Source organism: Nelumbo nucifera, chromosome 3 (assembly GCF_055504915.1).
Source record: "Nelumbo nucifera cultivar China Antique chromosome 3, China Antique-T2T, whole genome shotgun sequence".
Lineage (NCBI taxonomy): Eukaryota > Viridiplantae > Streptophyta > Magnoliopsida > Proteales > Nelumbonaceae > Nelumbo > Nelumbo nucifera.
Window position 1 is genome coordinate 44,755,344 of NC_142651.1, and position 72,089 is coordinate 44,827,432.

At 36.1% G+C, this 72,089-nt stretch overlaps 3 protein-coding genes, 1 non-coding gene and 1 pseudogene across 5 annotated transcripts; 3 read left to right on the top strand and 2 right to left on the bottom strand.

Annotated features, from left to right (window-relative positions):
• The first annotated feature begins 1,727 nt into the window (after positions 1-1,727).
• Positions 1,728-3,497, top strand: LOC104612918 (multicopper oxidase LPR1 pseudogene; annotated as a pseudogene).
• Positions 2,947-3,682, top strand: LOC104612917 (multicopper oxidase LPR1 homolog 1-like). The gene is made up of 2 exons (XM_010280579.1): positions 2,947-3,513; positions 3,632-3,682. The coding sequence occupies exons 1-2, from the start codon at positions 2,947-2,949 to the stop codon at positions 3,680-3,682; spliced, it is 618 nt and encodes a 205-aa protein (XP_010278881.1).
• A 4,829-nt stretch (positions 3,683-8,511) lies between these two features.
• ELF9 (RNA binding (RRM/RBD/RNP motifs) family protein) lies at positions 8,512-38,058 on the bottom strand. 2 transcript variants are annotated; one of them, XM_010280432.3, is made up of 14 exons: positions 37,828-38,058; positions 31,322-31,426; positions 25,237-25,365; positions 24,923-25,167; positions 24,610-24,798; positions 24,197-24,289; positions 23,966-24,004; positions 15,824-15,913; positions 15,628-15,730; positions 15,362-15,442; positions 11,754-11,830; positions 11,517-11,597; positions 10,306-10,397; positions 8,512-8,781 (listed from the first exon to the last, which is right to left on the bottom strand). In XM_010280432.3, the coding sequence occupies exons 1-14, from the start codon at positions 37,871-37,873 to the stop codon at positions 8,658-8,660; spliced, it is 1,494 nt and encodes a 497-aa protein (XP_010278734.1). In that variant the 5' UTR covers positions 37,874-38,058; the 3' UTR covers positions 8,512-8,657. The 2 variants fall into 2 exon arrangements, with proteins under 2 accessions (XP_010278734.1, XP_010278733.1); XM_010280431.3 differs by having other exon boundaries at positions 31,322-31,432; positions 37,828-38,054.
• A 10,258-nt stretch (positions 38,059-48,316) lies between these two features.
• TRNAG-GCC (transfer RNA glycine (anticodon GCC)) lies at positions 48,317-48,387 on the bottom strand. The gene has a single exon. It is a non-coding gene; the product is annotated as a tRNA-Gly (tRNA).
• Positions 48,388-70,747: 22,360 nt separating this feature from the next.
• On the top strand, positions 70,748-71,620 carry LOC148801173 (uncharacterized). The gene has a single exon (XM_088900333.1). It carries the CDS (start codon positions 70,748-70,750, stop codon positions 71,618-71,620), a length of 873 nt encoding a protein of 290 aa, XP_088756459.1.
• The last annotated feature ends 469 nt before the right edge of the window (positions 71,621-72,089 follow it).

The following is a 72,089-nucleotide window of genomic DNA, read 5'->3' on the forward strand; positions in this document are numbered from 1 at the left end:
AAGACTAATAATTAAATGAGGCTATGTGCCATAGGCCTAAAGCCTAGCCAAGCCTAATTTAACTTTGGCTTGTGTAATTTTTTTGTGTGTATTACATTTACGTATTACTTAATTAAAAATTTTAAATAAATTAAATTGTATTATTTGATTTCATGGGCTTAAAGTCTTTATAGTTAGGCCTAGAAAGCCTATAAGCCTGACCCAGGCCTGTGTAGAGCTGGAATTGGACTTGCAATCTAGACCCGGGGTGCAGGCCGGGTCGAGCCCGGGCCTAACTTAAAGCCCTTAGAATTGGTGCTAAGCCTAGCCCGGGCCTGGCCCACGATCAGCCCTAGACTAAAGTAAATCCAGCCCATCTTGCAAAATTGCATCCGTGGCATGTTACATGTCTTTTACGGAGACCGATTCCAAAACTAACCATCATCAGCAAGAAAAGAAATGGTCTTTGTTCTGACGTGAGGTTTCCATAGCTCAAATCTGAATGCATGTCAGTTTTTATGTAGCTACCTGTTTATAGCCCTTAATAGTATTAGTATTAAATGGAGGCGTGATGTAATAGTCAAAACATCAATACGATCGATCGAGCATCTAATTTAATAAAAAAGAAATGGTCCAGCCGTTTTGGTTCTTACGTAAATAAAAGCTTCAACAGTTCCAAACTTGCAATCTCAAGGTTTGTTTAAGCCAATTAATGCAGCCATTACTCTGACGTCTTAATAATTAATTAGAAATGAATGATACTCCATAACTATTAATTATTGTTAAAACAAGGGAGTCGGATGATCCGATACATGCAGTTGTTTTCTTCCTTTTTAAAAACAAATCAAATAATTATTTTTAATTTCAACTCGGCTTTGACTAAACTGAGTCGCAGCAGGCTAATTTATTTGGATTAGCTTTGCAATGCTGATTTACCCATAATTTGAACAAATCAGATCTCTCTATTCTCAAACAGGGGGGAAGCAAATGCGGTAAACCAGTGGCCATGTTTGCCTATTTATAGGGCAGGTAATGGTGGCAGTCATTTATCATCAATCTCATTGATTGTCATACTTCTCTCCCAAAGATATGTAATTAAAGTAGGTATGCTACATCATCATCATATCAGTTTTCTGCTGGGGTTTAGCTAGGCTCCATTTGGCATTCCTCATTTTAAGGATTTCTTACTTTTGCAGATAAGATACTCTTTTGAACACAGTTTTTAACTGCAAAAAGGAGTTAAGTCCTTAAAATAAGAAATGCCAAATGCAGCCTTAATTAGGTTTATGAGCACAGTAATTCTATTGGGATCACTATCTCTCAATTTGATGAGTTTCATGCCTGTGCATCCCTGCTATCACTAATTCTTTATTCGTACATTTGGGGACTGAATCTGAATGAATCTGTAGGCACAACATCAGATGAGCATCTTATAAATATTCTGACAATTGTTAAAAGTTATCTTTAGGTTGGAAGTATTTCAAGAGATAGGTGTTAAAAAAATTTAAGAGTATTGATTTACCATGCTTTCTCCATTTCCTTCATCCAACCTCTTCACAATAACCTTTTATTGTTATTATTTTATTATTAAGTTTCCTGACAGGGTTAATGGGTCAATGAATTTTGGTTTTTGGTTTTATAACAAAGTGGGTGGTCAATGGATTTTTATTTATTTATTTTTTAATTTAAAATCCCAATAGTGAAGATGATGTTTTGATTTCAAAATCTGAAAATGGATCACAGACAGAATGGACAGCAAAAGAATAGTGAAGATGCAGAAGCTATTGGTGGCAGTTACCTTGCTCATAAGCACCATCACTTACCAGGCCAAAGCCTTGCAACAGTTCGTGGATGAACTCCCAAAACTGCCCACGGTCTACGGTTATTGGAACCCCAAAGCTAAATCCGGGTCGGATAGACTCACCATGGGCATGTTCCCGACGAAATGGGTATGAACCGCTCAAGTCTCAACATGGGTCCCATTGCTGATTTGGTAACAAATCATCAGCCACGTGGAACTCATCACACACTTTATTCCTGATTTACCGTGGAAGATGGAGGTGTATAGTTACATCTTACATGTTATCTGTGTTCTTTTTCTTGCAGAAATTCCACCGTGATTTACGTCCCACCAATGTGTTCGCGTATGGTGTATCCAAGGACAAAGCCAGCGTGCCCGGTCCAATAATTGAGGCCCGACCGGGAAAACCAACCCATGTGACGTGGGCCAATTACCTTGGCGACACTCACCTTTTCAGCTCCACTCCCAAGGGCCGTGCCATCCCAACCGTCGTCCATCTCCACGGTGGGGTTCAGGACCCACAGATCGACGGTCACCCCCTTGCCTGGTTCACCCAAAAATTCAATGACACCGGACCGGCATTCAAAACCAGAACCTACACCTACAACAACGAACCACCCGCCGGCCCAGGGAACCTCATTTACCACGATTTTGCTATCGGGTTAGCACGTGTCAACGTTCTCGCCGGCCTCTTTGGCGCTTACGTAGTCCGTGACCCGGACCAAGAAACCAGAATCTTCAACTTCTTACCGGAGTTCGAACGACACTTGGTCATTTTCGATCGGAGCTTCTCAGGCAACGGCGAATCTATGACCGTAGACCCGACCGGCGACAGGGATGTCATCATAGTTAACGGCAAGGCCTGGCCGTTCTTGAACGTTCAACCACGGAGGTATCGTTTCCGTATCACCAACGTCTCGAACAAACGTTATTTCCGGTTCCATCTCCAGCTGCCAAACCAAAACCAGGCACCCCCTTTCATCCAGTTAGGATCCGACTCGTCCTACCTCCCATCGCCGGTCAGGACAAGCCAGATACTCCTAGCACCGTTCGAGACTGCCGACGTGATAATCGACTTCGCCAACTTGCGCAATAACACCTGAATCCATTTAATCAACGACGCCCCGTACCCGTACCCGAAAGGCAAGAATCAGTTTCACAGGATCATGCAGTTTACAGTTGTGGTTCCCAAAGGTCAGAAGCCACCGACTGATAACTCCAGGGTTCCTGACTTTCAACCGAACTCCGTGAAGGCAACCAGACTTGGCGCGAAGACGACGAGATACATCACCATGTACGAGAAGCCGTCGACCAAAGGTGGCAAAAACCCATTTCTCTACATCAACGGGAGAAAGTTTCAGGATCCGGCGACGGAGAAACCCAAAGCAGGTAAGAGCGAGGTGTGGGAAGTGATTAATCTGACCAAGGAAAATCGTCCTCTGCACATACACTTGGCTACGTTTCAGGCAATTAAGGTTGTGAAGCTGGTGAGCAATGTGACTGATTTCAAGGCTTGCATGCTGAAGGGCAAGGACGGCAACGCCACCGCCTGCAAAGTGAATAAATTTGTAAGCAGGGAAGAGGTGGCGATACCCAACTACCAGAAAGCATGGAAGAACACGGTGAATATAGAAGCAGGATGCCAGACCACTGTCGTCGTCAAGTTCCCGGACGGCAATAAGCCTTCTCTTAAGAACATTAAAGCTGAACCCGGATATGTCTACCATTTCAACGTAAGAGTACTAATTATTACTCTCTGGATATTAATTCCTTCTTTGGCTTATTTGATGCGGGATAATGGTGATCTGACTTACGATTTTGTTTTCTTGTTCATTAACTTTTAATTTGCAGGTTTTGGATGGCGAAAACAATGCCATGATGCGACCATTGAAGCTGGTCTAAACTCTAAAGAAGATTTATATGCATGCAGGCCAGATGATGAAGAGAGAAGACAGAACAGAACTACCTCTAGCTATATATTTATAAGAACTTTTGTTCTTTTTATGTATTAATTCTACTGTTAAAATTAAAACTTGGTAATAAGCGCATGATAATGCCATGGTGTATGTGTGTGTGTGTGTGTCTGCTTTGATATATTTATAAATAGTTTTATTTTATGTATTAATATTCCAGAGTGTAAAACATGTAATAAGTGCATTATATATAAGGCCAAAAGGGATTTAAACAATGCACACTTGCATAAATGTGCAGCCTCACACAAATGGGAATTGGATCGTAGGTGTTGTATAAAAGCAATTAATGGTACCAAACTCAACCATAATATATCACCGAACTAGCTAGATTCTAGAGCATCTGCATCTACATGCTGCCTTCTGGTTAAAGAGATGTTTTTGATCAGTAAAAAGTAAGGTATCAACAGAATTGAAGTTGAGATGGAAGAACCACATGCATCCCCCAATTTTTGTGTTAGTTTAGAGGGAAAGGAAGAATTTATCAAATAATAATTGAACTACTGATGATACAAGACTAGAAGCTAGTCTGTGAAACATGACAAACAGCTTCAAATCCATTTTTATTAGCCATCATTATACGCCAGGAGAAGAGGAAGGTGATGATCAGAAGGGAATATGTCTTGCACCGGGTTATAAATAGGGCATGTTCCCAAGGATTGGAGGTTCCCACTAGTCACACTTCTGTTATACAAGCGACCAATATTGAAGACATATATATTCTGGGTAAAGAATGGAACTCATGACCAATCAAACTAGAAGATCTGGATGAAGTTGAGGTTTCCACAAGTCTCACATATATAATCAGAGCTGAGAACAGTCCCTCCTCAGACCCCGCATTGGGGGAGCCTCATTCATTGGGCTATTCTGTCATAATTGTCTTGATTGAAAACTATCCATTAGGAGACGGTCTCCACACCATAATGTCCTCTCTAGGAAAAGAGGGGATGGGAATATGGGCTGGATTTCTTGCACAAGCGTCCTGATGTGGTCATGATCAGTAACCTCACTCACCTTAAGGTTCCTACTCTTTTGATCACCTCACTGGAGGCAAGGATACCCCTCCAAGCCCACGATATCCCCTTCTTTGCTTTAGCCTTTAGCATTCCAAAAATTATTATTCTTTAAATATTTATTTATCACAACGTTAACCCATAGATTCTTTGGGTGAGTTAAGATGTGCCATAGCAACTTAACAACAGGTGAATAGGTTTTCTTTCATTAGATTTAGTCCAAATAAAATCTCTTTGCTTTCCATCAAGGTTATCAGTCACTGTGTTTGGAATCTTGAAGGACTCATAATAAATTGGGGAATCAACAAGGATTAGCTTACTAGAAAGAAAAAGAGAATTTTATTTTTCCATTTAGCAAGCTTGTTGGTCATTTTTTCTCTAAGACCCTTAAACATTTCTTTTGTGACTCTGCCCTCCAGAATAGAAGCACCCAAATACGAGGTCAATTTTCTCTCAAGAGAGATTTTAATAATTTTAGCCATGATTCTTTGTAATCTATTGGATATATTCTTAGAGAAGGTCAATACAGATTTTGAAAAGTTTGGATGCTGATTTGATGCCATAGCAAAATTATCCAGAATCTCTCTAATCTTTAGACAAGCATTAATGGAGGTTTTAGCAAAAATGAGGCAATCGCTGGCAAATTATAGAATGGGAATATTAAGCCCACCTCTTGAGATTTTACACCCAATTAGCTTTTCCTCCATAATAGATTCTCTTTAAGTCTTGAGGTCAGGGCTTCCATACATAACATAAAAATGTAGGGGGAAATAGGATATCTTTGTCTAATTCCCTTAGATAGAAAAGTTTCTCTTGTAGGAGTGTCATTGATGAGAATATGGAATGAAGCAGATTTAGTGAATTCCATAACCCGAACAATCCACTGATGATGGAAGTCAAATTTAACAAGCATTTTCTCTATAAGCTTTCTCCGCAAGTCATAATTCACTACTTTTTTTTTCCTGATATAGTGAAACATTTCATGAGCAATCATAATATTAACAGTAATTTGATGATTAGGAACAAAAGCGCTTTGATAAGGAGATATGATGCCATCCAAATAAGTCTTTATATGGTTGACCTAGATTTTGGAAATTATTTTATACACCACGTTACACAAACTAACTGGACAGTTATCATCATTGACTAAATTTGAGTTCTTATTTTTGGGAATGGCAATAATGATTAATGGCTCTATTCATTTTCTCTGAATGGAAAAAAGCCTTCACAACTTTGTAGACAGTCCCCAATCACTAACTAGAATTTAAAAACTAGTGCATTTAATCCATCGGGCTTTGAGGTCTTGGATTGATTGCAGAGTGGTAAATATCTCCTTATTAAACACCTCCATAGATATGTTCTGATTAATTTCACTCGAGACGCAAGGATTAATATCACTAGTAAACTCCTCAATGCCTCTAGTACCTTTGGTTTTAAATCTATCTTCAGAAAAGGTACAAAAATGATCAATAATATTATTTCATTCATAAATCTAGTTACCAATTTCATCTTTTACTCCAAGGATTCTATTTTTGTTCCTTCGGATTGTAGTGGCAGTATCAAAAAGTTTATTGTTTTTACCACCCAGTTTAAGCCACTCGCTCCATGATTTTTGGACCCAGAAAGAGACTATCACTCACACTTATAATAGTAGTAAAGATTAGATTTTCTTTGCTTACAAAGTCGGTTCATGATGACTTTGGCAATGTTTAAAATATAGAAATGTACACTTTGGTTTTTTTTCTATTTTTTGGCATATCGTGTAATTTAAAAGGTCAGAACTCTATTTTTTTTCATTTATTCTGCCTGAATTTTTCACAATATACATGTCGAGAGGGATTATGATTAAACATAAAGAACCCCCCAAAGTCCCTATATTTGGTATTTCAATGGGTTGAAAAACTAATACATATCAATATCGTACAATATACAGCAATATATATACATTGGGATTTTGAACCTTGATTTATGGATGCACACTAAGATGTTCAAGAGGTTCAATCTATAGTTACAATGTGCTATGACCTTCAAGTGATCCAGATTAATTAGTTCCAACTTCCAAACCAATTGATATTCAATTCAAACCTTTCATCCAATGGATCAAATCCATCACATGTTGGCATTGGATTTGCGACTGAAGTTGGAAGTAAATATGAGAAGAAATCCAAACTGCTTGTGATCGGCATCCTAAACTTTTCAATTTAACAATTCGCAGTCTGGATCAGGTAGGCATAGAATTGTAAACACATTTAATGATTACTTAAAAAATTTTGACACTTGTCGTTTAAAATACTCCCAGCTAGTGGTGGCCACGAGTCGGGTTTTTTACGAGCTATTTGAGTTCGGCTCGTGAAAAGCTCGGCTCAACTCAGTTTAAACTGAGCTTCGAATTAAGCTTAAGCCCGATATATAGACTCGTTTGCTAATCAGGCATAGTATAATAAATAAATAATTTTTAACACACACACAAATATATATATAATAAATAAATTTTATTATATATATAATAATATTTTTATTTTTTCTGTATAATAGTAAATAATTTTTATAATTCTTATTTTTATATATAAAATAAAAAATTATTTTTATATATATAATTTTTATTTTTTAGAAAAAGCTGGCTTGCAATCAATCTCAAGCTGAGTCATACCTGAACTTCGAGCTTTTGAACCAAACCAAGCTCGATCTCAAGTCTAGCTTGAATCGAACTTGAACCTAACACTATTTCTACGAGCCAAATTCAAATAACCAAATATTCGACTCAGCTCAGCTCAAATCCACCCCTACCCCCAGCCTACCCTTGAAAAGATTAAAAACAACTTTTGACAATTGTCAAATGTTAAGTACTCGTTCAACTTGCATACCATGTGCCTACTTAGATCCAGACCCTCGCAAGCGTGCCATGAGTTTGAAGATTTCCATCCTCTAAAACCACATCTTCAGCTAAACCACTTTCTTTGCTACTAAAAAACAACTGTTTCAGTAGCCATGTCGAACCACAATTAGAGGTTTCAAAGCTTTGAGAAAATTTTCCTTCATTATTTTTCAATATTTTTTAACATATATACAATACCTACTTTTAATTAGAAAACACAAATTATCAAACCCCAAATTTCTATGTTCAGGACAAATAATGGATGAAACCTCCTAAGAATGGTGGAATACGTTCAGCGAAATAGGGAAACAAAAGTATAAATACGACTAATTTTAAGTTCTGAAAACTGTTGCACAAGACTAGCCTGTTTTATCCCCACAGTGACACAGATCATCCTCACCAGTTGCTTTACCCGTGTCAGTCACACCAACCGTCTGCTAGTTTGATATACAAGCAGCTATCTCTGCTAGTGCCAGTAGAACTATATATATATATAGTATTGGCATGCACAATATATGAAAAATTGCTTATTAACACGAATCAAAGGAGCGATTCTCAGGAAAAAAAAAAAGTTTCAAAGATGAAATAATTTTCCATATTTTGAGAGAATTTAAAGAGAATTGCTATTTTCAATTAACATGCATCTAAATATAAAACTAGAAAACTTGACAAATTTCAGCATTTTATTTTATGAAATTCTTTACACCCAAGTGACCAGGTAACCCATTGTTTGCATCCCAAAATTGCCTGGATGCCTTGGCAACTATGTTTCCGATATGTTTCTTACCACATTAATAGTACTAGAGCCAGACGGCGATGGGGGGAACGGGTGAAGCGAAGCGAGGAAACAAGAATTCATGCATGCTATAGGGATTAGAGATGGCACTTTTTGCTTTTGATACATAAATTCAAAATTCATCTAGATCTTTACATCTAACGCTCTAACAAAGGGTGATTTCAATAGAAAATCATTTTTCAAACTGATTTAATTAGAAAGACATTAAACATTATGGCACAACTCAATCAACTTCAAGTTCGGCACCAAACTGCTCTAATCTAGCAGCATCTTCATCAAGATCACGGACCAAGGCATGGTTTACAGAACCATCATCTTCGCTGGCATGAATCTGCCTACCACCAAACCTGAAGGAAGCAAACAGAAAGAACAAGGAAAGAAGGCCATGAGTCATAAACAGAAAGAATATAACAAGGCAACTACAAGCTAATGTAAAGGAGATATATCCCTTTCAATGTACCCTGGCAACAGAACCCACTTGAAAGACTTGAATAAAATTTGATGCTGCTTAAATTAATATGAAGCACCAAACCACTAGTTATTTTGATTAATGGATTTCTAACAACTAATATGTTAGTGCGCCTCTAATGGCTAGCTTAGGAATTTTCAATAGCTAGTTTTCAGCCCCCCCTTAAGGATGCAATGATTGGAGAGGGATCTACAAGGCTATCCCTGTTTTGTTAATGGCATTAAATACATAATTGGAAATGGAATCGGGCTGAAATTTTGGATGTGGATTGCTGGTGTGAAGAAAGACCTCTATACGAATTGTTCCCTCAACTCCACTTAGCTAGTACCAGGAAAGCTTCGGTGGTGGATGGGGAATCTGTTACTTGGACTCCAGAATTCAGGAGGAACTCAAATGATTGGGAAATATCATAAGTTTCAGAACAAGGTTCAAAAAATCGATAGGATACGCCCCGTATCAGGCGTACCGTATCGTATCGTATCTTTTGGGTCCCGAGGTGTTTCAGGACCCCACCCTTTTTTAATAAAAAAAAAAAACCATTTTTAGTTCCCCAAAAACCACAGTTCGAAAAAAAAAAACTAAAAAAATGTATTTCCGTCTGTTTCTAAGTACCGATACGAGGCGTATCGATACTTTGAACCATCTGTTGGCTTTGCTTCAATCTAAATCTGTTAACCTTCACTCTTGAAAGGGTGTAATTTACTGGATTCCCTCTGCCCAATGTGCCCATTATGCAGGGAAGAGGAAGAGTCATCTAATTACTGTTTTGTTCATTGCAGTTTCACATATAAGATGTGGACGTGTTTCTTCAAGGCCATATCATATCAGGGGTGTTTCCCATGCTCTGTTCTGGCTCTGTTATAGGGGTGGAAGGTTGCTGGAATGGGCAGAAAGGGGAGTGACTTTTGGTCTACCATTCCTCTTTCAGTTTTGTGGATGGTGTGGCTGGAAGGGAACTCAAGGGTTTTTTATCAGAAGAGCAGCCCTTTGGAGAGAGTGGTTAATGGAACAGTTGAGGTTTTAAGGCATGGCTATCAGCATATTGCCTTTTCAGGGAGAAGATTTCTCCCCTTCTACCTTAGTCACTCTTAAGATAAGCCTAAGCTCCAGGCTGATGAAAGTATCAATTCACTAACATATTTCTCATAGCATTGCATGAATTGAATTCTAACCACATGACCTTTTGTGCTAACGCAGGCTTATGTGTTATAAGTTATATCCAAGAGAAATTTATTCTCTGTGTTTGTAAGCAACATATGCATGCCATTAAGAATTCTTCTATGATGGTACTCCCAAATTCTGTATGTTCTTACCAATTCTGATAACATCAAGTCATGCCAGATGAGCAAGAAGTTTCAAATGAAATGCATTTTATGTTCATGGCTAAAGGGCAAGCACATACCATCTCCCATTCATCAATTCTATGCACTTTTGAGCATCCTTTCTATCCTTAAATTTCACCAGAACAACACCCTGGGGATGGTTCTCGCATACCTGTAAAGAAACAAAAAGAGGAAATAAACAAAATAAATCTTATGCATAAAGTCATGAATTAGTGTTTCAGCATAATAGTACAAATAATTAATCAATGATGATACTAGTAGCCTTGATAAGAAAGCTGACAGTAATTAATACAATAGAATAGAAATGAACAGAAAGGGATACAGGTAGTGCCATTTTTTTTTCAATACAAGCTTCTTCAGTACAAGAACAACAGCAGAGGTCTACAATGCTAGAGTGTTAAAGATTGCAGCACATCACACTTCGGTTGTTTCGGGAAAGGTCAGAGAATATTGATTCCAACTAATGGTGAAATTTGAATTAATAGAACATTGAAGCTGATAGTACAAAATTCTCAAAGAAATTTGATGAAAATGCCACAACATAAAAAATGGTGCTTAAGCTAGGGAATTGCCAATTGATCCCAGTCAAAACCATCCAATGTTCTCTTATCCATTAGTGAGGAGGAATGGAGAAACAACAAATAATCTATTTCCACATTTCCCATTTTTATTTGGTACTTCAGAATCATTTACACAGTACATTTGGATTTGGTACTTTCTACAATCTACCATGCATGTTTTTTCAGCTTTTAAAATGAAGGGACATGACCAAAGGGACTTTGGGTCAATTTGAGGCAAAAGAAATGCTCATATGTAAGCTTCCCATTTTATTGTTGTTTGTACATAGGCCATTCATAAACACCACGGATATGACTTTATTAATACCACTTATTGTCTCAGTATGTTTGGAGCTGGATCCCTTATTGTATGTTTGGACAAAGTGGGGTGAAAAGGAACACTATATTATGTGAGTCAATCCACTCCAAAGGAGTAGTCCTGTGGATGGTGGTCGCTATTGTGCACTCTTGGCTCTCTATCCACAAAGAATACAAGGGAATAGATCTAGCCAATTTACTTTGCATTGAATTCATTTTGTGAAAAGCTGATAATTTTGTTATTGTTTTTTGCTTTTCAGGATTGTATGAAACTCCCCTGTATAGTTTCCTACCATACAGGCTTTCATACTTGTAAATGCTTTTAGATTTCAACTAAATCACTTTCATTCTAAAAACCATGTGAGAGAATATGAGACAATTCTTCTTTTACATACTCTGATCAAGTCCACTGGACCAAGTTTTACACATTCTTCTTTAACATCTGCCTCCAGTTCTGAACGAAGATCCGCATCACTCTGCACAGAGAAAGTTGATTTATAATACAACAAAAACAATGCATTACAGTCAAAGTTGTAGAAGTTTACTGAAACTGAGTAGGCATAATGAAGTCCAAGTTCATTATCAAATTCCTCAAGGTTATGAGACAATTCTTGCAAGGTTTGAATAGCTACCCTCATTTCAGCAGGTGTAAACATGTGACGAAGAACAACAGTAGCTGGAATTGACAGCTTTGCATCATCACGGCCACCTGAACAGAAGAGGAATTAGACAAATGAACTTAAAAATAACAGACCCCACAAACCAAATATAGATGCTAAAGACAGAGTAAGCAACAAGACCTGGCAAATTGGGACTGCATATACTTGATGTGAAAATAGGACAAACTGACGATAAATTATGCTCTTAAACTAGATGAATCAAAGAATACATTCAACATGGATTGTTAGCTCCTCAAATAATTAGCAACCAGTTTTCCTGTTTATTCTTCTTGTTACTACCTTTTTAATATGTACAGAGTCAACCTGCATTATATGCAATCAATAAAAACAAGATCACAAATGGAAACAAACTAACATTCAAAAATCACAACAAGTACGTAAATTGATTTATAGAAAAGCACGATGCAGAATGAGATCTCAATGTAGGCTGCATGTACCAAAACTTTTTCTAAAATGAAGTAGAAAAGGAGAGGGATTTAAAAGGGTTGTAAAGCCCATTTTTCAAGGAGAAAAAAAATTGCAATGGATGGACTGAACAATGAAAGGTATCAACAGTGACAGAAATGTGCAATTGGAAATTTAGGATTTAAAAGTAGAGATGCAACAAAAAAATTTAGGGGAACACCAAATAGTGATAAACAAGCTGGTTGAGAGTTTCATACATGTCCTACATAATCCTACATAAAGATTCATCTTACATAAAAACTTTTGTGGTTCCTTTCGTTGGACGAGATATCAATGCAGTACCGTATCTTCACTTACATTCTCTACTGCCTATAGAAAATGGGCCCATTTCTGTCAGCAGTGTTGGTATTTCTTGGATTAGTACAAGGACTATTTCATACATGATAAAAAGCCTAGCCCAAGCACAGCTTTAGCAGGAAGACCCATTTACTTTGGTCATCTGTTGAACATTGTCAAAAGGAATGCAACAGCTGTACCTTGGACAACAAGAGGATTGTAGAGAATCCATTAGAACCAATATATTATGATTGGCAGGCTTCAGATTTTGACACTATAGTTTCTAAAGGAAACTTCTAGGCACAATTTTGCTTTGTCTCCTATAGTGTCTCAAGGTAGGAAACTATACAGGGGAGAAAAGATAACCTTTTTAGTTTTATCTATGTCCATTTCATATAGGTATATGATGTTACAGAATATATGGACTTCTTTAATAGTAAATACTATTTTTTGGCTGTGTACTAAAGTCCGGGTGTTTTATCTTGTCAGGTCAAACTCCTAGACAGACATGGGACTCCAGTTTCCATGCCATTGCCATGCTTTGGTTCTATCACATCAAGTTGGCAATAACCATCATGCATTTTATGTTTATCATAAAGACAGATGCATATATGTAAGCCATACTTGTATATGTTTCATACAGCTTTCTACCCATTCCAACTTTACAATATTACCTTATTCATCAAAAAAAACTTAATAATATTACCTTTTACCTATCAAGAAAAGCAGGAAAAAAAGAAATTTATTAAAAAGGTAGATGTATTCATGAGAATTTAACAGGTATCACTTTACCAGTAGTGCACACCCCCATACACTAAAAACAGAAGGTCAATTTATAAACAAAATCCACCATCAAAACCCTTTAAAGCTTAACCCATAAGGAATGACACAGCATGCACAATAACTAAGGGAAACATCACTTATATCTCTCAGAGAGTCTATCTAGTTCTTCCTACCTGCTCCAACGTCTAGCTAAAGGCACAATATTTCAAAAGGTGGAAAGCCTACTAAATCAAAATGGAGGCCAAGAGGGTTAGAGGGAGAACTCCACAATTGATGAAAAGAATGTCAAAAAGACCCAAAAACAAAAAAAAAAGGAAAAATAATGGGACTGCAGAAAGATCCAAAAATCGCAGTCTGAAGTCAGCAGAGAAATAAGTTCAGAACAACTCAATACAGCTTGATGAATTGTAAAAAAGAGCAACTGCAGTTTAATGACTACTAGGGTGTTTAGAGATGCATCTTATCAGAACTGCTTCTCTGTTGAGAAGCTATGGAGATAATTCGGTGACTCTTCAAGAATGTATTTATTGTTTTGAAGAGTCTTATTCCTCTTTGTAATGCACAGCCTTTCCTTACCATATAGGGGATAGGGGCTATTCTTTCTTGCACCTATCCCATTTTTTATCTGGTTAATACAACGCCTTGCTTTTCTTTTTTAAGTCTCTCTCATTAGAAAATGATATTGGCATTTGGAATTGTTTAGATGTATTGTTTGGACTCAATTCATGACAAGATGGTAATAGACCAACAAGAAGAAGACTTTTACAATGATGAAAATGTAGATGATGGTGATTTCAGATTTGTTAGTTAAACTCCAGATCTGTAAATGCTTGATTATCTACTTTTCTCCCATAGCTCTTGTTAATTTTTCTTGTTATCTTTCAATTAGTTCATGTTTATTGTTTGGCATTCTGGGCTTTCAATCAGTAGTCCTGTTAGCTTGATCTCCGTACTCTTAATCTCATTTTCTCCTCTTGGGGTTCCTACTATCAAATTTTATTTTACCATAAATAGAAAGTAATGATTTCAAAAAGGGTAAAGAACAGACTGCCACCCTGTGACATAGTGATGGTGAATTTAGCCCCCTGAAATTTGTTTTGTGACAAAATCCCCCTGGATTCCAGCACTTTTCCCCTGCCACTAGCATTCTATCAGTTAACTTCATTCTCGTATGACTGTCACGTGTGGGTTTAAACATTTCTAAAATCCCAAACTACCCTTATGTTATTTTATAAGACCATTTGGCCCTTTTAACTTGGTTATTCTAGAACCCTAACCCTCAGATGCTTCTCTCAACTTTCACTCAGCAAAGTTCATTTTGAGAATGATCTGGTGTGTTGAGACTAGTGATGTAACAAGACCAAAAGAGATATTGTTCTTTAGCATACCATTTTTATTGTTTTGCTACTTTTTAGTGTCAATCCATCGAATTCCAAATTGGCAATTTAGTAATTTTACTTTCATCATCAACCCAAACAAGATGGGCAAAGTGGAGGGATGCATTAAGAGTTTTATCTGATAAGTGAACCACTTAGTTTAAAAAGAAAATTCTATAAAACAGTTGCAAGGTCAGCCAATGTTGGCATGGAGGTCTTGGGCAGTCAAGAAACAACATATCCACAAATGAGGGTGGCAGAAATGCATATGCTGAGGTGGTGGACTCCTAGCACGTCATATCTCTTTGCACCTTTTGTTTTCAGATGGCCAAAGAAGAGGGAAGAATCTTGTGGAAATGTACTAGAGCAGCAATATTATGGACAGGTTGGGAGGAAAGAAATGCTTGAATCTTCAAAAGGGAAAGAACTGCAGAAGTAGCAATGAGTGTATCACTATCAGAGTGGCTCATTGAGCTAAGCCCTTGGACAGTTTCCCAACTTTACGGTAGATGACATTATAAGAAAGTGTAGAGAGATGGCAAGAACTTCTACTGAAATGAATCTGACTTGCAGCTTATTTAAGCAGATTTGTTACAAGTCAAACAGTTAGCCAATATATTTATCAACATAAGATGTTAAATATGTAGGACAAGACCTTACCCCAGCCAAGTATCTTCTCTTCAGCCTTCTTCAATTTCTTTTTCTTTTTCTTGTCTACTTGTTTTGCTATAAATTTATCCCCTGTATAGGACATGTAAGAAAGCTGTTTGGTACAATGTTCCATGATCCCAGTCCTGAAAAACAATTGAAATAACTTTTCTTGCAGTAGAAGATGAACCTAATATTAGTAATACAAAAAAGTTTATGGAAATTATCCAAATCTAATCTAATTTAGCCTCACAGGAGCACTTTTAACAAGAAGCTACCTTTCTGCTCAAACTTAGCTTGGGTTACTGACATAGGAACCTTGCCACCAGGACGGAGAGGTGTCCCATCCAAAATTTGAATAGCAAGAACTACTGAAGGTTCCTAATCAATGGGAAAACAAAACATAAACAAATGTAATAATTTTATTTCCCACCCCCTTCTTTAAAACAAGAAGTTTTATTTAGAAGAAAATACCTTCAAGTATGACACAAGTGCATCCCCTTTTTTCCTTCCTGTTTCCTTGTCAACATAAATCTTCACCCGAGGCTTTCTTGTTTCAGGATCCTAGAAATTTTAATACACCAATCTGTCAGATAACACATGACAAGGTACAAAATTATAAAATCCACAATAATTCTAATAAACATGAAATACATATTGAACTATCCATTTTATGAAAGTAAGGTTTAACCCCACAAGCAGGGATAGCTCAGTTGGGAGAGCATCAGACTGAAGATTTGAAGGTTGCATGATCAATCCACACTCACCGCAATGTGAAATTTAAAATATTTTTCATCAAAGTAAGGTTGAACCCATCACTATATCATAATGAAATAAGAATTAGAGGCCTGAGTTGGGCTGTGTCACCCTCTTGGGGAGCCTCGAGAGGAATTATAATGTTGTGGAGAAACGAGGTAGTAGAAGGCAAAGAGGAATTGATAGGTCGATTTACAATCTCAATTAAATTCCGACAGGTGGAGGAAGATTTTGAATGGATCTTGACAAATGTTTATGGACCAGGCCCAGATGGTTTCACCATGGCTTTTTATTAAGACTGTTGGGATGTAATTAAAGATGATCCCGTTGAGGTTTTTAGAGAGTTTGAGGACAAGCATATAATCAGCCATGCAGTTAATGCAACTTTTTTAGCCCTAATTCCTAAAAATCAGGGGCTTGTCAACCTAGGGATTTCAGACCTATTAGCTTAGTGACTAGGTAGGAGAGATGAGTGTGTAGAGGAGACAAGCTCAAGGGCGATTAGGCAAGGCGAGCCTCAAAGGGTGCCGCATCGCGCCTAGGCATCGCCTTGACAACTATGCCACTTATCCACTTGCACCATCTATCTCCAAAACCACAATTGTTGAGCACCTTAAGAAGGAAATCCCAATCCACCAGATCATAGGCCTTTTCAATATCCAATTTGCATACAAACCCTTGATAGTCAGACCTCCTCATCTCCTCTCTCTCGTTAAACAAGCTCAAGGAGCCTTTGTGCAAGGTAGACAAATAAATAATCAGATTTTTAATAGCCAATGAGTGTGTAGAGGAGATGAGGAGGTCTTGCAATCAAGGGTTTGTATGCAAATTGGATATTGAAAAGGCCTATGATCCGGTGGATTGGGATTTCCTTCTTGAGGTGTTCAACAATTGTGGTTTTGGAGATAGATGGTGCAAGTGGATAGGTGGCATAGTTGTCAAGGCAACGCCTAGGCGACAAGGCACCCTTTGAGTCCCACCTTGACTAATCGCCAAACAGTTTTGTACTATGTATTATAAAATACTTTTTATTCTTTATTTTTTCACATTATAATTATACAATAGGCACTAGTAAACTAAAATATTCATTTTGTGTGTTTATATACTAATTTCTTTTTATTATTTTCTTATTTGTTAGGGTTTAATCAATATAAACATTGCTAAATGCTGTATTGAACCCCCAAAGACTTTAAAACCTAAACCAATAAGTAAGGAAGAACTTAAAATTTTGTCTAATCAACACATTTTCTTTTCTTCCTTTCCTATAACAAAAAATAAGGGTTGAGCCCCTATATTTTTTGAATTTTCTTTTCCTTCTTTTTCTTCTCGTGAATATGTTGATTTTCTATACTTCAACATGAACTCTATACTTTTCTTATGAAAATTATGAATAATTCTTAAGGAAATATGGTTATGGTACCTAGGTAACTACCCTAGGATCTATGTTTTCTACATAAAAATATCCATCGCCTAGGCGACAAGGCGCCCCCCTGTCGCCTAGCCTCGCCTTGGCGCCTTGAAAACTATGATAAGTGGATCTCCAAGTTCTTGTCACTACTTGGTTTTAGTTAACGGGGTAGTTAAGCATTTTTTTTTCCAGCTTGTAGAAGCCTTAGACAAAGTGATCCTCTCTCCCCCTTCTTATTCACCCGTGGCTGATGTCTTCAGCAGGTTGATTACAAAAGCCGATAGGATTGAGGCACTAAGTGGTTGGAGGAGATAGAAATGGTGTGTCAGTGACCCACTTCAGTTTGCTGACGATATCATAACTTTTTGTCAAAAATCTAATTTGCTACTTCCAAAACATTTCTAATTGAAGATTAATATGGACAAGAGTTGTGTGGTGGGTCTCAATTTGGGTTTTGCGGTTAAAGAGTCTATTGCAGATTGCCTAGGTTGTTCTGTTTCCTCCTGGCCACTTAAGTACTTAGGTTTTCCCCTGGGAGCCAACCCAAGGGAGAGTAGATTTCTTTTTTTATTGGAAACGGTAATTTTCATTAAAGATATCAATTAAACATCATACACTATCAACCACTCAAACAATGAGTATTGACCCCAAAACAACTTCAAGAATTACAGTACAGCCCAAAACAAGTTTTCCCTAAAGGTCCCCTGCTTTGCCAATCTATCTGTCAGAGAGTTGGTTGACCTCCTTACCCATTTGAAAGTTACTCCAGCTTCCCTTTCCAAGCAGATTATTTCCCTTATTTGCTGTCTAAAATTCCATACACCCAACCTCTTTGTTTGCACCCACCCTATTAACAGTTTAGAATCCCCTTCCACCTCCAATTTCTGAAATCCCCATTGCATTGGCAAATCTCAGGCCTTGTAGGAGAGTCAAAATTTCAGCTCTCAAAGAATCTCCCACTCCTATGGGGCCAGAGTATAGTGCCACCATTCTGCCCTCCCCATCCCTGAAGACTCCCCCATCTCCGAAGGGTCCTAGATTACCTATGGAGCTTCCATCAAAGTTTAATTTTACCCTTTGTTGTGCTGCAGGTGTCCAAAAAGGCTGAAGAACAAACTGTCTGGTTGAAGAGTTTGCCACTGTTGACCAACCCCTTTGTATATCATCCACTGAAAAGTCTTTAAATAAGTCACTAACTTTCAGCCAATGTATGACTTTATTGGCTACGCAGTCAATGATTTGTTCTTTTGATCTTTGTGCCCCTTCGAATAATCTGTTATTCCTTTCCTCCCATAAAGACCAAAGAATGGCTTCTCTTATTTCCCTCCACATCACTTTTCCCATTTTCTTTGGTAATAGGAAGAAACTTGGGTTGAAGAGACTTGTTACATTCGGGGGAGGGATCCACCTACAACCAAAATAAGGAAGAAAACCAACTCCACACACAAGAAGCAAAGGGACAAGAAAGTAAAAGACGTGTTATTGCCTCACCATTTCCCAAGCAAAGGCAACAAACATAAGGGGAGAGGCAGTGATTCAGCCTCCTTTTTTGTAAATTATCCAGAGTATTGATTTTCTGGAGCACCACCTCCCAACAAAAGGCTCATATCTTGGGGGTACAGGATTACACCAGACTTCCTTTGTAGGAAAGGAGCCTCCTGGGTGCAAGGATTGAAGGAGGGTGAAGAAAAAAGAGGCACAGGTAAAGGAGCTAGAAGGAGACACCGACCAAATCCTATTGTCTTGACAAGAAAGGTCCAGGAATGCAGTATTAAGAAGGGAGATAAGACCATCTACTAAGCCCAATTCAGATTCCCATAACCCTCTCCTTAATCCTAGATCCCAGGAATTTTCATTAACAAGCACTGAAGAAATCACTCTCCCTTTGTTGAGGGACAAGGAATAGATAGGTGGAAATCTGCCTTTGAGAGGAGTGTCCCCAAACCAGATATCCTCCTGGAAGCATACTTTGTTACCCACACAAGCATCATACCTGACCAGTGGAAGGAAAGAAGGTAGCAAACTGTGAATTGCTTTCCAAGGAGAACCCCGTGTTGCCCTAGGATTGAGACCAGCATCCCATCCGTTGTCTGCCATGCAGCCATGCCATGAATGCTTGCAATTACATTATGCCATAAGTTCTCCTGTTCCAAAGGAAACCTCCACAACCATTTACCCAAAAGTGCCTGGTTCCTAAGTTTGATGCTTCCTATCCCTACACCAGACTTGAGATCCAGTGGTTGAAAATTTTGAAAAGAGATTGGCTTCATGGAAAAAGAATTACATTTCTTAGAGTTCACATCTAGTAGAGTTCACATCTGCGCCCCACAATGTCCCACAGCGCATCCCCACCGTGTATTGGGAACATCTCCCGATGATAATACCAGACCCGATGATGTCATCATCGGGAGATGTTCTCAATACAAGGCAGGGATGCGATGTGGGACGTTGTGGGGCACAGATCTGAACTCCATCTAGTAAGCTAGGAAAGTGTCTCGGAGTAAGAAAGAAGGTGGTTTGGGTTTATTAGGGAATTTATGGAGTAGGAACTCTGCGTTGTTGGGGAAGTGGTTATGGAGATGGCCTTCAATAAGAGGCAAGTTGTGGCATGAGATAATTGTGAGTATTCACGAAGTCTTGGAAAATGGTTGGGGTGCTGGCGTCTCTCATCAGGCTACTATGGTAACACCCTGTAGAGCTATTCACAGTATCCTTCCTCTTTTTCTCAACTTTGCTTGGTATGACGTTTGTAGTGGTGACTCTGTACTCTTTTGGGAGGACATTTGGGTGGGTAATTAGTCTCTAAAGGATCTCTTCCCATCTCTTTAATCTATTTCTTTGGTTAGGAAAGAGGTTGTTTCCAACTTACTCTCCTCACCTATTCTTCCTTTGTCCTTGACTTGGGATTTCGGCTTCAAGAGGGGGTTGAGGGATGATGAGGCCCCTTGTGCTTCTAAACTTTTGCTTCTTCTTGATAGTTCTGTCAAGACCAATATTTTAAAATGCGGAAGCGTGACGCGACACATTCCACTAGTAGAGGCGTGAGGCATAGTTCAAAACATAAGAGGCGTAAGCTTCCTGAAAACAAGGAGGCATAAGCCTCCTTAAGAGGAGGGAGATGAGGAGGAAGAAGATGAATGAGAATCCCATTTTTCTTTATTTTTAATAAAAATATTTTATATTAAAAAGAATGATGCATAAAACTAGTGGAAAGGGGGAGGGGTCTTGTCCCCTTATCTATTTTTCCCTTCCCTTTCATTCTTAGAAAGAATGAAGTGTGCATGAGGTGGATGAAGTGTACACCTCTAGTATGCCTCATGAAAAATGCGTACGAGGCATACGCCTCTTGCACCTGAGTTGTATGCCTCAGAGATGTCAGTGCCTCTGGCCTACACCTTAGGGAATTTTAGGGGCGCCCCGCCTGGAGGCGTGTACACCTCCCACGCCTGTGAAAACAGTGATTTGGACCCTTCCAAGCTCATTAGAAGGCTTTGGTCACCCAGCCCAAAAGGTACCTTTTCTTGTGCCTCCTTTTTCAAGGCCCCTTGTTTCCACCCTATACCAAGGGTGTTTCCAATTAAGGAACTTTGGTTTAAGCAGGTGCCACCCAAAATTGCTATTTTTTGTTGGGAAGTGTTTCATGGAAAGATAACACTTTGGACAACCTACAAAAGAGAAGACCTTTCTTGTGTCTGTCCCCTAACTGGTGCTTTTTGTGCAAAGCTAGTGGGGAGACTTGCTCTCACTTGTTTCTATCTTGTCCTTTGGACGCAGCTTTTTGGAGTTGGATTTTCACTTTGTTTGAGTGCAGTGTGTAGGTGGAACCTACCAGTAGTAGTAAGCTTATTATTTTATTTGCTCTATTTGTTTGGCCCACAAAGAGGGGGGAAATTATGTGGAAGAGTATTAGAGCAGCTACCTTTTGGACAATTTGGGAAGAAAGGAACAGCAGAATCTTCCATGAGAAAGAAAAAGTCACTCAGAACTTAAGGAGTGCATTTTAACAAGGGCAAAACATTGGTTGAGAAACTAGTTGCTAGTGGCTAATAGCTCCATAAAAGGAGGTGTTCATCTTACAAAGGATGAACCAATTCCTAACTATAGAATTTGAGATCAAGGATCTTAGAATTCTTGGATACTTTCTAGGAATTGAAGCTGCTAGATCCATAAAAGGAGGTGTTCATCTCACAAAGGAAGCATGTTTTTGACTTGTTGAAATAGGAAGGAAAGATGGCTACCAAACTTACTGAAACACCCATTAAGCCCAATCATACGTTGAATGCTGGTAATAGTGATGTCCTTGTAAGGAGGCGAAAGTGGGGAGGGATACTAGGGTCAGATTTTGGAAGGACTGTTGGTGTGGAATGGATTCTTTAAAGAATGAATTCCCGGAGATCTTTGCTGATGCAGTAGATAAGGAGGCAAAAGAGGCTGAATATGTGCGGTTCCAAAATGGAGAACACATTTGGCACCTTCAGTTCAGGAGAGATCTGAATGATTGTGAGATTGAACCATTCGGAAGAGACCACTTCAGAAGCTGTATAGCATGCAAATTGATTGGAATTCAGATGATAGGAGGGTGTGACCAGAGGATAGTAAGGGTCGGTTTACAGTTAAATCTCTTTACAATAAGCTGACCTGAGAGGAAGAGCAGGATTTTCCCTTGAACATAATCTGATGCAAGCTTACCGTCTCAAAAGTAGCTTTTTTTTTGTCTGGTCAGCCTACCTGAACAAAATCCTCACAAAGGACATCCTGATTAGCAGGGGAATGGTGATTGATGCACCAGAGTGTGTGCTTTGTAACAGAGTAGAAGAATCAGGTGATCATCTGTGACTTCATTGCTGCTTCACCCGTAACATTTGGGTGAGAGTGTTTAGTGTTTTTGCTCTTAAGTAGTGCTGTCCAGCTTCAGTCATCCAAGGTCTGATCAGAAAAGGAAATTTGAAGTTGTCCAGCTTCAGTCATCCATATGTTCAAACTCAAGACCAGCTAGCAGATGTTCTAACTAAGGGAGTTACAAAGCTAAAATTTGAAGTTGTAAGATGGGCATGTGTGATATCTATGTTGAACTTGATGGGGAGTGTAAGCTTTCCCTAATCAGGGATATTTCTATCATTTTCATGTGCCTTTTCTATTTCTATACTAATCAAGGGAATCTTTGTAATTTTATTCATGATAATATATGCTAATAAAGCTGCAACTTGGGCCAGGTTAGCCCGAACCAACCCAAAAAAGCCAGTTGGGTTGGAATTTGGGTTAGGGCTAGGGTTGAAAAGTATGAACCTGACTTAACTTCGGGTTGGGTTGGGATTGAGGCATTGATTAACCCAACCCGAACTTGGCTTAACTTCATATTTGTATGTATAAGTATCATATGAACATATATTTATATATGTATGTAAATACTTATGTATATATGAATATATAAATATCATACATTTTTTTGAGAACAGGTAAAGTATGATTTGAACCTGACTTAACTTCAGGTTGGGTTAGGATTGAAGCATTGATTAACCCAACCCAACCCAACCCGAACTTGGCTTAACTTCATATTTGTATGTATAAATATTATATGAACATATATTTATATATGTATGTAAATACTTATGTATATATGAATATATAAATATCATACATATTTTTTTGAGAACAGGTAAAGTATGATTTTCATTAAGAGAAATAAAATGCCCTGCACAACTAGAGGCTATAACAGGGAGAACCAGACAAAAAAACTAAGCCACTATCCCATCAGCAATTACAAAAAGATTTACATAATCAAAAGGGAACTAAAATCTGAACTGTTCAAGTTAAACTGAGCTGATGACCAAGAAAACAGTTTGCCCACAATTTATGTCTGTATTCTGTATGTATGTATCTATCTATCTAATGTATATTGTATGTCAAAAATTTAAAGGCAAAGTTTTTTCTAAAACATGATAACTATGTTGTTTTACACATAATAATGCTAACATTGAATTAACCTGAACCCTTGAACCTAGGAAATAAGAATATTTGGCAAAAGGAAGTAGTGAAGCCAAGCCAACCTGAACCGAACCTGAAGTTTTAGGGTTGGAGTTGGGGGTTCAAGTTTCAACAGCTCGGGTTGGGTCAGGGTTGACCTAAACCCAACTTGCACTCCTAATGCTAATTCATGGAGCATTGGCCTCACTTTTTCAGGCTTAAACTCTCTCCTCTTTCTCTTTTCTTCTCCTTATTGGTTCTCGCCCTTTTTCATTTCTTTTCTTCTTTTTTCTTCATTTCTCCTTGATCTTTTCACTACTAATAGGTAAATTATGCTTGTGAAATTACATTTCATTATAAGATCAACTGTGGAAATGTTTGTTTTTCACTTCAACTGTTCAACACCCAAAATAGTAGCACCAATGAAAGAAGACATGGAAAACATTGATGAGAAGAGAAAGAAACAGCAACATAGTTAGCCTCCCCACCTCCTTTATGACGCCACATTTAGAAAATACTTCCACTATCTGCAAGTTAACACAAAATTAGTGTCATCCGTCAGCAGAATATAAAATGACCAAATGAAGTTAAAAAAAAAACAGTAAACTACCAGCTAGAGTTTCATGTTCTCCAGACAGACACTAAAACAATATATCTCTATGTGGCAGCATGGTCAAAGTGAATAACTAATTTGAGAAAAGAAGAAAACCATGACTTACTTCTTCAGCAGTAACATCATCAGGCAACCCAGTTATATACACATGTGTATTGACTTTCAAGTCAAACCAACTATCAGGGGGCTTATTAGCTTGCTGTAAAAGAACAAAAAAGGTACCAGCATGACTCATCATCAAATGTTTAGTAGCATACATGGAAAGACTAGACCTGGAAAGTTAACTTGTGAAAAAGACAGCATCATATGTAGGTGATCCAATCAATATATCTTATGCACCTCCCTCCTCCCCCCCCCCCAAAAAAAAAGAAAAATGTTAAACAAAAGAACTAAATCTGTAGTTCATGGCAATACTACTTCACAAAATATGACGAGGAAGAAACTAACCACAAAGCCCATATTAATGTAATCTAAAGCAAATGAATCAGCAATTACAAAAGAAATAAACTGAAGGAATACCTTCTTCTCTGTCTGCTTGTCAGGTAATTTTCGCTTTACATCAGGTTTTGCATCTACTACCTCAGTGGTACCAGATGCTTCTTCTTTTTTAGAGGGTTCAGCAACCTTTGGTGTTGCAAAGACCTCTTCTTCTTGCAAGTAGATCATATCTTCTACTCCATATTCTTTACCTCTAGAAAACGAATTATCCTAAAATAGAAATATGGTCACTCCCAAAATCTAAGCAACAGTAACAGATAAAAAACCTAACATGGTTGTACAACCACCCTCAAAATATATGTATGTATCTTAATGCAGACATCCAAACACCTACTTGAGGAACCCATGCTCTAAGACCACGGTCCCACTTGTAAGTAGTTCCATCATCATCAGTGAATTCTTCCTCACCATCTGGTGGTGTCTGAGGCCTATCATCAGCATCACCCACCATGTCGTTCAAATGATCAGCATCGCCCACATGACCAGAGGTGCCACAAGCCTTCAATGCCTCGGCTTCAGCCTCTGCCTCTTTGACCTCTTTTTGCCATTTCAGGAATTCATCATCATTGTCTGAGGTCACTGCACAATATACTGCATGGTGAGGAGCTATAAACCTGGATATTAAACTAGGATGGCAACTCTCTTTACCTGTAGGATCAGGTCCCTGTTGAGAAATGCTTGTAAACAATTCAGGAATCAAGGACAATGGCATCCAATCACTCCTCCCTTCGGACCACAGAAGTGTATTTTCGGAGAGATATCCATTCAAGAAGTGCTCTACCCAGAAAAGGCAAATACAGGTAAGCAGGTAGTTCAATAACTCACTAAACCATTTGAATATGGTATAGATGGAATTTTTGTGCATCAAGGGTGGAACTGTCTACTGGTAGTACAATGAGGTAAGCAAATACTGACAAAAAAATTATTTCATCAATGATCAGATGAAAGGTTTCATTTCCAGTTATCAGAGTATGATGTCACAAGAGTCAAGCCACTGAAAAAGAGGCACCACATAGCAGTCAATTAAAACATATTCCAATATTTTGTATGCACACAAGGATAAAAATAATAATGAAGGTGTCAAAATCTGAAATGAACATAGCACCTACTCAAGCCTGTATTCATCCAAATGCTTTTCCACTGGAAACTAAACAATGACATCTACAGTATATTAACCCTCTCAGGCTGTCAGGCTCACTTACATGAACCAAATATATGCTTTTTATAGGTAAATATAAATACAAATATAAATATATGCTTTTATTTTGGTAAATGCATGCTAGTTGCTTTATGCAATTGTGTTCTTATATTGTTGGTTTACAGTATATAAAAAGAAATACGGCACATAATAAAAGAAGGCAGTGGATGATGAATTGCTGATCAAAAACAAAATAAAAGAAGACAGTGGAGGAGTTATTTTAAGTTTTCCTCAGATCAGTGGTGTGCTGGTACGAGTTGTAACACACAAAAGGGAACACTGAATAGTCAAGGTTGCACTCTATCTCTGAAAAAAAGGGCTATTGCTCCCCATCCACCCTTCCTTTTCTATATGTTCTAAACAAAGATTTTAAATTAAATGTTCTATAGAATTCTTCTATTGCATATTTGTAGTCTACATTAACTTATATATGAGATATCAATATCTAATATTTAGCATGTATCTTTTCTGTGGTCTACTAGTCATTGCTTTACCACATTAATAACTCTGCATTGAAGATGGAGATATTGCCAAAAAAGACAATGGAGAAGAACAGAATAAGGCACATCCAAATTCAGGCAAGGAAAACACAGCCTAAGCAACAAAGGTACATCCTACAATATAACAAACTATGTTATATTGATCCTTCAAAGAAAACATTCTTGATAATGTATAAGGCTTATAGTTGAATTAATGAATAATGATTTGGACGACGGAAATAGAGAGGCTGCCAAGCTCAAAAATGGAGAAGTTTGTACCGATGACTAGATGGATGAAGGTACTGACCATGGAAACAAAAAGGTTTCTGCTGGAAGAAACAGGAGGCCTGGCAACCAAAATCAGAGAAGACAAAAGATCTGTGATGGTTCTAAGTAAAGAGGCTTCAAGTTGGCTTAAAGGATTCATAGATGGCACAATCTTCACAATTACTGAGTCAGGATGGAAAGTAGAATTAGATCTACAGAGGAAAAAAATTATTATGGAGAAAAAGAATAACAACAGAGGAGATTTCATTCAGTTGAGTGAACTGTTTGGGAATAGCAAGAAACAGATGTTTTGTATTCCAGAAAGAAAAGGAAAACAAGGATGGCTGAAGTTTGCAGAAGCTTTAGACGATTACAAACAGAGAAGATGATTAGTGGAAAGGGCAGCAAAATCACCTGCTACTCCGTTAGAAGTCTTAGAGGCTAGACAAAAAACTGAAATATACAATGAGAAAGAGAAGACAAAGGATATCAAAGGGATGTGTGGCATTTCCCTTTGCTCAAAATTGATGGAGGAAGGTAGTTTGGAGGAATGGTGAAAGTGGTTAGATTGGCAAAGATGGAAAATTGGGAAGGAGTCTTGCAAGATGTCATGGCAATGTTTACGTCAATTGAGAAAGCAGCCCTTATCCCATTGAAGACAATGCAGTCATACTGGACCTGGAGTTAAGCAAGATAAAATCACCAGCATGACCACCCTTGAGGGGAAGGTGATGATTGAACTGGAATTTGGGGTTTAGAAGGGGGGTAAGGGAAAATGAATGTTTGTCATTGATTCTCCTACTTGAAACCTTAAAGAAGGCTTCTTTGGATTCTTCCCTTGAGGATTCTAGAATTTGGTCAACATCTCCCGATGGCCACTTTACTTGCTCATCCTTCTTTAAATCCCTTACGGCCTTACCTCGGCCAGTTTTCGAGGGGTGGACTTCCCAATTAAAGAAAATTGGAGTAAGCCTATCCCACTCAAAATTCAAGCTCTCTACTAGGAAATTTTTCTTGGTAAGGTAAATACTTGTGACATGCTACAGAAAAGAAGGCCTTTTGTTTGCCTCTCTCCTCACATGTGCTTCCTTTGTAGGGGTAACAGCAAGACTTTATCTAGAAGTGTAAATTGGGTCATGCCGGGACGGCATGGCATGGCCAACGGCGGCCCATGCTTTTGGCAAGCCAGGTCGTGCTTGCTACCTCTGGGATACTTCATAGGTCCAGCCCAACACGGCCCATGGCACAGGCCAAGGCGGGCCTAAGCCATGCCATGTCGTGTTGTGGGCTGGGCTGGTTCACAGGCCAGGCCAAGCCATGAGAGTTACATTTTTTTAAACTTTTGAAAAGAAAATAATGAAAATTTTAAAATAACAAAATAGACAAAATTTGAAAAAAAAAATATCAAAATTTTATTTTATATGAATTATGATGTATACAATTGTTTATATATGAAAAAATAAAATGAAATTTAAAAAAATTACAATATAATTAGAATAAAATAGTATAATAAAATTGAAAATAAAAATTTATATATATATATATATATTATATAATTATTAATATTATTACATATACATATAAATATGTATATAATTATATAATTGTTATGTATATATGTGCTATCCCGCGGGCCCGTGTCAGCACGGCCCGCGTTGTCGTGTAGTGTCGTGCCAGCCCGTGGGCTTGAAAAACCAGGCCTAGCACGCCTATACCTTCGTGCATGCTTGGCACAATCCGCATGCTGTCATGTTGGGTCATGGGTGGCATGGCCCAATTTATAGCTCTAACTTTATCTCATTTACTTTTCTCCTATCCTTTTGTTCTGGGAATTTGGGAGCTTTTTTGTTCTCTTTTTGGTTGCAGGTGGGTCCCACCCCAAGATGTGGAAGGTCTCTTCAACCCTAACTTCTTAAGGCAACAAAAGAAAAGGGGGAAAAGTGCTTTTGAGAGCCACTAAGGTAGCAATTTGTTGGGTGGTGTGGAAGGAGAGAAGTAGTCAAATTTTCTTGGAAAAGATTCAAAATTTGGAAGAGGTGATAGACAGTATAAAAATAGAGGTTGTGTTCTGGGTAAAGACTTTGGGTATTTTCTAAACCTTCTCAGTAATTGATTTTTTTCGGGGCCTAAACCGAAATAGCACAGCCATCAAGAGCAAAGGACAAAATCAGGATGGATTGGAAACCCCCATAAGGCAACAAAGTAAAATTGAACTATGAGCTTTCTTGGTAACCTAGGTGTGGCTGGAATGGGGGGGGGGGTTATTAAAAATTTAGATTGGCTACAGAAATTCTTTGAAGGCTGAACTGATGGCTTTGTTGCAAGGCCTCAGGCGTGCCTTTTAAATCATTGGCTCCAATGTCTGGTTGGGGTCATCTTTTTTTATTTTGTATAACTTTTCAAGATCTATGCATCCAAGGGCTATAGGCGCCTTTGTCCTACTAATCTCGTGTAAAAAAAAACCTTTTTTGGCCTCAAATTGCAACTTTTATTTTTTTTATATATCTTTTTAAAGGGCTACACAACAAGGGTAGCCCAAGTCTCCGCTATGACCCATAACCCCCCTCAAATTGCAACTTTTAATATTTTTTACAAATAAAAATTAAAAACATAAATTAAATATAAATTAATGCACATATTACACGTAGAACATAATTGTACATTATTTATTGATAAAATACATGTTTATACATACATATTGCTGGTGTGGCATGGTCTGACCCATTCGACCCGGACAGTCGAACCGGTGACCCACAACCTGGAGGCGAAAACGGTGCAGCCTCTGGGTTGTTTTTTAAAACATGATTCCATGCAAGTAGATATGTTTCATAAGAAAAGCATAGGAGAGGAGATATTTCTGTGCTTTTTCTGTTGATTTTAAATAGTGATCTGTCATATTTGACGTATAGACATACAGATCTAAAGTGCAAGTGGAAAAGAGGAATTCAAGCAAGAAAGAAACAACAGTCATACACACGTGTACATGCACAAACACACAGTTCTGTAGCATTTGCACATCGATGCACAAGAATAAAACTTTCAGCCAAAGAATAGTTCCAATGAACAGAAGCATGAACCCAAGAGATCAATTCATCCCTCTAACATTTGGTTATCATGCATGTACACAACCAAATTAGGGAAAAGTTACGGTTAAAATATATCCTTATCCAGTTGTGCTGAGAAACAAAAGAGGTGAGATAGCATATGCATAAGTTACAGAAATTCCACACTAAACCCAGTTGGCAGTACATTGCATGCATCAGGAGTTCAAGACCACCCAAAATCATTACCACTTCCTTTGATCAGAACAGCCTAAGATCTCATTAAACATGGAACCTAACGATCTGATTGGCATGTTGCTCCAAATAGCCAAAGGGATACACATGATTCAGAATGGAATCATCCAAGAAATTTTAAATAAGGAAATGATAGTTGGCCTTCTTCAATTAAAGTCTTAGTCCATGAGATGTAGGATACCACCTTGGTTTTCTTGTATTTACCTATATGTTGCCTTTGTCATGGTGTTTTTCTACCAGTGTTTTAAAAGCGCAAGGAACATTTTGCGCCTAGCAAGGTGTCCACCTTTATGAAGCAAGGCGCAAAAATAAAATAAAATTAAAAAGAAAAGCCAAAATAATTCAAAATTTTCAAAAAATAATGCAGATTACTAAATTATTAATTAAAAATATAAACTTAAATTTTAAAATAAATGCCTTAAAAAACCTATTATCTCAAATTAAAATACATAAACATAACATGTAAAGCATATTTAAAATAAAAATTTTTAAATAAAATCAAGCATAACATATAAAACATATTCAAGCATGTAAACTCTTAATCTCTTTATTTTTTCCCAATTGCATTACTTCAAAATAGCTAATGTAATGTTAAACATTATGCATTCTTGATTCTACGAGTCGCCTTCATATCAAGCCCCTCAAGGCAAGCCCAAAAAAGACCACATTAGGGTCTTAAATTCTTAATCCCTATAAAATAAAGGTTTTATAACTTTAAGTGTCTTTTAAAAATATCTTTTATTAGGATGAATGAATGAGCAACATTAGCAAATATGGGGTTTTCAGAGCTTCAGTGAGCAAGTGAAGCGAGTGAATCAGAGCGGCCCAGCTGCTAAACAAAAAAAAAAAAAAAACAAACAAAAATGCACAGATTTTCGAAAGGCACACGCCTGGGCTGAAGTGCAAGGCACACCAGGCACACGCCTTTTGAAAATACTCCGCCTGGGACCTAGGCAAGGCGCATACCCTAAAATGCACATTGCTTGTGTGCCTAGGTGCGCCTTTCAAATCACTGGTTTCTACCCTCTGTGGATGGAACTGGTTTTTTATTATTAAGAGAGTTTGTAATATGAAAACTTTCTTATGATTAATAAAATCTCCATTACCAGTATAGGAAAAAAAGAAAGGAAAGAAATGTGCAGATACATGAGATGGCTAACTATTGGATGATAGGAAGGGAAAAAATGTGTTGCCCTATAATAACTCACCCTAACAATAATGGCTGTTTATGGTGCCATTTATATCCATAATTACAAGAAATATGTCAAAATAACCACCTCAAGAAAGTACGTGTTGAGGATCTTGATAGGGTGTTCTTTTGTATTTTTGCTGTTGTTTGGCAAAGGAAGAAGTGGTCTATAAGAGGAAGTGGTTTTGGGTGTTTTTTGGGTTTTATGTCTTGGAGGTTCTTAATCACTGGAAATTGTATCTTATCATAATCTCCTTTTAATAAATTTGTATTTACAATTAAAAAATAAAGAAGTAGAGCCCACCTTGTAACTCTGAAATTGCATAGGGGCCAACATGTTCTTGATTCTCCCCAAGAATGTACCATCCCACCTCAGGAACATTTTCAGAATCCGCATCTCCACCATTCTCTGAAACTACAAAATCAGGGAAAAACATGTTAGTTATCTTTGTTTTATTCCTCATTGCTAGCAATCCACAACAAAGCCAATAACTATAGCATTTTAAAACCAAGGTAGCTATCAGATCTAAAAAGATTAAGAACCTCACTGACTGGTAGCAGTTTATTTTGTGGAGGTTAATTTTCAGGCTTGGTACCACCTCAAAAAGAAAAGAAAGGAAAAAGAGTGGGACGCAAGAAAAAAAAATCATGCTTGGCTCAGGTAAAAATAACTGAATTGTCTCCAAGTTCCAGTAAGGATACTGAGGCTACCATTGGTAAGGTGATAAATCAAAAGGCATTTTTTAACCATTAAAAGAAGTTCCCATAATAAACATCCAAAAGGTAACTAAGAAGTTATATTCCCAACAAAGGGTTCCATGTACAACAAAATATATATATATATATAAATAATAAAAACAAAATGTCAAAAATATAAATTTATATGAAAAAAACTAACCCTGTAAATGTTTTCTTTTTTGCATTAGCATGCTTAAAGCAAAACACAGGTAGAACCCTCACCTGATAGAAAAACTAATGAAGGGGCCAAAGCGATAAACTAAACAAATTAAACAAAAAAAAAATCTCAGGAATGTGTATAAGGGAAGTTATGCTTATTTTTCAGTCCCAGCGGGACAAGGGATTGAGGGAAGTTTCCAATAGCAGAAATGTTGGCTCTGATTCAGGATTGAAGGGACATAATAGTGGAGGGAGACTGTCAAGTGGTTATTTGCTGGATGAAAGGTCAAGAACAAATACCTTGGAAATTTAAGGCTTTGGAAAGGCTGGCTGTCTCACTAGGTTCCTCCCTGAATGCCTTGTCCAGTGGGGTCCCTAGAAGCACAAATATGTTGGCAGATTCTTTAGCAAGAGATGGAATGGGGAGGGATTTTCTGCTTTGGGATTGCCATGGGCCAGGTTGTAATTTGTAGAAAAGGAATCTTGGTAGCGTAGTAGGTAAATTGTTTTTGTTTTATTACAATGTTTTTTTTTTTGCTCCAAGGGGCTATACAACGGGGGGTAGCCCATCCCCCAACACTGGTGCATGTGGGATTCAATCCCAAGCCTCTGCTACAACCAGCAGGAGGCCTTACCAACCAACCAGTTGGTTGTTCTAATGTTTTTCGCTTAGTGAACAGCTTGATTTGATTAATGAAAATCTTCTGTTATTTATCAAAAAAAAAAATGAATGTGTATGAGATACAATCAACCCAGGCTATTTTTGATACAAAATTCCACTAATGGTTAGCCATGTGCATGTTGAACCTATCTATGGCAACTGCATCTAATAAAAACCCAATCACAAGTAGTAAAGGCATTGAAGGAATTTGGGAATATATGGGGTTCTTTTTATGGATAACATGAGTTTTATTAGATGATAAAAGAATGAGTTGATTACATGTGGTACATAGAATGTCATGCATTCTTCTATTGAGGCTGGCACATGTCCCCTCCCCTGGCCTTACATTTAGTCCCCTCTACAAGGTACTCCAATGCCATGCATTCTTCTATTGAGGAGTTCGCTACGAAAGCCTTCGAAGAGTTCAAGAGGAAGAAGAAACTATGAAGAAAAAGGAAAATGGAGGTGGGGAGATGGGATGAAGATGATGATGGTCAGGAGGAGGTATTTGAAGGGGAAGGTTAGGGTCCCATTACCACTGGGCTCATTTTGCTTGCACCGCAGTCATCTCAATAGTGAAGTTGTTCGATGATATGATCCTAGAGGAGTTGGTCTTCCTTTCTAATAGTCTTGTAGCTGGTGGAGGTTTAGTGTCTCAGCAGTCATCTTCTCTCTCGGGCGATATCTTATCACCTTCCTTCTGTATTCTCCTTTTTTATTTTAATGAAATTTTTATTTTGCTTTTCAAAAAAAAATGAATGAAACAATTATTATGAGATTGTCATTTCTTTCTAAGAGGTTTGATCTCCCTGTTGAGGTTGATGCTTCAGGGAAATCTAAGAGAAAATAGGCTACCTCTTCCCCTGATTGAGAAGATTATATGACATTCAGATCTAAGAAACAACAGATCCTAGGTTGATGAGAACCAATTACATGGAAGAATGGCAGAAATGGAAGAACAGTTCCAACACCCCAAAGCTTCCCAAGAAAAGCTCTATGTGAAGTTGAAAACCATCTTGGGGTGTTTGGACAGATATATAACAAGCCACAGGACAACGAGATGTCTCCCAACAGAGCCCCTCAGCAGCTGCAGCAGCACCAGTGGCTACACAAGGTGCTAGTAACCATACTTTTGGTCAGTTCAAGGGTGCTCAAACCCATGTCATGAAAATGGATTTTCCCAAGTTTAATAGGATGACTTAGAGCTAGTGAAGAAAACATTCTTGATGCTTGCTTTTATTGGGACAAAGATTTGTTATCCATACAGACCAGAAGAGTTTAAAATACATCTTAGATTGAAAAAACTCAAGCCAAGTCAGAAAAGGTGGTTTTCCTGTTGGGGTTTGACTGTAGTATGGAACACAAAAAATGAAAGCAAAATTGATTGGCCAGTGCCCTTTTCATAGAAAGGAAGGAGGAATTGAAGGAGAAATTCAAGCAATCTCAACCCAGTGATCTAATAGGCATGCCTGAGGTGCACAGGCAAGGCGCATTTTAGGGTATGCGCCTCGCCCAGATCCTAGGCGCACCCCTGGTGTTAAAATTCTGCGGTTTTTGCTTTTTTTTAATGTTGTTCATTCATTCATTTCAATAAAATATCTTCTTAAAAGGCAATTAAAGTTATAAAATCATTACTTCTTATGTGAGGAATAAGAGTTTAAGACCCTAACATGGATTTATTCAGGCTTGCCTCGAGGGGCATGGTACAAAGGCAACTCATAGAATCAAGAATGCAATAGGTTTTACATCACATTAGCTACTTGAAGTATGCAATTGAAGAAAAAAAAAAGAGATTGTGAGTTTTACATTTTTGAAAATGCTTTACATGTTTGCTTTTATTTTTAAATTTTCATTTGAATACAATTTACATGTTATGTTTATGTATTTTAATTTTAGATAATAGGTTTTCTAAAACATTTATTTAAAGTTTAAGTTTATATTATTTATTAACATTATATTTAATATTTTTGCATTTTTTAAATTTTTTGGTTTTTTTTAATTTTCTGACTTTTTTTATTTTTTAACATTTCTTTTGTATTTTTGCCCCTTGCTTCAAAAGGGCGAGCGCCTTTTGCACCTTGCGCCTCAAGCGCAAATTGACCCTTGCACTTTTTTTGCACCTTGCACTTTTAAAACACTGTCTCATCCCCACTCCTACTAAGTAAGCCAAATTGGAAATGGTCTAATGACCATATCTCATACAGTTGGAGAAAGAGTGGCATGAAGGGAAACTAAACCCCAAAAACATGCTACCCGTGATGGTTTAATGTGGCACAATTGTTGGTTAGTTTCAGCCCAACATCAAACTTGAGGAGAAAAGTTTTTAAAGAAATGCTCCCTAACTGCTAGCATTTGGGCTATCAGAACACATCATAACATGAAAATGATTTTCCACTAGCTAAATTACCAAAGGAAGTGAAGAAATGGATCCAAGAATTTGAGGTATGTAAAAGAAATAATGCAAAGAGCATAGCATTATCAGCGGTGTTTTAAAAGTGCAAGGCGGAAAACACACACACACACAAGGGGCATTTTGTGCCTAAGGCATGAGGCGCAAGGCGAGGTGTGCACCTTTTCAAAGTGAGGCACAAAAATGCAAAAAATGATAAAAAAATCAAAAAATGCAAAAAAAAAAATTAAAAACATTAAGCATAGTATTAATTAAAAATATAAACTTAAATTTTAAAATAAATGTTTAAAAAAACAATTATCTCAAACTAAATACATAAACATAATGCATGAAACATATTTAAAATGAAAATTGAAAAATAAAATTAAGCATAACATATAAAACATATTCAAGCATGTAAAACTCTCAATCTCTTTAATTTGTTTCCCAATTGCATTACTTCAAAAAGGTAATGCAATGTCAAACATTATGCATTCCTGATTCTACAAGTCGCCTTGTACCAAGCCCTTGAGGCAAGCCCAAACAAGTCCATATCAGAGTATTAAATTCTTAATACATATAAAAAAAGATTATATAATTTTAACCTAGGCGAGGCCGCGAGCTGCATACCCTAAAATGCACCTTGCCTATGCGCCATCTTTTAAATCATTGGTTATCAGGTTTGCTCCAACCTCTACCCATTCCTAATAAGATATGGACTAGACACTGATCAAAAAAAAATAAGATATGAACAAACATCTCTATGGATTGCAAATAAGGGTTGCCAATTTTAGGCTGAAGGTCAGTCATCCTAGTAGTAGTAGACCAACTCTCTAAGTATAGGCTGTATAGCCATTTTGTAGCATATTCTCACCCCTACAATGGGCAAATGGTGGTTGAAGTATTCATGGACACCGTTCACAAGCTCAATGTCATGCCAATGAGCATCATTAGTGATAGTAATCCAGCTTTTACAAGCAACTTCTGGATGAAGTGGTTTAAACTCCAATAGATCTCTTAAAATGAATTAATAACATCCACAAACATATGGGCAGATGAAAGTTCTAAATCGATGCTTACAGACCTACTTGCAATGCTTCACAAGTGACCAACCACAGTCATGGGCACTATGGCTTCCCCTAGACGAATGGTGGTATAATGCCAACTACCACTCCCCCATAAAAACTACACCTTTTCAGGTTGTGTATGGGCTACCAAAACCAACCTTGCTCACCCTTGCACCAGGAAGTCAAGCACCACTACAATGCAGACCGTAGAGGAGAAACTTTTTTTTTTATAGATACAGTAGAGGAGAAATTGCAACAGAGATGGTGTTAAAACAACTAAAGGAGAGCCTCAACTGTGCACCAAAGAGAATGAAGAGAATGGATAACAAGGACAGGTTGAAACATGATTTCTAAGTAGGTAACTGGGTCTTCTTGAGACTGCAACTGTACAGACAAAGTTCAGTGTCTATTAGGAATCATAGCCCTTTTAAGGTCATCCATTGCATCAGCAAAGTAGCTTACAAAGTGGAGCTTCCAGTGACCTTTTTTCCATGTATTGTGGCTGAAGAAAAAGAATGTCAGAGATCAATCTGTTACAGGCAAGGTTCAAAGATTTGTCACATATCAGGGGGTCACTGATATGCTAAATCAGAAGGCTTGTCACGTATCAGGGGGTTTGTCACGTATATCACCACTCAAAGGTTTGTCACGTATTGGGGAGTTTGACCTATTTCAGGGGACCTATTTTTGAAAACAAAAACTAAAAAATAAGGATGGGCACAAGGTTCAGAGTACCGATACACCTCTTGCACCGTATCGGGGTGTATCAATACTTTGAACCTTGGTTACAGGTGGAACTTTACCCTTGTTGGAAGCAGGAGATATACACACCCATAAACAACAGCTACCTTGGATTGTTGGATGGTGAAGACAGGGAATCAAGCCATTACTAAGGTACTAATTTAGTGGCAAGGAATGCCCCAGCTGATGCCAGATGGTAAGAGTTCGAGGGACTAAGCATGCAGTTCCCAGATGCTAGCCTTGAGAACAAGGCTAAACCGAAAGGAGGAGGCATGATACAGAACTCCACTAACAGTTAACCACATGCATGTTGAACCCATCTGTGACAGCTGAATGTAACAAAACTCCAATCACATGAGTAGTTTATGCATTTAAGGAATTTGGGAATATATAGGGTAAGTTATTGTAGTAGACTGATGACTGGACAAAAATCACACCATGATGAGTGGTCAATAATGATGCCATGATAAGCTGTCTTGAGTAAGGATGTAATAAGTATTCTAAAGGAGAAGCCCCATTTTAGACCTTGCCATGGTGAGAGACTCTCCTTCAATAGGGCATGACTAAGCCACTAATTTCTCTTAATTGCCTACTCTAAGCACCCAACCAAAGACCTAAGCTGATGATAGGATAAACCCAGGGAAAAAAAAGAAGAAGAAGAAATGTCTAATAGTTCCAAAACTAGACAAAAGACCCTTATCGTCCACAATAGGAGAACAAAACCTAGTTAGGTTAACTCTTATGGAGCTAAACCCAGCCTGGAGATGATAAATTCAATCGAACAGCCCAAAAAAAAATCAAGCACAATCGAAAACAGAACAACGGCCAACTCCAAATATCTATACCTAAAATCGAATTGAATATAATGATCAAAAGTATCATAAAAAACAAGACGCAAAAGCAGAGCCCACCAAAAGAATTCAAACTTTAACTTTATACCCTAGAGATTATCTCCGAAAAATAAATATCTATTGAACATTTGAACCCACTATAAACCTGCAAATAATTGTCGAATCGTCGGAAAATGGAGGTAGAATTCGAAGCAATGGCCAAACCTTTCATCTCATCGTGAAGATGATTCCCTTCGGTCACAGTAGCCATCAGACGTAGGGACTAGGGAGTGTTGAGAATGTGCGGGAGAGTTCTTCAGTTTCGCTATCTTTCCCACTGTTTATTAACAGCTGACAATCTATTTCGCCGTGTTTCTGAAATGAGCAGCAATGATTTCTTTCTCTTTGGTGCAGCCGTGCAGGATATCAGCTGGTCGGGTCCGGTTAGGGCTGAGTATTAAACTGAGGCAACAGGACATATATATATTATATGACCTTACCTAGGCCATTTATCGGATCGGGATCGAATCGGATGTACCTAAATCCGAGTTCGATCCGACATTCGGTCAGGTTTACCGAATTCAAATCCGATCGGATTAATCGGATTTCGGATTTCATCCGAATCTGATAAATAATACCCCAAACAGAGGTTTCAACAGTAGTTACAAAATTGTGGAAAAAGAATAAAGGCCACAAAACTCTTCCCCAGTTCCCATACCATATCTTTCCTGCATCTTAGATTTTTCCCCAAATAAACAAAACATACACAAACAGAAATTAAAGTTATTAAAAAAAATGGAAATTATTGAAAAAAAAAATTGAAAGTTATAAAACATAATATATCCCAAAAAGTTAATAAATCAGTAACTATATAATTGGAACCAAAGACAAAAAAAAGAGTAATAGGTTATTCAATTCATACCATGGTGTTGCTGCTGCTTTTCATTATCAGCTTATAATGATATATATAAATTACATAAAAAATAATACAGAATTTTTTATTAACTCGGAGAGAAAATGGGAGATTGTAAGTTTCAAACCATGGAAGTATATCAATAGACAACACTTCACTATGGGAATATCATACTATGGAAGTAAAAAAAAAATTGCCATCTTTCCTGGAGGATTTAAACTTCGTCTTGAAGAAATACAAACGAAAAAGATTTACACTTTTACAAGATGCAGCGGCAGCACCACAGATAGGGGTGGCCACGAGTCAAGCTCTTCACGAGCTATTCGAGTTCGGTTCATGAAAAGCTCAGTTTGACTCGGTTTCAACTGAGCTTCAAGCCGAGTTTGAGCCAAATTTACATGCTCATTTATTAATTGAGTTGAGCTCGAGCCTAATAAAGCTCGGCTCGTGAGGCTCACGAACCGGCTCAAATAGCTACATATATACATACATACATATATGCATGCATATAATAATAATAATAATAATAAATTATAGAAAATAATATATAATAAAAATATTATATATACAATATTTTTATTTTTATATATAATAATAACTTATTATTATAATTCTTATTTTTTAAATATCAAATAAAAAATATTTCTATATACAACTTTTTTTATTTTTATAAGACATTTTTCTCAAGTCGAGTCGAGCTCGAGCTCGATCTTATGTATAAATATGTTATATGCATTTTTATATTTAATTTATGTTTTTTAGTTTAGTTTTTAATTTTTTATTTATAAAAAAGTATTAAAAATTGCAATTTGAGGCCAAAAAGGGAGTTTTCGCTAAAATAGCGGGGCAAGGTGCCTAAGGATGCATAAATCTTGAAAAGTTACCCAAAGTAAAAAAAAAAGACAAAAAAAACACCCCAATCGGACATTGGAGTGCAAAGTTATGGCCTCGAAAAGATTGCATGCATTGAGCGTACCTGCGACCCAATGACCGAGTTGAACGGGTCAATGGTCAAATCAGTCAGGTCAAACAATTCTTGACCAAATCAATTATTTTTGACAGTTTGACGGGTCTTGACTAAACCGGTTGGGTCAATGGCGGGTTGAAAACACTGATCCACATCTACCCAACCTGCCTTTATGCATTCAAGGGTAGGAGCGGGTTGGGTTTGGAATTCACATCTAATTTTCTATTTCTTGTTATATATAAGCAATAAATAAGTAAAATAACACAAACAAACAACAAAGTTTTCAATTATTTGAGTAAGACATTTAAAAAAACATGTAAATTATTAATTATCCTTCTCATAAATTTCAGAATATTATTAAATTCAATACTTAATATATAAAGTTTTATATGCTTTCCAACAATATGTAGGTTGGGGAAGATTAGATTTAGCCTAATATTGTACCCTACCCATACCTGTATGGGTTGTAGAATCCCAAAACTCGTTCCCAACCCAAAATCCATCCTTCGACCAAAAAACTGCCCCATCAAGGCAAATACCCATCAAGTAGGGTAAAAATTGCTATCCCAAATTGTTTATAATATCCTTTTAGTTAGTAAGGCTTTAAATCAAGAAAGAAAAGTTTGGATAAAAAAGAGAGTGTGTGATCTTGTTCCAACTAATATTTGGATGAGAATTAAGTCAATTTTCATCCCCTCATGCCCTAAGGAAAATAGAATGATTTGGAGATTTAACTATAAAGGCAAATTCACAAATAAATTTGGTTATAATATAAAATGTAGTATGATGATGAATTCAAAAGATGACTTTAACTGGAACAAGTGCTCAACCCATCATGGAAACTTAGGAACATTATTCATGATGGACTAGAGTTGAATGTGTTGTTGATAAAGGTTTGGCATATATACATCTTTGCGAGGCCAATCAAGCTATTGACTGAATGACTAGCTTGCATATGAAGCTTAAATGAATGTGCAAGGTTTTGTATCTCTTAACCTTTTGTGACCTTTCCTAGTCTTTAACTTCCAATTGTTCTAGTGATTTGTGGGGACATGCTACCTCCCATCTTGTGTAGCATTTTTAGATTTATTAAAAGAAAAACATAAAGCTAATGTAAGAACACATGCTATGTTTGTTTGATGTTATGCATATGTTTCTATTTGATGTATGGGCAGGCTACATTTGTGTAGCATGTCCTCTCTCCTCCTTAATACCACACAAAAAATAAAGTAGGGTTATATACCTTGTTCATTTGAGAAACTACTTATATATATCCTCAACTTTCAAAAACAATCTATACATGCCTTTTCAACTAACCCCACATGATATAAACAAGCCTTATGTTAAGAAAACGTTAGAACTGTTTCATATGCCCATTAAACTATTCCAAAAAATCCCAATTTTACCCTCTATCTCCTCTTGTGTTATCATTATTGGTTTTGATACGCGTAAAATTTCTGTTCCATCTTCGACATTGTTCAGTTGATCAGATTCCGGTCAACATGGGGTATGAGAAATGTTATTTTTACATTTTTTCTTGTCTTTGTAAGTTTTGGGAGACAAAATCAACTCTTCATCTCTCTCTCATGTGCCTTTTGGGTTTCTTTTATCATCATTAATGTAGAGAATCAATCTCCACTTACAGAAGAAGAAAGGGAAATGATGATGAGTTCTTATTTTTTTGGTTGATAGATGATTTTCTTTGCTTTGATTCTTGCTTCTGCTACTCCAAATTAAGAATCTACCAATCCTATCATTTGGTGAAGGTTATTCTCAACAGATAATCCGATGCTCCCTGGAGATGGTAAAATGGTTCATCTCTTTTTTTTTTTTTGAAAGCATAGGTATTGAATTTGTATCTCAAGACTTTTACATTTTATTTGTTAAACTTAACCTTGGAATGTTCAACAAGGTATAAATTGGTTTTAAAAGTTCAAGTTATATATAAGTGGTTTCTCAAATGTACATGATATATATAAGTAATTAACCCAAAACAAAATAACTTTCATGGTCTACAAAGTTTAAAATATGAATACAATATGCCACGTATTAGTATCTTAAAGAAGCGATTTAGGATATGCTATCACTGGTACAATACATGTCTAGTTGTGCATATACATATTAGTATTAGTGTGTATCACACTATATTGGCCAATATGGACCAATACACACTAATATGCATGCATGCATCTCCCATTTAAAAATGAGAATAGTGTGATTCAAAGTTTAATCTCAACACCTAAGCAAATTGTCACCAAACACTTAGAACCACTAAGCCACCTTTTATCTTATGATAGTAAATGAAATAAAATAAAATTTATTAAGTTTTTATTAACACACAATCTAAACAAAGACCATATATTTATGTTCAACAATTCTAACTTAAAATTAATATATATATATATATATTAAAAATTAGTATTTTAAAACATTAATAAAATAAAAAATCTATCAAAATTACATTTATATAAAAAAATTGATTTTTACTCTAAAGAAATTTATAAAAATAATTATTTTAGTACTTATAATTCATAAATTTGTACATGATATGTATCTTAAAATTTTAATATATTTTTATAATTTACTCATTTATATTTTAATTTAGACTAAAAATAACATATTTATTATTTACAAAAATAAAAATTTTGTTTGTAAGACATTCAGGAATATAATATTAAATTGAATATATCCACTAATTTACATTTATATCAAAAATGATTTCTTATTTCAAAAAATTTATATAAATAAAAATGTTAATAATGAAATAATTATTTTAATAATTAAAATTTATGAATTTTCATATGATATGAAACTTAGAAAATTTAATGGATTTGATATATTTTAAGTTAAGATTTATATATTTTTATAACTTATCAATTGATATTTTACAATAACATTATTTATTGTTTACAAAAATAAATATATTGTTTATCAAACATTTCAAAATTTAATATTTAGTTGAAATTTTTTAATGTTGAAAAATAAAACAGTAAAATAGAAAATAATTGATATAATAATTACATATGTTTTGTGTCTTGTACTTAAATAGAATATAACATAATAATGGCTTTGTACATGTGCTAATTTGTAAAAATCTATATAATATGAGTCTTTGACTCTTGATTAATGGATTATCAACAAAATTGCATGATATCTATGCATTCTATTATATTAATTTTAATATATTTCTTCATATATATCATTAAAATATACGTTTTTATGTATTTATACCTTATTTGTAGCTATTTAGACATTAAAGTTAGTTTAATTGATGTATTTATGGAATTTATATGTATTTTTCTAAAGTATCCACGTGTTTTCATATCTTTCGTCTACATTGTAGGCATGCGAATTTTTAAGCCAAATAAGTGGGCTTAGTTTACATGGTAGCCCTCCCAAGTTAATAAGAGTCTCCACGGGCCCAAGGATACAAGTGTACTAAATCCAATTAGGCCCATGTCTTATTGTGCATGTATTGGAGTTAGCCCTAACTTAACACCCCACTTACATGGGGTTGGCTAGCAAAGTGGGCTGAGATGGTAGGCCCAATAGATTTGCCTATGAAGGAAGAACTCTCTTTTCATAATTACATTTACAAAAGTTTTCATTCACTCACTTGAGAATTGTAAGCAACCACAAGCCCTTGCAAGCTTCAACTCTACTTCAACATTAAGAAAGAAGAAAGAAGAAAGAAGAAAAGAAGCTTCTTAGTTCTCTACTTTACACTTGGATTCAAGCTCTTCCATGAAGATCAAGTCAGTACAAGAAGACCCTTCTTAGAGAAGCATTATTCATAGTTAATCAAGCATGAAGCCTGTAGTGAAGAAATATGCATCAACTTTTAAAAAAAGCACCAAAATAAAAGTAATCTACATCAACATTTCAGGAAGTATGAAAAATGCACCAATGACCCTCATCTTCACCTAATTCAATCGTTAATCATATGTTACTTACATTATTGAGCAGAATCAAAGAGAGTTTCATCCCTTGTATATTCTTTCTTGCAAATTCTTTTTTTGTAATTTGTCTCCATATTTTGTATTAATTTAATACATGAAAGTTGTGTCAACTCGTATTCATACATTTCCAAAACGTATCTGTATATGTATCCAAGTTGTCCGATATGATACCCTGATGCCGATATTTTAATCCTTGTATATTCTATTATTAGTTATTTTATTCACTAAAAGACAAAGCAATAAGTCATTCAGTTCACCTGCTTGATCCATTATCAAATGGCTCCTAAATCTATAATAAAAATGCTTTAAATGCTTATGGCACATCATAATCCAAACTTGTGATGGATGAGGCATTTTATAAATTGAACCCTTTAGGCCCCATTCCAAAATTTGTCAATTTAATTTCCCAACTTTTGTATAAATTCTATACTACTATTAAAATTGGTAATGAGGTATAGATTCTATAATTTTTTTACTAAAATATCTTTATTGTTGAACCCAATCTCCCTTTATTATAAGGGTGAATTTCTTAAAGTACCCCCTAAGTTTTAGGAAATTGACCAACTCTATCCCTATTGTTTACATATTGTCTTAAAGTACCCTTAAGTTTTTTGACAATTGACTAAATCCCCTTTGTCACTAACGTTTGTTAATAGAAAGATGAAAAAGACTATTTTACCCACCATTATTCTTTAAATTTTCAAAATGAAACATTTGAATAACACCTCACTGGTCTTCTTTAGATGTCAACCGACAAGCCATTAATAGAGAGAGCTATTAGCTTCAGTTCTTCACTTTGCTTTGATTTATATTATTTGTTCTCTTTTTGTTTTTACCCTCTACCTCTTTCTTAGATCTATGATGCCAATATATTATTGCGTTATCTTCCTGCAATTGCCTTGAAAAAACCATTATCTATATTGAGATCCGAATCAAATCTTTGTATGTCAACTTTGGTTTCTAAATTTTTGTTTATGATCTTGTACATAACTTGAAAAAAGCTTTTCTCCTCAAGCTGAGCTCGTTTTTGATGTTACAATGGCGGAAAGTTTCCTATCAAGACAAAATTCCGCTGATGTGATGTTCAAACAAAGGGAATCGTAGGGTTCCGCTTTTTGATCATGGAAATCAATGCGAGTAGAGGTAGTGAGGGCTTTGTTGCAGACAGGGCAGTAGTATTGAAACTGGAGGAGAAAAGTGGAAATGGGCCAGGTCTAAAGTTGCAACATACCGAATCTTTACCTCATAAGATGATCACGATGACGGTACACCCGCGTAACATACCAAATCTTTACCTCATAAGATGATCACGACAATTGTGTACCCACACCATCATAGTTGTCCATTCCCTTCTCCCCTGTCTGAGAGCAAGAGCGGTAAAGGTTGTGGGGTGGGGTTAGTGGTCATGGCCCCACCTTCTATAGCAAAAGCAACAACAGGGTCAGATCTATGAACAATATATATGATGTTGTTGTTGCTGGTGGTGGTGGATTGCTGCTTTAGTGGCAAGGACTCTATAGCCTATTAGCCTTTTAATTCCATTGCTTTCAAATGCCCAGGTTGCTTGGTTTCAAGCCTGCAAACTATTTGAATCTGTAGAACTCGTTGACTCATGGAATCTCTCCTCACTCCCTACTAGTGTTGGTTTCCCTTGTTATTCATTAGTTATTACTACTATTTCTATTAGGTTATGCTTTTGGGAGATGATTATGTGCCGCCACTCTAGCTCATGCGCTTGCTTCCTCTATTTCCAACAAAACAGAACGGTAGGGTTTCTTCTAAACCTCTTATGCCTCTTTTTCCTCTCTAGATAACTACTACACTCATTGGCTAGAAATTCAGAAACATCTAGGCCCCATTCACTTTTCGGTAAGTTATTTATCTAGGTAAATGCAGTTACCTGGGTAAGTTTTTCCTAGAAAATACTTACTCGGGTAAGTGCATTTATCCATGTTCTTTTATTTCTCATGTAAATAAGGCAATGACAATTTTAGCCATAAAAATCCATTATTAAAAGGGGTATTTTTGTCCCATTCAAGTGTTGGCAACTTTCCCCCTAGGTGGGAAAGTTATTTACGGATGGGTAAGTGATACCAAGAAAATAAACTTTCTCTAATCCCCACAAAAAATTGAAAAAAGAACATAGGATTCTTGGTCAATGGGAACCAAAATCCCATTGACCAACTTTCCCCCCTCTCAAAATCCGAAAAAAGAATGCACCCCTAGAGTCAGCTGCCCCTCAGACAGGGACACAACTAATCAAAGAGAACATTATAGCTTAGGTTTTGGCTATAATCTTCATCTTGTTGTTCTTGAATAGAGTATACCATAGTATATTAGATTCTATATAATAGTTTTTAGAAGATGAAGTAAAAATTATCCAATTTATGTATCAATATCCTTGTGCTATAATATTGTTTTCTAGAGCTTCCTTATGTTTTTGTATAACAGCGTTGCTGATATGTACTTGAGCTTCCTTAGATTTCTGTTTTCGAATATTGTTTCTATGGACATCCCTTAGTAGGTAGGCTTGGGATGTTATTGGTGGTGCAATCAGAGTGCATGTTAAACCATCACCTACGATGGAGAAGGCAATAAGTACAATATAATAGATGCTTTTGTTGGGTTTTATTTTGAAAATTTGAAGAACAATGAAGAAAAAATCGACCACAAAAGGGTAGTTTTGGATTAAGAAAATTATATGAGCCACATGACATTACATGTGGACGGATTATAATGGCACACTAACGATAGGGGAGGATTTAGTCAATTGTCATAAAACTTAGGGGTACATTAAGACAATGTGTAAACAGTAGGGGTAGAGTTGGTCAATTTCCTAAAACTTAGGGGTAGTTTTAGAAATTTGCCCAATATATAATTTCAACCACTAAAACTAAATTCATTCCATTCCCTCTTTTTAAGTCCTATATTTAAGGTATTAACTCTTATCCCCTTCCACTAATTCCTATATTTATTGCATATTAAACAAATGAACTTTATGCATTTTTCTTAACTAAAATACCCCTACTTTTGAATTTGGCCTTTCTCTAATTGTGAGGAAAGAAAATGTAATTTAAACTATTACTTTTCACTTCATCCAATTCCTTCTCATTAAAGTGTTACCCATTCTCCTTCATTAAATCATTTATTTGAAGTATTTTTGTTTCACACCAGTAAATTCTACTAATTAAATTTATAACCAATAATTTTAATAATATATACAAAACCTATGTGTTCAAACTTCAATCCCAACATGAAAACCAAATCGTCTTTTTGTACATAGTTCGACTATCTAGTTCAAATGGGTCAACCAATGGTCTCATAGTTAAATAATAATGATGTAATAAATAAAAGCATAAAATTGCAAAAATAGGTACACCTCTAAATTATATATTTATCATGCATGTTAAACAAAAATACATATGATAAATAAGAAATATTTTTTTAGTGATGAAAATGAAATACAAAATTTACAACTAACCAAGAAAATAACAAAATCATCTTCCTATTCAAGTAGTAAGTCAAAGGTTCTATCTTTAGGTCAAATTGGTCAATCCAAATTATCATAATTAAATAACAATTTTTTTTAAAAAAGATAGAGACAAAAATTATTACAAAATATAAAAAAACATTTGGGTACATCTCTAATATTATGTATTATTTCATCGTATTGAACAAAAATAAGTTTGATAAATATGACATATTTTTATTGAAAATGAAAATAGAATAGAAATTAAACTAGCTCAAAAAGAAAATTATATATACTTCCATCTAATTGGTGGTTTGTAACACATACAAGTGCAAATTGGATGGGCTCAATCTGATCCTGGACTAACCTAGCACAACTTGCACCCTAACAATCCAATTGTCTAGGTCATTTGTCCTATCAAAGATCCAAAACCCATTGGGTTCGATTATGATATGGAAAAGATATGATATTGGAAAAACAACTTACCAATAAACTGATCACAAATATGGTAGCATATGAGGTGTTATTTATCAAAAGGGAAAATCTATGATACGAAAAAGATATGATATGGAAAGAGTTTTGACCAATCAAAACCCCCTCATGAATTTTGATAAATAGCACCTTATTCCCTATCACGCTTATGATTCCAGTTTATTGGTCAGTTATTTTTTGGATATCATATATTTTCCATATTATAGTCGAACCCAAACCCATTACACAATCAAAGAACATGAAGTATCATGTGGTAAAGGACTTGAAATGACTACATCATAATGAAAGCATCGTAGTTGATTTAGAGGGTGTTTGGTACAGTGTCATTACCTCAATGTTGCCTTTTGGGTTGATCAATACAAATTTAAGAGACATGTTGCCATATCATATATAAAAGTGATATTTTGATTATAAAGAACGCACCTATGTGTAAAAACATCAAATTTAGTGTTTTAGGTAGAAATAACAATTTGTATTGACCAACTCAAAATGTTTTCAAAACATTTCAGCTAAAAAAAAAATATTTCTCATACAAATTTGTATTGGTTCACCCAAAATATAACAACAACACAACACTGTATCGAACACTTCCTTAGTAGTGGTTATGAGGTTGGGAGCTCTTAATAGCCATGTTAGGATGATTAATTATTATATTTCTAATAAATATCTAATTATACTACCTATTCTTCTAGTAAAGTTAAAGCAATAAGTTCAAACAGCTCCTTAGGATTCATTCCACCACAATTTGACTGGAAGGTATAAAAGCTCCACCATGTGAAAACTATACCTGCATAAATAATCAACATCTTAGCAATAAAACAAAAGCTGCATAAACCCGGCCATATAAAGAAGACAAGAACTAAAGGAACAGTTTTAATAAAAGAAGCTTCGCGCCTTTGCAAACTACTATCTAATGCACCAGCCGGGAATCGAACCCGGGTCTGTACCGTGGCAGGGTACTATTCTACCACTAGACCACTGGTGCTTATTGCTCTCATAATTCTTCTTAGGAACTTAACGAAGATTATAATAGTTTCCACTATAAAATCTATTTATATAGAAAGAAAATGTTTCATGAGTTAAAAAATAAAAAAGACATTCATATTCGGCAAATATATATAATTAAAGAAAAGAAAAGGAAGCATTAATGAGCATAACAGGTACTGTTTGAAAGTTGGAACGTTTAATGAATATTGATCATTTACAATTAATCATGGATGTCAAGTGGGTTGGCTTAAGTCGTAATTAAACGAGTTCGGCGGCAAAGCCCATTCGGGCAACTTTTAGTGTCTTGCAATCAGAATATCTCTCTACTTGTATGCATTATTTTATGAGGGAGATATTCTTAATGCAAGGTTGCAAAAGACTGTTAGAATGGTGTATATGAGTACAAATTTGCCTCGATAGAAGCCGATTTTTAGACCTGGCAATCGGGTTGGGTCAAGGTATTTCGGGTTGATTTCAGATCGGGTTGGGTTGTCAAATGCTAAACCCTAACCCTAAATGTTCAGGTTAGGGTTGATCCATGGGTCAATTCGGGTCATCCCAAAAAATAGTTTAAATTTAAAAAAATAAAGAAAAATTACATAAAAACTGCAAAATTAAAAGAATTAATCTTAAAATTCCAAATATAAAATAAAAACTTGAACATTTAACAATTTAAAGAGTAAACAATAAAAAGTAAAGACTAAATAGAAAAATTAAAGAGTGAAAACTTCTAACAATACATAAATAATCCCAATTAGACTTAACAATCGAATCAGCAGGTTGACCCATGACCCAACCCAACCCAACCCAGTTTTTTCATGTTTGGTCGGATCGGGTCATTTTCATATTTGGGTTGTTAAATGTGAGACCCTAACCCTATTTTTTCGGATTGGATTGAGTCGGGTTCACGGGTTGGATCAACTTTTTGCTAAGTCTACCGATTTCTAATTAAACCCATAAGATAGGATCTTGGGTTTTGGGTCGGATTTGAACTGAGGTAAACTCGAATGGTCAGTTAGCATTGTAGCATTGTTTTTTTGGCAAAAGCCCAATAGGCTAGCTCATCCATTCAACAAATTTAGCAAATGAATGCGCTGCAAGGTTACTTGTACGTGGATGATGGGAAACTGAAGCTCTGAAGTATCTTCCTACCGTTGGCAATTATGGTATGACATCGCCAAAGAACATTCAGATAGACGTCCAACAACAAATTAAGTAAACAAATTTCTGTGTTATCTCCCTCCGGCAAAAGTTGGAGTATATATAGAACAGGTAGGGGTTAGCAAACGGTTTATTCAGTTTAAAACTAGATCCAATAAATCGAATTTTTGGAAATCAAACTAAGAAAAGTAGCAACCGAACTAAAATTGAATTTAGGTTAAATCGAACTGAAATTTTTTCTGTTAATTCAGTTTTTTCCATTAAAATCAAAGTGAGATAAAGGTTGAATCTTTAACCAAAAATTATTTCATTCTTTACTCAGTACTGACAGAAAATTGCAGGGAATGAGGGAAGAAGAGAAAGAAAAAAAATAAACAATAAATACTTGAGATTTCACTTGCCGGTTGCCGTCGTCCACTTGTTGTCGCTTGTCGATGTTGGAATTTGAGACTTGAGAATGTCAAAAACAATACAGAGGACAGAGGTCAGAGGGAATGGTCGAATGAGAGAAGAAGAAAAAGAAAAAGAATGGTCGAAGACTCGAAGTCAAATGAGAGGCTTCAGTTCAGTTGCCGCCGACTTGCCGCTCGCCGTTGCCGGAGTTTGAGTTTACTTCGGAAAGAGGGAAGACGGTCAGACTCAGACGGTTGCCTACCTGGCTACCTCCCCTTGACACTCGACAATCGTCAATCGATATGGTTTTGGGTTTTGGCAGGCCTAAAAGGGTTATTAGAATAATTACTAATACACTCTTATAATTAACTGAATCTCAAATTACCATACCGAAACCGAAAACCAAATATTGAATAACCGAAATTAAATTCGATTATTCGATTTAAGCCGAACTATGCTCAATAGAATTGGGATTTGAGGTATCTTTATTTCCTCGGGGCTGGGTTTTGGATTTGAGGTAGAGAGAATCCGTAGCCATAACTAAAGAATTCAATCATTATTAGCACATCAATAGAATTGGGAGTTTTTTTTTTGAAAAAATAAAATTGGGAGTTGATGGCATCATATATAGCAATCGTCCCATTCGTTCAGATATCAAGGGTAATTAAAAATAATTGACAAGGCAATTCATAATTAAGTGAACCATGTTCTAATTTCTCTAAGGAATCATGCAAAGATGGGGCCAGTTCTTGATGGAAAATTTAGAGAGAATTAATGGAGGCAAGAACATCACGAGAATAAATAGAAATTAAGAGTTTTGAAATGTGAATTACATCTATAATGCTAACTTCAAATAGAATATGTTGGGGAAGATATATTACAATAGCAGAAATTAATAAAAATACAACCTCAGGATAGCAATAAAACGTTCTCCAAAGTAACAATAAATATAATAGCAAACACCACCAGAAAAAAAAAGAACATTTGAATTTTTACATGAAAAACCCAAAAAATTGGGAAAAACCATGGGAGTTATGATTCAATAAAGTCTTCTACTAATTTAAAAATTCATGGGTATAACAATCCACTCTACTTGAACCTAGAGGTTTAGAAACATCAAGCAAATAATCCTTAACTCACAACTACAGCATCAACATCATTAAAAAAAGGTGAATTTCAACAAAAATAACAAAGTTCAAATCTTACTAAGTTATTGTAACCATGTAATTGAGAGAAGCATATGCAATAACACAAATTTGGGTAATGTTCCTTTTCCCTTGAACAACACTAAAAATTTCATAAAAAATGGACTACAAGACACATCTGATCTTGGCTTTGGGATGAAAATTGAAGTTTTTCTTTTCTCTTTCTCACGAACTTAAAAACCCATAAAACCATCTTTTCTCTCCTTTGACTCTTATATTCATTGGTATCAAATGAAAAATTAAAAGGTTGAACGCCTTTTTTTGGCTTCCATAACATGCCTCCTTTTTGGGGGCATGAAAAAGGTGGGGTGGATCCCTCATATGGCTGGACCCACACTCAATAATTCTCTCCCTCTAGATCATATAGGGGTTTTAACAAGCTTACAACTTCCTTGAAAAATTCAAAATTGTCTTTAGGGAAGAACTTTGTTAACATATTTGCACCATTTTTATTAATATGAATTTTTCAATATTTAACAATTTCATATCCAATAAATCTCGAATCTAATAGTATATTACATCAATGTATTTGGATCTTGAATGGAAGGTTGGATTTTTGTAGAAATGAATAACACTTTGACTCTATGACACATATCTTTCTTACTTCATGCCTAATTCTTGTAAGAATTTATTTAACCATAGGATTTCCTTGCAAGTTTCAATAGCTACAATATATTCTGCCTCTATGGTGGATAATGCAACAACTTCCCATAGTAGACTTTTGAGTATCAACACTACTAACCATTTTTACATATGTATACCCATATAACATGACTTTATCATTCTTAAAATATAAGATACTTGAGAAGTACCTTTGAAATACCTAAATATCCATTTTATTGTTGTTCAATGTTCTTTGCTGGGGTTATAGAGAAACCAACTAGTTATACTAACAACATGTACAATGTCTAGTCTCGTACACACCATAATATACATTAAGCTTCCAACTACTGATGTATAAGACACTTTCTTCATTTCAACTTTATATTTCTCACTTATATGACACTATTTAGTGTTGAGCTTGAAATGACCTACAAGTGGATTAGTAATTGGTTTTGCATTGCTCATGTTGAATTTCTTAAGGATTTTTTCAAATATTTCTTGAGATCACCATGCTTTCATTTTGTTTGTCTTGAGATATTTTCATACCAAGAATTTACTTAGCCTATTCCAAGTACTTCATTGCGAAAGACTTGCTAAACTCCCTTTCCAATTTGTCAATCTTGTTAGAATTATGGCAAAAAAATTAACATATTATCAACATAAAACAAGAAAATAATAAATTCCCCATCTAAAAATTTTTTTACAAATACACAATGATTTGAAATGGTCCTGGTGTAGCCATGGTCAATCATGAAGAAGTTAAATTTGTTGTATCCTTGCCTTGGTGCTTGTTTCAACCCTTACAAGCTTTCCCTTAACCTGCACATTAAATGTTCCTTGCCTTCTTCTTCGAATTCCTTTGGTTTCTCCATATAAATTTTTCCTCCAAATCACAATGGAGGAAAACAATATTCATATCAAGCTGTTTGACTTCTAAATTTAGACTTGCAGCTAGTCCAAGTACAACTCGAATAGAAGACATTTTCACCACAAGAGAAAATATTTGTTCAAAGTCGACACCATTTTTCTGATTAAAACCCTTTACAACCAACATTTCCTTGTATTTTAGTTGTGAGCCACTCTCATCAAATTTTAATTTGTTAACCTACTTGTTTTTGAGTGTCCTTCTTCCCTTTGGTAATTTCACCAAGCCATAGGTGTGATTCTTATACAAGGATTTTAGTTCGTCCTGAATTACTTCCAACCACTCATCTTTCTTGTCATGTGAAATAATCTCTTAATAAATTTCTGGCTTTTCCCCATCTATCAACATCATATATTCATGTGGAGGATACCTAGTGAGATGTTTCCTTTCTTTGGAAGATCTTTTAAGCTAAACTTATGGAGGTGTGATTGGAGGTATCTATTCATTCTGTACTTGTTCTACATTTTCATTAATTGGGATTTCATCATTAATTGCATCATCTTGTTTATTTGGCACAACTCCTCCATAATCATCATCAATTATGGGTGGAGAAATTGGATCCATGTTAATTGGCACATCAATAGAGGGTTTTGGTTTCTCATTTTTCTCCATATCTTCAATTGTTTGATCTTTAAGGAAAATAACATCTCTACTTCTAATAACTTTTTGTCCACAGGATCCCATAAACTATACCCAAACTCTTCATTTCCATAACCTAAGAAGATGCACTGTTTAGCCTTGTCATCAAGTTTGAATCTATTATCTCTAAGAATACAAACGAATGCCCCACAACCAAACTAGAGTATCTCCATTCAAAGAAACTAAGGGAGAAAAGGTTGATGATGTCAATTGCAATTTTCATAACCTAACCCCAAAAGGATTTAAGTAACTTAACATAAGAGAGCACACGTATAATTCTATTAGTGGTTATTTTATTCATTCTTGTTGCTACTCCATTGTGTTGAGGGGTTTTAAATACACTTTTTCTCAAGCCTGATACCATGGATTTTACAATAATCTTCAAAAGGACTCCTATATTCACCACTATTATCAGTTCAAATGCACTTTAATCTTTTCCATATTTCTCTACCAACTTTGGCATGAAAATGCCAGAAAACATTCAATACTTGATTCTTGTATTTTAAAGCAAATGTCCACACTTTTCTAGAGTGGTCATCAATGAATGTCACAAAATATAATGCACCAACAAGTGATCTATCTTTCATATAACAAACTTTAGTGTGACATTAGGTTAGCGGTTTAAACATTTGGGTCGAATGGATTGATATATGACATCATAAATAAATAATAAGTAATAAAATATTTATAAGATAAAAGTTAGATAAATATTAACACAAAACCATCGACCACTTTTCAAGCATGTGACTTCTAGAAACAAGGGCAAAGCTTAAGGCTTTTTCAACAACTCAAAGAACTATGGTTTTGGAAGGAAGGAGCATTCCAAGAACTACAATTTCAAATATATCTTAAACAATAAGGCTAGAATATGCACTTGTCGGTTTTAATATACTCATTTTTCATGATGTTAATCCTTTTTTGGTTTTTTCAATGATCTTTAATTAATTATTGTATTTTGAGAAATACATTTTAAATTCTAAGCTTTTGGCTTACACCTACTATTTTATTGGGGTTTGGTGATTAGCAACCACACAAGGATGCAAATTACATAGCAATACTAGACAAAGTCTTTCTTCTCTTTAGATTGAACTTGTTGCAGTCAAAAGGGGTCTGCGCAATTCACTGGTTGCAGTCAAAAGCCAGTTTCAGGTGCAAACAATGTCTTTTGGGGCGTGAATGGCCTTCAACCAAGTTTGAAAGATTAATTCTCTAACGCTATCATGGCTCAACCCCCTTTCCCTTCTTTTGCCCAATTTTAATTTGCTCTTATTTCCCTACTTTAAATCTTGTATAATTAAGAAATTAATTATAGTACACCAAAGTCGAAAGAGAAGCTAGTGTTTCAAAACATTCATGGTGCTCAACAACAAAGAAGTTGAAGTTGAGCTGAACTTATTGGGATGTAGTGTTTTCAAACCAGTCTTAATTAATATTTAAGTAGCTAAAACTGGTGGTTTAGTGGATGCAAGGCTTTTCCAAGCTTCACCAGCAAACTTGTCCACCGTGACCACTGCATCTTTGTAGGAAATAAACCTACAATTCTCCATCACTCGAGCTTGAAAGAGGTTTTGGGACAACTACGAATCTTCAAATTGTGAATTAAATCCTACACTCTCTTAATTGGGCTTAAATCTTTTGAGTCGAGCCCAAATGGAACTCAAAGGGACCACCAACCCAACTTCAACTGAGAGCCCACCCTTGAGGGAAAGAGCCAAGGTCCACAACATCTAGGAAATTCGGGTTTTGTGGCGGGTCACAAATCACGTGTTGGCCCCAAGAATAAGCTTGACCACACAGCAGGTTCCCACTGTCTGCTTAGGATCTACTTGTGTGGTTGGTTCAAAATTTGAACAACCACCACCAGCTTCCTGATGGCGCCAAAACATCCACACCTGATAGTGACACCTCCACCTGGTTGAACATATAAGTATATAACAATAGGAGTTTTCCTCTATTACTAACCAATGAAACAACACCAGCTGTTTGATCCAATGAATGATTCTCGACTAAAAGACGCTTCCTACCTTTCTTTTGGCCCAGTTTGGCACGTTCTTTCTATGCAGGCTGTCGACTTTTTGGAAGCCTGACAGCTCGCATTTTGGTCTTTTCCTGTTTGGTTGGGAAAAAATCTAGTTGCCGAAAGTCGCAGCCCTGAAAGGACGCGGGAAACCCATTTTGGGCTATTTTCAGGAAGCTCTAAATGGAGCTTTTCGCCGTTTTTCCAACTCATCTTCGTGCGGAAAGATGCACGGACATACACGCCTTAACCAAGCGGTCTTCAAGCTGTTAAGACCTTGATGCAAAAGCTCACATCATCTTTTGACTGTCAGAGATTCTAAAAGATCTTTCAAAAAAGCCTTAACCAAGCGGTTTTCTCTGTCGCTTCCTCCCCTAGAAAGCAAAAACTACTTTTCTTGTACCCTTCGGAAATGATCCTCTACTTACCTCCCTCGTGCAAGCATCTTCTTGGCGGCACATTTGTTGGTTGACGCTTCTCTTGACATGATATCATAACCACTAGATCTTCAACCGCCTCTTGAACATGAAAATGAGCTCCCTCCACTGCTAGCTTAATGGTTTTAGGGAAATCTGGTACAAAGCTCCCCCAAACTAGAAAATGAGCTAATTTAGTTTCTGCCAAGAAAGGTTTGTTGGGTTGATTGCAATGAATCCTCCCAAGGTATCACCTATCTCCTTCAAGGTGGCCCTACTCCAGGAGTGAAGTATTAAGCACATGTTGAATTTGTTTGATCCGTTATTACAACTGTCACTAAAATACATGTAATTAGTTATAAATTAGGCATTGAATAGAAGAGAATTAATCTTCTTCGAACTATAGTCTTTGTTTTTAGATGGTATCAAGGCACAAAAAGCATTTGTTCTTGATCATGGTTCATTTTTATTTTTGAACTTTTGCTTCAATTTTTTTTTGGTTGGAGATTAATGGCGATGCACGGTTTTAGCAATGGTGAAAAGTTCGTTGGTCCAGTGTCACCATTTTACCTCCACTCGTCTGATAACTCGGGCACCATTCTTGTTTTGTGTCCCTTAATAGGGGAGAACTACCCTACTTGGAATCGAGCCATGATGAATGCACTCTAGGTCAAGAACAAGGTAGGTTTCATTGATGGTCGATTGAAAAACCAGACTCCTAAAAAACCGTTGAGCTACTAGCATGGAAAAAAAATGTAGTTCAATGGTTATTCCTTGGATCTTCAATGCTCTGGCTCGAGAACTGCACAAGAGCATTGCGTATGTGGAGAATGCTTGTGAAATCTGGCTTGACTTGGAGGAAAGATACTCGCAAGAAAACACTCCATGCATCTTTCACCTGAAGTGAGAGCTGATCTTGTTACAACAAGAAAACTTACCGGTCTCCATCTATTATACCAAGATGAAAGCAATTTGGGATGAGCTTGCAACATATACAATGACTCCAATGTGTTCGTGTGGTGGCACAAGAAAGGAATTCTTGGCAGAAAAGGGGAAAGAACATGTATACCAGTTTCTTCTTGGACTTAGTGATCGATTATTCAATACGATTAGATCAAGTATACTCAGTATGGATCCTCCACCCAACATAGGACATGTTTATGCACTGGTCTCTCAAGAAGAGAAACACTAGGCACTAGCTAACAGTCGGACTCCTACCATTGAAGCAACAACACTGCATGTAGCTGGATCATTCATCCGAACAACAAGAATCAGAAAGAACAATCCAAAATTTGATTTGAGCATTGCAAGAAACAAGGGCATTCTAAAGACCGATGCTATGAACTTGTGGGATACCCTACAAATTGGGAAGTGAAGAAGAAAAATCCAAGGAAGCAAAGCATCCTTAATGAACAAGTTGGTGGGTCTAGAAACTCCAAGACACCAGCATCGGTTCAAACTGCTATAGTAACTGAAACCTGATCACCAATTCCTGGCCTCAATCTTGAACAATATTTTTAACTTCCTAGTCTCACTACATTTTGTCATCTAATTCTTGGCTTTTTGACAGTGGAGCTTCGAATCATATGGCTTCTGTCAGATTTAGCCACCAAACTATTCCTTCCCTTGAGGGAAAACCTCGACCAATACAATTACCAAATGGAACTCTTTTCCCTGTCCACTCTTAGGAAGATGTTTCCATCATAGATGATTTTATCCTTAAGGATGTGTTATTCATACCAGAATTTCGACGTAACCTCTTGTCAATCAGTATGATTACATCATAGCTAAATTGTGTTGTTATTTTCTTCCCCACATTTTGTATCTTACAGGACTTGATGTCCAAGAAAGTGATTGGGGTAGGCAAGATGCCTAATAGCCTCTATCACTTCAATGCGCCTGTGCCTTCACCACCAATTTCTCTACATTCCAATCGTGACTCCAGTTCCAACCTCTAGAATTCCAGATTTGAACATGCTTCATACAACAAATTGTCTTTAACCCATGTTACTATACCTAACAATAAATGTTGTGATGTTTGTATGCGAGTAAAGGAAACATGCCTACCATTTTCAATCAGTACCTCTCATTCTAAGTTTCCTTTTGATATCATACATTGTGATATATGGGGGGCTACAGAACCCCATCCCACACTGGTGCTCATTACTTTCTTACAATACTTGATGATTTTTCTTGAGCAACTTGGGTATATCTATTAAAAAGTAAATTTAATGCTTGTGCATTTATTCTTTTCTTCTTTGCAATGGTTAAACCAAGGTTTCAAAAACCGACCCAGAAACGGAACCGTTCTGGCCATCGGTTTTTGGGTTAGTGGTTCGATTGTCCGGGTCAAACGGTTCGAGCGGTTTGAGTATTTTAACAATGATATGTCATCTTACCCATTAGATTGGAATATTAGGGTAAGATGCATATAAATATAAAGAGAAAATAAAGATGGAATGAGAGGTATTTGAGAAGTTGTCGGCTGAAAGAGTTTAGAAGAAGAAGAAGAAGAAGAAGGAAGAGGAGGACTTTAAGGCTGTAGCGGCGGTGACTTACAGCGCCGACGACAACGGAGACGGTGATGGCGGCAATAGTGGCGGTGGTGGTGAAAAACTGGAGTAGATCTAAGATATCTCTGTTCAGATCTCACTCACTCACTCTCTCTCTCTCTCTCTCGCAAATCTGTCATTTAGAGTCTAAACTTCTCTTCCAAATCTCTAAATGTGAGATCTCTCTCATTGTCACACATCTCTCTCAATAGATCTCAGATTTGAGAGATTTCAGATCTCAGATCTGAGAGATCTTATTCCCTTTTCATTTTGTTGTTACAAGTTAATAAACCGCAAACTATTCTCCGGGTCGAATGGTTTAACGGTCAAACCGTCTGGGTCAACGGTTCATTGACTAATTCAATGGTTTTTGACCAGAGACCGGATTTGGGGTAAAATAGAATTGGTCGCCTGAATGGTTTCTGGTCTGAATGGTCTGACCGTTTGGGTCAATGGCTGTTCAAAAACATTGGTTAACACCCAATACCATACTATTGTTAAATGCATGGGATCTGATAATGGAGCAGAGTTCACATCTGGTCCAATTCAAGCTTACATGATGCACCATGGAATTCTACACCACTAGGGGTGTCAATTAGATTGGATTTGGTCCAATCCAATCCAATGTGAGTCCATTATAAATGGACCAGGTCCAATCCAATCGAGTGTATGTTTTGGACCAATTTGGATCGATTCAATTCAATGTCTAGACCATCCAATCTATTTAAATTCATTTTTATTTAGATTGGTTTCAATCCAAACTCAGTCCATTGGCACATAAATTCTTATCTTATATCAACAGACCAGATATTGGCTTAATCCAACCCAATCCAATATAAATTTTTTACGAACGGACCCAGGTCCAATCCAATCTAATTAATATTTTGGACCAGATTGGTCCAATCCAATATGTCTTATTGGTCCACCCAGTATGTCCAAATTAATTTTGGACTAGACGGGGTCCAATCCAAAACCGGTCCATTGACACCCTTATACACCACACCTCCAATATGGACACTCCTCAACAATGCGAGGTCGTAGAAAGGAAGCACATACATCTCTTAGAGATGGCCAAGACAATGAGATTTCAAGCTGGACTTCCCATTCAATTCTGGGGCGAATGGATATTGACAGCTGCGTACCTAATCAATCAACTTCCCTCTTTAGTATTCCATGGCAAAAGTCCCTTTCTTAATCGAGCACCTTCTTATCAACATTTGTGGACCTTTGGGTGTTTGTGCTATTCGAGCACTTCTAAGCATGGCAGAAATAAGTTTGCCTCTCGTTCAAGACGATGTGTGTTTATCGGCTACCCACATGGTCAAAAAGGTTACAAGTTATATAATCTAGACACCAAATAAATTGTTGTTTCACGGGATGTGACTTTTTGTGAGCAAAGCTTCCCATTTCTATCTTCTGAGGCTGCTCATACAAGAAATTCACTTGTAATTCCCCTCTCAGCTTCTGATGACACATTGGATCCGTTGTTGGAATCTCTACTTGCATCCCCTAACTGTGGGCTTGCTATTGTCGCTAATGATTAGGGGTGTTGAACCATGGACAATTTTTGCAAATCGAACCAGTCCTACCGGTTTTTCAATTTCTTCAAACCAAAATCGAACCGGTACCACCGAGTAATCGGTTCGTCAGTTTTGGTTTTTAACCGGTTTGGCTCTTCAAATTTTTGGTTTTTTATATTTATAATATATATTATATAAATATATGTGTAATATTATATTATAAATAATAAATGATATAATATATTATAAAAATATATACTATATTTACAATATATTTATAAATAGATTATTATAAATATAATATATGTATATATTTATATATAATGCATATATGTTTATATATAATATATAGAAAATATGTGACATATATTTAAAATACATAAAATATACATATAAATATATATACCAATCGTTTCGATTAACCACATTTTCCGATTCGGTTTTCTTGGTTCGGATTGGTTTTTTGGTTTTTCATGGACACCCCTACTAATGATCCAGCCACTAATGGGCCTGATACTCTACCATATTCTCACATTTCATCTGATCGTGGGCTTATTACCAATAGATCTATTTGAGTTCGTAAACCACCATCTCATCTTAAAGACTTCATCTCTCCTTCTCTCTAAACACAACCCACTTCTGGACCAACATACCCTATATCAAATTACCTCACTATACAAAAAGATTTGGCTTCCCATACTTATGAAATTATTGATGTGACTCTTGAACCCACTTCTTACATACAGGCCCAACGTCATGAGTGATGGTGACAAGCCATGCAGGCTGAACCACAAGCTCTTGAACAAACTTGTAAATAGACTCTTAGTGATTTACCACCAAGAAAGGCACCCATAGGCTGTAAATGAGTATACAAGATCAAGCGCCAACCTGATGGAAGTATTGAGCGCTACAAGGCTCAACTTGTCGCAAAAGGGTACACCCAAACTGAGGGTGTGGATTACACTGACACCTATGCCCCGATTGCTAAACTTGTAACCGTATGTTGCCTATTAGCCTTGGCTGTAGCTTGAGGTTGGTCTCTTCATCAGATGGGCATAAACAATGCATTCTTACATGGTACTCTACATGAAGATATCTATATGCTGCCTCCCCCGGGTCTTATCTTTTCAAATGATACATGAGTTTGCAAATTAAATAAGTCCATTTATGGACTTAAACAAGCTTTTCGCAATTGGTTTGAAACCGCAACACATGCCCTCAAACAACGTGGATTTGTTCAATCATCTACTGATCATTCACTCTTCACTTTACGCCAATCTGGGTATTTCATGGCTGTCTTAGCATATGTGGATGACCTACTAATTGCATGTGATGATCCAACTAGCATCTTAGCACACAAGAGCTATCTTAGTAGTTGCTTTCCTATAAAAGACATTGGGCCCCTAAGTTACTTTCTAGGAATTGAGGTTTCTCATTCCAATGAGGGCATCTTTCTTAGCTAGTGAAAATGCACTCTTGACATCCTCAAAGAGGTTGGTATGCTTGGGTGCACCAAGCGCCTTTCCAATTAAGCAACAACATCATCTTGGACTGGATTTTGGATCTCCCATTGCCGATCCAAATCAGTATAGATGATTAGTTGGTCGATTGATATACTTGACCATCACTAGAACAAAAATCTATTACTCAGTCCATATACTTGGTCAATTTATGGGCAATCCCCGACAACAACATTTGGATGCAGCTATGCATGTCCTCCGTTATCTTAAATCTTCTCCAGACCATGGTATCATTCTACCATCATCTTGTGATCTCTCTGTACGGGCTTATTGTGACTCTGATTGGGCTGGGTGCCCGTCTACTCGGTGCTCCACCACTGGATATTTTACTACTCTTGGTTCTTCTCCCTTGTCATGGAAAACCAAGAAGAAATCAATGGTTTCACGCTCGTCTGTTGAAGCTAAATATTGAGCTATGGCTGTTGCAACTAGTGATGAGCTTATTTGGCTCAAACGCCTTTTCCATGATTTGGGCCTCAATCATACCCAACCAATACAACTGTTCTACGAAAACAAAGCAACCAACCTTATTTCCCACAAGTGCACCAAACATATCAAAATAGTTTGCCATTATGTCAAACAACATCTACAGTCTCATGACATTGCTACTGCTTACATTCTGTCACATTTGCAACCAGCTGATATCTTCACAAAAGCCTTAGGATGGGATGCCTTTCATCTTCTCCTTCTCAAGTTGGGCATTGTTCCAACCCATGCTGAATTTGTTTGAGTTGTTATTACAACTGTCACTAAAACAAATGTAATCAGTTATAAATTAGACATTAAATAGAAGACAATTAATCTTCTTTGAACTATAGTCTCTATTTTTAGATGAAGAGGGACCCCGAATATGTTAATCCACCACTTCCAAAACTTACTTTCTTCCATCATAAGTCATAGCCAAGGCTCCATCTCTACAAAAACAACGGCCTTCCATTGATGCCAGACTTGCCTGAATGCAGATCTCCCATAGCTTCGAGTTCAAACAAGAAAAAACTTGTTTCTTTCAAGATTTCTTAACCCCAAACGCTACTGGATTCTCCATGCCAAACCTGCCCAGCTCTCCAACTCAAAAGCCTCTGGGCATCGATTTGGGAATTGTGCAACTAAGCAAGATCTTAGGAAATCTTCCCTTCCAGCAACTCCAACGCTCAAAACAACCATTGTGTTGAAAGCTTCAAAAACCTTCACAGAAGTAGGGCCTTCCTCATGTACTCATAACAAATCCATCTAACGATGGATTTAGTTTTAGTTTAGAGTCTGTTTTCTAATGTTGTGTTTGGTTGAATGCAAATAAATTTACATTGATGCAAAACTATGGCAGTGCAAATGATTTGAGTGTAAATTCTAACATATTTTTGTTTCAAATTTTAGCTTATCTTGTTTGATTGTAGTGCAAATGAAGTAAATTAAGACATTTAGCAGAATAAAGTAAAACCCAAAACAAAATTAAATGAGAATTTACATTTTTTTGGAAAAGTACGGACAGGCCCAATGCAGATTTCTGAATTCCACTGTATATCTATAAGCATTTAAAATGTCAAATACCCACACTCTATGCACCAATGCCCGCCTATGAATTGGCATCAATTCCGAGTTGGCACCTACCGCAACAGTACTTTGGGCCTACAAATTCTAACCCTGGGCTGATGCGTCATTCTCCATTTTTTTTATTTGCGCTCCCATACATTTACGGTAGAGCAAATAAATTTGCATTGCAACCAAACACAACCTAAAGGGTAATTCACCACTTTAGTTGGTATATGAGTGGTTCTATTGAATTTGAGTGATTCACCACTTCAATTTGCATATGTTTTGGACTTTTGATTGATGTATTATCAATAAAGTTGTATGATATTTACGCATCCTGTTATATTTATTGTAACGTATTTCTTCATATATACCATTAAAATATACATTTCATATTCATGCATACACTACTTGTGGGTATTTTCATATTAAATTTAGTGTTAGTAATATATTTATGGATTTTTTTATGCATTTCCCTGGCATATCCAAGCGTTTTCATTTTTTTTTTGCCCATATCCATGCATTTTCAGTGTATCCGTATCCGAGTTGTTTGATACAACATTTGATATCGATAATCTTGATCCTTGGTTCAACCTTTTAATTCAAATAGATCAATCCATAATGTCATAATTAAATACTAAAATTTAAAAAGAAAAGATAGAGATGAAAAATTTTTAAAAATATAGAAATTTTGTAATAAGCATTTTGGTGAATCTATAATATTATGTATTCATCATATTAAACAAAACTAAGTGTTGTTTCTATTAATGATAAAAACATGATAAAAAGGAAAACTAACTTGAGAAGAAAACTGTTTTTTACATATAATTGGTGGTCAATGGTCCATAGGGATGCAAGTTGGGTAGGATTGGCTCAAGCTTGGATCTACCTAGATTGAAATTTTAGATAGACTGGCTTGCATTTTTGGTCCTCGAGTTGGTCTTAGGACTAGGCTAAAAGGTTTGGGAATGAAATATAAAATTTAAGGCTATGTTGGGTAGACTTCTACATTTGTACTTTTAATAGTATGAAAGTACAAAGTACAAATACATCTTTTACTTTGGTATTTTTGCTTTGAAAATCGTTTGGGTAAAAAAATTTGAAAAGCATTCTTTCCAAAACAGAAGTATCATTTTCTGTTCGGCGAAAACACCTTATGAGTCATGTGATTCATTTGATCTTATACGTGACAAAGGCCACATACCCATGATTAGCCACCTATATACACTGAAGATACATACACATGCCACATGTACAAATTATGTTCACATGGCAATGACTTAGAATTGACACTTGGTTTAGGAAACGAAGTGGTTATGTACAAGTATAATGCTATATATAACATTACAGTAAACAAGCCATAAAAACATTCCATTAATCTTCAAGAATAGTTTAGGAAACGAAAGTCGACAACAGTGATTCCAGTGGTGGTAAACATGCAATAAACATACCATTAAGCTTGAAGATATTGCATGAAATGGAGAAAAACATTAAAAGAAAGGGGGAAAATATGAAACCTGGATCCATATATACTTGCGATTCTGGTGAGGACCATTCTTTTGGTGGCGATTTCCGATGGAAATGGTGGTCGGAAATGGGCGACGACAAAGCAAGAACCCGCGGCGACAAAGAGGTTAGTGCTTGAAGAAGACATGCGAATGGGGGAGTCTCGATCGAGGGGTCTTATTTGAAGGGTGGCCACATGAAATGGAAGCAAAACTTCCCCGAAAGCATGAAGTAATAAAAGTCGGCTTCATGCTTTTAAAGAGTATGAAAGCCAAAGTAGGAAGTATGCCATCCAAACACGATTTTGTGTTTTTCGTACTTTTGTACTTTCAAAAGTACTTTGATAAGTCTATCCAAACAGGGCCTTAGACCACTTTTTCTTTCAAGTCAAATAAGTCAACACATGATGTCATACTTATATAATAAAATCTCAAAAGAGAGATAGAAATAAAAAAATTATATAAAATACAAAAGATTGTCTATAATATTTGTGTACATATCTAATATTATATATTTATCATATTAAACAAAAAGTAAATATAAAAATAAGAAGTATTTTTATTAATAATGAAAATGAAATACAAGATTTAAATCCACTATAGCAGACCATGCTTTAGTTTCTTATCCTTTTTATTGGATTCTGATAAATATATTGAAAGTATTATTGTTATTTGAAATTACCATGTGCAATGCGTGTAGATATTTACTAGTTGAGATAAAAATGAAAATAAATGGCTTATAAAATAAAATAAGCTCAAAAACTAAATAATATAAGTTTTCGTAATTGATAAGAAAAAATCCATAGAATGTCTATTTCATGTCCAAAAAGAATAAAAGAAAACGTTCAACATAGAGAGGAACTACTTATTTTGGAGGAAATTTTGGGATTACACACACATATATACAACGGGGCTAATATGTCTGCCCAAACCCAATTGTCCGACCTAAGCCCAGCCCAGGCCTGAGCCAAACCATTAATTATGTATTTTCCAACTATTCGCTATTATGGAAACTGATTCAGAAGACTAGAAATCAGGGCATCACTGTGTGATATATATATCAACCATTAACCATGAAGAGCGGAAATAGTCTTGGTTTAATTTTTGTGTGCTACGTGTTCATTTGGATCTGTGACTTCTAATTTTCCTTTCTTTTTTGGGTGTCTGTATTCTAGTTTACGTGTTACTGGCATTAGTTCCCTTGTGAGTTGTGAATATGAAACAGTACAATATTGCACTAGTACTGTGTATTAGCATGGAATCATTTTGTAATATTTTCCAATTAAAAGCTATCTATGTTTGGACTGATCTGCTACTGTGCTACAGATGATTAATGTGTAATGTAACAACAACATAGCATTATATAAACACCTCCTTAGATGGGTTGAAATTGCTGAACTTAATGACTTATTAGCTACTTTTTGTCTTTTGGTAAGTCATTATCGGCTGGGAGCTCTTAATGGCCAAGCTTGGATGATTAATTATTATATTTCTAAATATCTTATTATACTATTTAGTCATTATCGGCTGGGAGCTCTTAATGGCCACAGGTCTGTACCGTGGCAGGGTACTATTCTACCACTAGACCACTAGTGCTCCTCTCCTTCTATTTCTTCTTATAAACTTAAAGAATAACATTAACAAAAGCAATTTCAGGGTAAAAGCAAATGTTTCATGAGTTAAAAGAAAAAAAAAAGGCATTCATATTCCGTAAATATATAATTGAAGAAAAGAAAAGGAATCATAACAGGCATTGTTTGAAATGTTTGATGAATATTGATCATATTTACAATCATGGATGTCAAGTGGATTGGCCAATGCTCCATACACATGGGCCCACTCTGAATCTCCTATCCACAAATGCTTTCCATATAGGGTGTTCATGGTCCGTTTTGATGAGGTTTAGAGGATATCTCAGACCAAATCAGTAAATTATAGTTTCAGAAATTTTCAGATCAAATTAAACTATTTTGGTATAGAAACCAAACCAAGCCAAACCATTTTATTATAGTTTGGTGCAGTTTCTAATACGGTTTGGGGACTTTGATCCCTTCTATGAAGAGGATCATTTGGTGCAGAGTGTCACCAGTTTGAGGCGTCAATAATGAAATATATTAACATGTATGACCCAAACAAATATGGAATTAGAAACATTTGAACAAAGAACAATGGAATATACTTTACATATAAATCTATTAATAAAATTGCAATGAAAGATAAATCAGTTTATTGTTGACAATTTAAATATGTACAATGTATAACAAAAGCAAAAACCTTAAGAACAACGTAAAATAATCAATTATATAAATGCAGTAAAAAATCAGAACATGAATAAAAACATTCTTATGTATGTAAAACATATAATTAAAAAATTAAATAAATCCTAATTTTTTTGTGCAAACTCCAAAGTTTCAAAAATGGTTGATATTTTACTTGTCTCTCGAGTCCAAATTTGAGTCCTTGTTCGGTTGTTCTTGTACTTTCAGTTCATCAGTGTTCAGTGTTCACAGTTGAACACAGGTCAGAGTCCAAAGACAGAGATAAAGGGGCTAGGGCTTTTCTTTTTCAAAGAATAGAAGAAATGAGATGGGAAGATGAGAGAGAGATTCTAGTAGTTTATTGGCGAGTCGGTGACAATTGTGGGAATGGGGTGGATATGGTTTGGATGAATAGAGGAAGATGGTTTCAGGTTTCTTGGGTTGGAGCTTTTGTAAGGGTTGGAACTTAGAAGCAGAGATGACAAGATGAGAGAGAGAGAGAGAGAGAGAGAGGTGAATGGATGCCAAAGTGACAGATAATCAGCGACGATAAATCGGAAATAGCAGTGGTGGTCGTTGGTCAGTGGAGTGTAGGGGTGAGCATTCGGTTTATTTAGTTAAAAACTGAATCAAATAAATTAAAATTTTAAAATCAAATTAAACAAATCAAAACTAAATTACAAGAAAATCGAAATCTTTTGTTTTGTTTTTGGTTATATATATTAATATATATTATGAAACTGAATTTCATTATAATATACTATATACAATATATTAATAAATAAATATATTATATATTATATAATGAATTTTGATTAATTCGACATTTTTGGTTAACCAATTTTTAATTCTAAAAACTGAATTAGTCAAACCAAAAAAATTATAGTTTGATTTTTTATTTAACTGAATAATGCTCACCCCTAGTGGATGTCATCGGCAATGTATATAGAGGGATATTCGATATATATTATATTATATTAAAATGGTTTATGATTTGATTTGATTTATAAAATTTAATAAACCAAATTGAAACCATAAACCCTATTTTTCAAAATTATGAAACCGAACCAAAGCGCAAATTCGATTTGGTTCAGTCTGGTTTTACGGTTTGAACCGTACAATGAATACCCCTATTTCTCCCTACACACGAGGCATTACCGGGTGCAATGAGGCCATGCATGAAACACTACAGTAGTGATGTATCATTCTTACCGATTCCGTAGCCCCTTGTACACGCCTATTGTGTGCAGCTGCTCATCAGACCTTCCGTTGGACCATTTTTATTTGGTATTTAGGCTCAGTTTGGGAGGGGTGTTAAGAGAAAATCTATTGGGCCATCTACAATGAATGATCAAATATTCCCCCAAGTTGCTGAAAACAATGCTGACCCGTCCCATCAACACAAATTAAATATAGTCTTAAATATAGCCTAGCACTTTATCAGCTGCCTGCAGGTTAACCTCTCACTCTCTCATAATCAGCCAAACGGAAGGTCTCAGCCTCTCAGGGTCAGGCCCCCCTTGATCAGCATATATAGAGATATATAGTCTACTTACCTCCATGACCAGGTCGCTAATCCTCAACCTCAAGGCTTCCCACACAGCTCCCTTGTGAGACTTTTCGCATCCTTCAGAATTGAAGGCGAGAAATCACTGTCTTCGATGCAACAAACTTGATGTGACCTGGTGGATTCCATCAAATGTAGAAATCACTGTACTAATCAATCCAATTAAGGTAACCCTTCAGTTCAAGGAATGGAGGGTTTTGGCTTAACACCCTTTCATTTTCATTAGTCATCCATTGGATCATTTCTCTCGAGTCTCGAGACGTATCTCAAATCTGTGCAAAAATGTATAGACTTGGTCGTTGACCTGTCTACGTACGTAATAGTGTAATACATAGTCAATACAAGGGTAAAAAAGGAATAAAAAATATATATAACTTGAGGAAAACGGCAATTAAGTGGATGTTAAGGTTGGCGCCAATTACCTATTTAAGGCAGTAAATTATAGCAAATTTTTTTATCAAACCCCTATACTCTCCTCTACTAAGGAGTGTAAATCTGTTTCTATTACAATATTCAAAACAAAATTTATAATTTTTTAATATTGGACAAATTTAAAATTGAATTTTGTAAGAAAAAACTAATTTTCCAAACAAGTATGCAAATACAATTTCTCATATAATTGATTGATTAAACCCATTGAATTTAATCTCTTATAAGATTAAAATCCAACATGCATCAACAAAAGGCCAAATTGAAATTGTAAAGGAGAGGCTACTGCCAACGGGGATGATAGATGTTTGTATTGCTCGTGATCAAAATAGAAGAACACCTCTCCATTTGGCAGCTAAGAAAGGCCAAGCTGAGGTGGTGGAGGTGCTTGAGAAGTAACTGGGGTGTTGGTGGATGGTGGAGGGACCATTCTACATCTCTGTGTGAAGCATGGCCAATTGGAGGTGTTAGAGTTGTTGCTGGGATTAATTGGTGATGTTGATTTTGTGAACCATAAGGATGGCGATGGCAACACTGTTCTTCATCTTGCAGTAGCTAACAAGCAGATTGAGGTATGATGGTTGGATCACCTTCGAACTTCAAACCTCGATCTCTGTATAAAATTTTCTACAAAGCACAAAGCATAAAGAAGGATTTGTGTTTTGGGCTTAAAACTGTTTTTGATTTTTGTTTTCAAAGTAACACTTGTCATATATATGCGTATTCAAAAACAGAAGTTTATACAATCATATATATAGCCTTAAATTAATGAGATTCTAATGTTCTTTTGAATCACTAGCCAAAATCCTATAACGGGTTGCTGGTGGATTTTTGAGTCAGCCCGTATATATTAAAGAATTGAATATGGTTTTGCACTTAAAATCTTAATCAAATAGTTTCGAGTTTTCCTAAAATTTGATTACTACTAGAAGAGCCCTTACATACGCCAGCATGACTAACAAAGAGAAAAGTAAGAAGAGAAACATGAGAGAGTTTTAAGAAAGAAAATCTACGTAAAGAATCTTGGCTTAGGTGCATTGAATCAAATTATATAGCCAAAAGTAAGATTCTACCCGTCCTATTATTCAGGAAAAGAAATTAATAAATTTTAATTATAAAATAGTAGTATATATAGTGGTATGCAACCCAACCCAACTTGACTTTTTTGGGTTGGGTTCGGGTTAATCCAATCCAAGTTGTAGCCTTATATTTTTCTTTATTTACGATAAAAATATGGTTAATATAAGAAGAGAATTAATGCCAATTTTTTTCTTATTTAATTGTCAAGCAATTTTATTCCTTCCTATGTAATCGTGTCTTTTGCTAATGTAAAAAGCACTCAAGTCCTTATCAAACATTATGCAGCTCACTTGGGATCGAATCCGGCGTCCACCCTTTTTTTTTTTTTAGGGGTGGGGTGGGTTATGGGTTGGGGGAGATGGTCTATGCCTCCCATTGTCTAACCCTTCAGAACATATAAAAAAAAAGCACTCCTTATATATCATTTTATAAATTTACTTAAACCTATCCTATAGTTTGTATTTTACTAAAACATCCCTTATAGTTTTACATTTTACTTAAACTTATAGTTTTCATTAAAAACTAACTATTTGTTTTGCCATCTGAAAATAATAACATGATCACCTAAACCAAGTGAAAGATGTTCAAGGGCAGGGACCCATGGTTATTTATTCCAAAAGCACCCCTGAATTGAGTGGAAAATGTTCAAAGGTATGGATCGATGGTTGTTTATTCCAAAAGTATCCCTAACACAATTTTGTATAGAAAGCAAAATTGATCAAATAGAGAAAAATAGTGGTTATCCATGTTTTATCAAGGGCAAAATTGATATATTTTTTAGTTTCTTTTGATTAAATTTATTTGAATGGATGTTAGGGTTAAAACTGCCATTTTCCACTTTCATCTAATGGAAGATTGACTAAGTAAATTGATTATAAACTATAAATAGGGAATGCTTTAGTAAAACACAAACTATAGCATAAGTTTTAATAAAATCATGTAACTATAGGAGGTGTTTTAATAAATGACCCAAAAAAAATTTACTTACCTTTAATACCCGTCCAAGATGAGAATGTGTGCCAAAAAAAAAAAGTACAGATGGTAAGGTTTTTGCTTGAGAAAGCAGCCATTAAAGTGAACTCTGTAAATAACAACTCCTTCACATCCTTGGATGTTTTAACAAATGGTCCTAGAGATTTGATGGATATGGACATGGAAGAGGCTCTTCGAGGTGCCGGGGCTCTAAGATTCAGAGATATACCTCCAACAACCCATCATCACACCACATCAACACATCCCATAGTACAGATCCCTCTAGCTGCACAACATGATGATCAAGTAATCCATGAAAGACAACAGGATTTCAAATTGTGGAAAAAACCTCAAAACCACGAAGACTGGGTGGAAAAGAAGCGGGGTACATTAATGGTGGTTGCATCGCTTATTGCAACCATGGCCTTTCAAGCAGGAATTAATCCTCCGGGTGGAGTTTGGCAAGAAAACAATGAAGATATATCACAACTTGCAGGAACCTCTGTGATGGCTGATATGTATTCAGACGTATTCCATGAATTCATCAACTTTAACACAGCAGGATTAATAGCCTCTCTAAGCATAATTCTACTGCTGATAAGTGGATTACCAATGAGACACAGGATTATTGTGTGGATTCTGATGGTGACCATGTGGGTCGCCATCACAGCAATGGCTTTAACCTACATTAAGTCATTAGATGCCTTGGCACTGGAATCTGAATATGGTATGCTTTGTAAGTTGAAGATTGGGATCATTGTGTGGTTGAGTCTCATGGGCCTTCTTCTACTGGTCCACACCGTTCGCCTGCTCAAAAGAGGGCTGAAAAAATTGGTAAAACTGCTTCGGAGGAGAAGAAACACAAACACATCAGCTGCTAGTATCATCAGTACATATTACTGCCATGTCTTGCATCTGATAGGGTTTCGTAGCCATTGACACTTGTCGTTTGTAGAGATAGGCATGGCATAAAGAAATTGGGTTTCACCGTGCAGACGATGACATATATAATAAAATTATAGTGTGTTGTATGTGTTACAAATGCACTCAACACCACACATTTGAAACATTGTGTTGTTTAAGAAAATGCGCAAGGATTCCACACAAATATTTGTGGTTTGCAATGCATTTGTAGAGAAATCCAAGAGAAATTTGTGTTATTAACCTGTGAATTCATGGAGGCATTACCATGATTAAAATAAATACTTTGATTATATATTTATAATTTAAATTCTAAAATATTCGATGTATATAGTATTATATTATATTAAAACGGTTTATGGTTTGATTTGGTTTATAAAATTTAATAAACCAAATCGAAACCATAAACCCTATTTTTCAAAATTATGAAACCGAACCAAAGCGCAAATTCGATTTGGTTCAATTTGGTTTTACGGTTTGAACCGTA

Excerpts from the sequence above, each read along its gene's own strand:
- LOC104612917 (XM_010280579.1), top strand. The coding sequence starts at position 2,947 with ATGCAGTTTACAGTTGTGGTTCCCAAAGGTCAGAAGCCACCGACTGAT. Across the intron at positions 3,514-3,631 it reads GATATGTCTACCATTTCAAC|GTTTTGGATGGCGAAAACAA; the intron begins GTAAGAGTACTA and ends TTTAATTTGCAG.
- ELF9 (XM_010280431.3), bottom strand. The coding sequence starts at position 37,873 with ATGGCTACTGTGACCGAAGGGAATCATCTTCACGATGAGATGAAAG. Across the intron at positions 24,799-24,922 it reads TTAGAGCATGGGTTCCTCAA|GATAATTCGTTTTCTAGAGG; the intron begins GTAGGTGTTTGG and ends TTTCTATTTTAG. Across the intron at positions 24,005-24,196 it reads ATGATGTTACTGCTGAAGAA|ATAGTGGAAGTATTTTCTAA; the intron begins GTAAGTCATGGT and ends GTTAACTTGCAG.
- LOC148801173 (XM_088900333.1), top strand. The coding sequence starts at position 70,748 with ATGGTAAGGTTTTTGCTTGAGAAAGCAGCCATTAAAGTGAACTCTGTA.